Source organism: Hibiscus syriacus, unplaced genomic scaffold (assembly GCF_006381635.1).
Source record: "Hibiscus syriacus cultivar Baekdansim isolate YM2019G1 unplaced genomic scaffold, ASM638163v2 tig00112503_pilon, whole genome shotgun sequence".
Taxonomy (NCBI): Eukaryota; Viridiplantae; Streptophyta; class Magnoliopsida; order Malvales; family Malvaceae; genus Hibiscus; species Hibiscus syriacus.
The window spans coordinates 417,266-477,899 of record NW_024063349.1 but is presented as its reverse complement, the minus strand read 5'-3'; the positions used below and the strand labels follow the sequence as shown (position 1 = coordinate 477,899).

Here is a 60,634-nt window from a genome sequence, read left to right as displayed (position 1 = left end):
AGGTGTTCCTTAACTCCCTTAGTCCATCTTTACCGAAACTCCTTATTTAATTTGCCATTGCTTGGCTAGCTGGATCCATAAAGTCGGAGCATTTAACCAATTGCTCTAGAGGGACAACTTAATATTATAAACACCTTTATCAGGCTAGCTGAATATTATCTATAAAGACGATTGCTTTAGAGGGACAACTCAAGCTTTATTGTATATTATAATCATCTTTATCAGGTTAGCTGAATCTTATCCATAAAGTCGAGGCATTTAACCAATTGCTTTAGAGGGACAGCTCAGACTTTATTGTATATATATAATATTATAATTTGGGTATACGGATCCAATTTCTTAAGTTTGTCAAGAAGAACCTCGTAGACACCCGTTTTTGATCGGGTTTTTTTTTTTAAAATTATTATTGTTATTATTATTATCATCATTATAATTAATATTATATTATTATTATTTACAATAATAATAATTATTATTAATAAATAATTATTATTTACATTACAGGCCCAATACGAGCAACCCAATTACATTGCAAGCCCAACAGTTAAACAGGCCTACCCAGATACAAAGCCCACACAACAAATTAGATCAAGACCCGGATCCGACCCAAACCCGAACCAGACCAGTAACCCGACCCAATTTAGATTAGGGTTTTAAAATCCTAACTCTAAAAAACTCAACAATAGCTACCAGTGACTAGTCCACTGCCTATGCTGTCGAGCACACCGCTGAATGCTCCAGCCGACCGCCGAGCCATCCAAAGCAACCATCTTCACTCCTTACGCCAAACATCACCCAAAAGCACAAAAATACGACCAAATATTAGTGCTCCATTAAATAGATTTTTAAACTAAAACAAATCTAGAAAATTGATATGCTATCCTACCACTATTCAGTGGAAAATCCACTACGCAATAACTCAAAATCCATTATAAATGGATTCGTACCAGTTTCGAAAAAGAGGAGGAGATTGAATCGAAAAAAAGAAAGGAAATCATTCGAATCACAAGCAAAATCAGAGGAAATACTTACCAAACATCGAAGCTCGTCAGAAGGAACTCAAAGGTCGTCGGGTTTTAAAGTTTTTCGCAAGGTAATATCTTAGATCTACAACTTTAGAGGTGTTTTTAGGTCAAGTAAGCTTGGAAAATAGGTTGAGGATGAAAAGAGGAATGATTTGAGGGAGTTTGGGTATCTCCGGTAATCGGAACCGTCGTGCGCCGTCACTCACCACCGCGAGCTCCGCCGAGGGTTCTTTCAAGGCGAGGGAAAAATTGAGAGAGTTTTAATTCTCTCTCTCTCTCAAGTTTCTGCTGAAACAAAAAAATGAAGGGGAAGCATTAAAGGCTCATGTTTTGGGTTTATATGTCCCTGATGAAACGGTCGTTTCAACAAGGACCTTTTCTGTATTTTTAAAATAAAATATTAATGAGTTAGGTCCCTTTTATTTTGTAACATACCGTTTTAATCATTAAATGAAGTTTTTTTATTTTGATTTTGAGCGATTATATTACATCATTTACATTTTAGTCTTATTTTTATATATATCGTATTTCTGTAAATATTTAACATTGGTCACTATATATTTTTTAAGTATATTATAGTCACTTACCCTATATTATGTTTTATATTTAAATTTGACAATAGAATTTATTATTCTTTTGTTTTTAGCCTTTTAATTATTTAGTCTTTATTATTTTACGTTATAAATTGGTGTTTAAGTCGTAATATTTATATTAATCTTAATATATATATAATATTAATTTAAACTTACTTAATTTTGTTCTAAGTATATAAAGTAATTTCAATTATATTTACTTAGTAAGTTTATCTATCATAAAAGCTTTAATGATATTTAATTTATTATGTAAATCGGTTTATTTATTACTTATTATATTTTCAGAATCTTATGTATTCATATGTATATATTTTACTATTTTAATTTTTAGCAAGCACTACTTTATTGATTTTAATGTTATTTATTTAAATATATTTCAAGAACACTTTTAAATAATAAATTCAAAGTAAATTAATCACACTTTAATAAATGGATCGTATTTTAACTTTATATTTGATTTGTAATTTCCACTATTACGACAATGAGCAAGCAACACAATACCAATTTTGGGCGTTGTGGGGTGCTAATCATTCCCCACACGTAATCGACTCCCGAACCCGTTTTAATCAAATCTTTGGTAAACACTGACCAACTTTTGTCTTAAAAAATAATTTTTTAAAAATAATTTTTAAAAGACATTTTTAGGTATTCAACCTACCTAACCCAAAGGTCGATGACGACTCTATCCAATTTATTCCAAATTAATTCAAAACCGTCAATTTTCTAAAATTTAAAGTCACAACTGTTTTTAAACAATAAATAATTGTTTCACCTGAAAAAATGGTTATGAGAGCTTGGCGACTCCTTTGGGGACCTTTAGAGAGTTAGGTTGTAAGTTGCTTACACATTATCATGTGGTGGAAATTATGAGTTCGAGTCTTTAGTTAACTTATGATCCTTTTTTTGAAGTTTTTAATTGCTTCATTATTTTTTTATTTTCATACTAACATTTGAATCTTTGTTTTTAGATTTGTTCAAGTTTTTGTCGAGTAGTTTCATTTTCCTTTCGAGTCAATGGGTTACTGTTCACACACATCACAGGAATTTGCATAACATAAGCTCTATACTCGAGCTCTAAACCCTTTCTAAATGGGGGTGAAAGCTACGCCTTCGAGATAATTTATTCTCCGTGCAGACCTAGCAGTAACCTTCGGGATTCATATACCTTATGTCTTCGAGGGAATTTATTCTCCGCATAGGCATAAGGGAATGTATCCTCTCGAATTGAACTCGTTCCTCTTGAAACCTGTAATGGGTGAGGATCGAGGGTTTGGCAGCCCAATGGGGCACCAACATCAAGGATAATTCGAGTACCTTTTCCATAGATCCAAAATAATGCATATAGTGAACCGTATGATGATCACCATAGGTATAGTCCTATCGAATCTCTGTCCGTCAGTAGGTACCCAAACTAGGTGTACACAAAAGATGATAGATTATCATATTTATTTATTTATTTTTTGAATTTTATTTGGGTAGATAATATAAAACTTCAAGTTATTTATCTTTTCTTTTATATTAAATTTATTCACTTGTTTTAACTAATTGTTTATTTTTTTTGTTGTGTTTTTTTCATACTGCATACACATATAATTAGAAAAGGCAGTTGATCTGTGAGTATCTATAAAGTGGAAAGACTTTCATGATGGAAATGAGTTTCCTAAATACATAAGTTAATCCAACAGATGTAAGGAATTGGTCTAAAGCAAAGCAGAAAGAGCAAGGAGATAGCCTCCCAAGGAATTATATGTCAGATCTGTCTGATTATACACTGATTTCCTTAAAATAGAATGAACTTCAAGGATTGAACACGATTTGGGAAAGTTGGAATTCGACTGAGAGACAAGTTTTTCAACAAATTTACGGTGACATATTTCATCTAATATATGTTAAGGTAGATCTTGTGCTCATTAGAAGTATGATACAATTTTAGAATCCGGCTTATAGCTGTTTCACCTTTAACAGAGAGGACATGACTCCGACCCTTGAAGAATACCACTTTTTGCTGAATTTGCCAAGCGTTAAAGTGGACCAAATCTAATCTCAGTCAATATGAGGGTCTTCATTTAAATCAAAGTTCGTAAAGATCACATGTACGAGCGATAAATGGATAAATGATCGTTTGCGACAAAATGGAGAAAATGAGTGAGTACTATGGTCACACTTACAAAATATAGTTGCAACACACGTAGATAAAAATGTACGGAGGGATGTATTTGCTATGGGAATATATGGTTTGATAATTTTTCCAAGGTGCTTGGGAATTGTCGAGCTGTCAATAGTTAACTTGGTTGATAAGTTAAAAAAGAGAAATAAATCCGGTCCATGCGATTCTTGCTGAAACTTTCTGGTCTTTGCATATCTGTAGAAGGCTGGGTGGATTTCGTTTTATGGGACGTGCTCAGTTAATTACCATATGGATCAGAAGTCATTTTTTGAAAGAAGAAAATGTCAACTACAATCTCTTTTTGAAAGATTATTCTCCCATTGCTGAGTACCTTACAAAGGAATGGCCTGAAGCATCACAAAAGGATCAGTGGATTGAATTCTTCAGGAATTTACAGGGTCATAACATAATATGGCAAGCTCTGTGGATGATGCACACACAAATTCTGTTCAAATGTGGATATTTGGACTGAATCATACTACTAGGACTGTGAGGATGAGTCGGATACTCTCATTTGTTGGTGCTGAAACAATATGGTGCCCGAAAATTTGTTCCAGTAACTCATGGGATAGTTGGTGCTGAATTTGTTCCAATTATAGGAAGAAAGTCAAGGATATGGCTGATTACTAGAGATTGACTTTCAGGACCAAAGTAGTTAGAGCAGATGTTATCTTGACACATGATTATGAAGCTTGGAGAATCCAAAGAGTAAATGACAAGATTCCTTTAGCATCTGGAGAGGGATCCAGGTTTTTGGAGAAACAAATTATAAACATCCCTTCAAATTTGGAGATCCAAATAAACGAGTTTGAGATAGAGAAAGCTAAAGATGCTAAGAAAATAAAGGAGATGAAGAGAGAAAACTTCATGTTAACTCTCGAGGTTGAATTTCATGCCAGACAATTTGAAATGATGAGGAATAAGAAAGTGGGAGTAGAAGCCAACCTTGAAGAACTAAGAAAGGATTATCAAATGATGCAGCGAGCAAGAAGAGGATTTGGGTCAAGTAAAGCGCCACATCAATGGGCTAGAGAACTAGCAGATGCAAAACGATGAATTAAAAGTCTTGAGGTCAAGAATAAATGTCAAGTCAAGAAGATAGAAGCTGGAAAAGACAAAATAAGAGAATTGGAAGTTAATAAAAGAGAATTGGTCAAATAATCTAAGGTTAAGGCTCGTAAAATTTAGAAACTCCAAGAAGAAAAAGAGACCAGCCTAAATGAATTAGAGGAAGAAAAAGGTCAAGTCCAGGGGTTGAAAACTGAGATAAATAGCATAATTGAGGACTTCAAAGATAAAGATCGAAGAATTTCAGAGCTCGAAGAAGAAAAAGATCGAAAGAATAAGGAGATGTGGTCTGAAAGACAGGGATTGAATCATATCCTTGATAGAAAACAGGCCGAATTTGGTCCTGGATGCAAAGATTCTAAACAAAGAGCAGGAGAATTGAGCAATTAATAGAATAAATGGAAGATTTACAGACCAGTTTTGAAGAGGAGGTAAATCAATATCAAGCTATGAATGGTGAACTCAAAGATTATATTTCGCATCTTGAGGAGTCCTTACTTCAAATGCAAGTGCCACCTGAGTGGATGAACTTAAGGCTTACTCGTGAGGAGAATAACTCTTTGCGAGAGCAAGTAAGAAGACTAGAGAGTGAGTTTCAACGCTTTTGAGTACACATCACCAATCTCGAAAGGGAAATTACTCGAATCAATGAGGGATGAAAGGACACATATGAACACAATCGGATGTTGGTAGAAGAACGAGAGCGTATGATGGGTGAAGCTATAACTCAAATGAGTGGAGTTGCTCAGTACATGAATGAATTGGCCAATAGAGCTGAGATTATCCAACTACAAACAAGTCCAGTTTCTGAGTATGCAAGAGAGATCATTGCTATTATGAACGAAATTATAGAGCTAAGTTTGAGGGCTAAGCCTTATCTGTAATGGATCTCTGTGTAATGGTTGAAACTTTTTATCCAGTGAAAGTTAGTTCCGAATAGTTATTGCTTGGGTCAACTCTTTGAGGTTGTATTTTTGCATTAGCATCATTCATTTTGCAAATTTATTATTTATATGCATCATTATAAAGTATTACCAATAACATGCATCCAATTTTTTTTAAAAAATAAACAAAGAAATTAATTTTTGAAGGGTTATGTGACAGAGAGATTCTGGCAAGTAAAAACAATAATCCCCATCACACACGAAGTATAACAATAAACGCTAAGATTGAGCAGTTAAAGAAAGATATGCAAGAAGAGTTACAAAAGATACAACAAGAATGACACTCGAGAATGGAGCAACCACAAAAATCAATTCTAGATCAGATATTACAAAGCCAAGCCAGTATGATGAATGAAATGATGACCAAGATATATGGGTTACAAACTGAAGCAGCTAAAGAGCCAAGTACTACTTCGGTTGGAGCTTATGGCTATGAGTCTACCCGAGATTAATTATTTCCCCTGAAAAGTTAGTTGAGCATCCTGTGAGGTCTTCAACAACAAAGTTTCAAATGGTGGGCACATCTAATCCTCAAAATAGACCTCATGTATATATAGATTTAGATCCTGAGTAAATGGAGAAATCTAAAATCGAAGTACCAAAACATTTGAAAGATTGATGCAAAGGGTTTCATAAAGAGATGGGAAAACATAGTTCTCAAGATGGAATGGAGGAAGAAGAACTGAGTCTAGTGCCAGATTTGATTTTACCACCAAAGTTTAAAATGCCTGAATTTGAAGAGTATGATGGGAAAACTTGTCTGGTCGCTCATTTGACCATGTTTTGTCGAAGAATGACAGGATTGGGGAAGGATGATGGACTGTTAATTCACTGTTTCCAGGCTAGTTTGACAGGGGCAGTTGCCAGATGGTATAATCAATTGACTCGAGCTAAAATAGGGTATTGGAAAGATTTGGCCAATGCATTTAAAGAACAGTACCAACATGTTACTGATATGATGCCTGATCATGTTACTCTTTAGAATATGGAGATGAAGTACAATGGGATATTTCGTCAATATGCTCAGCGCTAGAGGGACATTACCACTCAAGTGCACCCATCACTTATTGAAAGGGAGTTTATAACGATGTTTATTGATACATTAAAATCTCCCTATATTGATCATATGTTAGGAGTGGCGACTAAGAGTTTCTCTGATATCGTGATGTGCGGTGAAATGATCGAAATAGCACTAAAGAATGGACAGATTGCTGGTAGCTAGAATCCTACAAAGAAACCTTATATGAAAAAGAAATGAATGGATAATAACGTAAATTTCTCTGTGAGTAAGACAAAGAAAGGAATTTTTTCATCTTCTGGAGAAACTAAGTGCGAGTATAACAATGAAAGAATAACGTTCACTTCTATACCAATGACTTACAGTGAGCTTTTCCATGGATTAGCCCAAGCTCATGTAGTGTCACTAAAATATCTAGATCTAATTAAACCACCGTAACCAAAATGGTTCAACGAAAATGAGACATGCGAATATCATACAAACCTCTAAGGACATAATATTGAAAAATGTCTCGCTTTCAAAAGAGTGGTTGAGGATTTGATTAGGAGAAAAGTAATGTCATTCAATGCTTCAGAGACACCTTGTGTAATTGTAAACCCACTTCTGAATCATCAAAATCAGGGAGTGAATGCTATTGAAGAGAATCGAAGAATTAAAATGAAGGTTGAAGAAGTGATAATTCCATTGAAGTGGGTATATGTTCAAATGAAGAAGAGAGGGCTGTTGAGTCCCATAAAGAAATATTCAATTGAAAGGACGGAGAACTTCTGTGAGTACCATGATGAAAATGGTCATCAAATTCAGGATTGTTAGGAATTCAGGCAGATACTCCAAGAATTAATGAACAAGAAGGAGTTACAGTTCTATGAAGAAATGATGATAGAGAGTGAAAGATATATATGCACTTCTGAAGAAAGTTCAGGAAAAATTAAAAAGAAATTAAAGAAACATGTCCTGGTCATATCTAAGCCAAGTTATAAGGCAAGCGCTGGAAGTACAACATCCAAGGTAGTGATTAAAACCCCGATGTCTTTTGCTTACAAGAGTGACAAGAGCATTCCCTGGAGTTATACATGCCAAATTAATACTCTAGAAAGCAAGGAGGAAGATATTGATGAAGTTGGACTTTTCACCAAGAGTGGAAGATGTTATGCTCCTGGGAAAGCCAATAAAGTAATAGCTGTGGTTAATGAAGATCCTGAGGAAAAAGTAAATGAACTTGTCAAGATTGAGGAGGCTCAAGAGTTTCTAAAATTTCTGAAACACAGCGAGTATAATATTGTGGAACAACTTCATAAGACCCCAACACGAATTTTGATGTTATCTCTCTTATTACATTTTGAGGTATATCGAAATACCTTGATCAAAGTACTAAATGAAACTTTTATGGGGAAGGACATTCCAGTGGAGCGTGTGGATAGGATGATGAACCATATTAATGCATATAATTTCATTTATTTCTATGATGATGAAATACTCAAGGAAGGAAATGACAGATGCAAGGCACTACACATTACTGCTCATTGCAAAGGGGTTATAATTTCTGGGGTGTTAATTGACAACGAGTCAACCTTGAATGTTATGCCATTTGCCACTCTGAATAGTCTTCCTGTATATGCCTCTCAAATGAGGGGTTATGGCAATACTGTGAGGGCGTTTGATGGGATGGAACATAAAATAATGGGGAAAATGATTATTCCTCTCAAAGTTGGCCCTACAATATTTGAAATAGAGTTTGTTGTCATGGACATACATCCGAGTTACAATTGCTTGTTAGGGAGACCCTGGATTCACATGGTTAGAGCAGTTCTTTCTTTCCTTCACCAAAAGCTTCGATTTATCGTTAATGGAACTCTAGTAACCATCAAGGCAGAAGAAGATATCATTGCCTCTATCACTACTGATGCACCATATGTAGGGGTAGATGAGAACGCACTAGAGTCTTCATTCTAATCCTTGGAATTTGTTAACGTTACTTTTATCCCTGAAGGCAAAAGAATTTCCATTCCCCAGCTTTCGAAGAATACAAATATGCAGTTAAAAGAAATAATTGCTAGATGAGCGAAAGTAGGGAAAGGTATAGGTAAGAAACTACAAGGCATCATTGAAGGTTTGAATCCAATTCTTAAAAGAAATTATTTTGGCCTCGGATACAAGCCAACTTACTATGATAAAGTCAGAGATGCACAAAAGCTTAGGGAAAGAAAGAAGGCGAGAGTCCAAAGTGAAGACGTTGTTTGAGGGCCCATGATTATACCACCACTTTTCAAATCTTTTATGTTTGGAGAATTTATGACTGACACACTGTAACAGTCAGGGGAAAGTGAAGAAATAGAAATTGGAAGCTTGAGTATCAATGTCATCACAAATGATTATACTGGAGAATGCTCATTGGCATCAATCTTCCCATGTCCTCTTGATTATATTAAGAACAACTACATTGTTGAAGAACTCCCTGTGTTCTATAAGAACTCTTCAGAGTAATGTATAAATAACAAATCTGTCTTTTAAACCAAATATAATGGGATTGTTGTTATTTGTCATGGTTTTAATAAAATGATGTTTTATCTTCATTCTCTTCATATTCAATTATTTAAATTCTTTATTTTTTTATTTGATAAATATTCTTTTGGTAAATATCAAATAAATATTTGTCCATAGCCAAATATATTTATTTTCTATTCGCAGGTTTTCAAATATCAAATGTTTGAATAATGATATTTTTGAACCACAAATTGATTTTAAAAATGATACAGATATCAAATGTTTGAATAATGATAATTTTGAACCATAAATTGATTTTAAAAATGATATATGTATTGAAGAATCTGAGGGTTATAAGGATGATGAGGAATGTGAGTTAAATCCTGAACTTGTTAGAATGATGGAGCAAGAGGACAAGCAAATATTGCCTCATAAAGAGAAAACATAAATAGTAAATTTGGGAGCAGAAGAAGACAGAAATGAGGTCAAAATAGGCACTTCGCTCTTACAAAAAACAAGAGGGGATCTCATAAGCCTATTACAAGAATATAAAGATCTGTTTACCTGGTCTTATTAGGACATGCTGGGATTAGATATTGACATTGTGGTGCATAAGCTACCAATAAAACCAGAGTACAAGCCTGTTCAGCAAAAAATTCAAAGGATGAGACCTGACATGCTATTAAAAATTAAAGAATAAGTGAAGAAACAGTTTGATGTTGGATTTTTACAGGTATCCAAAAACCCTGAATGGGTAGCAAACATAGTACCACCAAAGAAAGATGGAAAAGTTCAAATGTGTGTAGACTACCGTGATCTCAATTGAGCAAGTCCCAAAGATAATTTTCCACTTCCACATATTGACACTTTAGTTGACAATACAACTGGTCATGCTCTTTTCTCCTTCATGGATCGTTTTTTAGGGTATAATCAAATCAAAATAAACCCTAAATATATGGAAAAGACAACATTTGTGACGATGTGGGGCACCTTTTGTTACAAAGTGATGCCCTTTGGACTCAAGAATGTCGGGGCAACACATCAAAGAGTCATGGTTACTTTGTTCCATGACTTGATGCATAAAGAAATATAAGTATATGTAGACGATATGATTGCCAAATCACAAACTGAAGAACAACATGTGAAGGTCTTAAGGAAGTTATTTTTAAGATTGAGAAAATACCAGCTCAAACTTAATCCAGCCAAGTGCACTTTCGGAGCTACATCAGGAAAATTATTGGGATTTATAGTCAGTGAAAATGGGATAGAGATTGATCCTGATAAAGTAAAAGCAATCTTGGAATTAACAATCCTTAAAACGCAAAAAGAAGTACGATGATTCCTGGGGAGGTTAAATTATATTTCCAGATTCATCTCTTAGTTAACTGAGAAGTGTGATCCAGAATTCCGATTACTGAGAAAGCAAAAATCCAGGAGAATGAGATAATAGTTACCAAGAATGTTTTGCTAAAATTAAGAGTTATTTGACTAATGCTCCGATTTTAATGCCACTAATCCCAAAAAAAACCATTGATCTTATACTTGACTGTCTTTGAGAAGTCAATGGGATGTCTACTGGCACAGCAAGATGAAACTGGAAGAAGAGAACGAGCTATTTACTATCTCAGTAAGAAATTCACTGACTGTGAGAGTCGATATTCCTCAATTGAAAAGTTGTGTTGTGCTTTGGTATGGACTACTAAGAGACTGAGACAATATTTGTTATATCACACAACGTGGTTAATATCAAGACTGGATCTATTAAAATATCTGATGGAATCAACAGCTTTAACTGGAATAATGGCAAGATGGCAAATGTTGTTACCCGAATTTGACATAATCTATATAAATTAAAAAGCAGTAAAAGGAGGTGTTATTGCTGATTTCCTGGCAAGAAGAGCATTAGAAGACTATGAGCCATTAAAATTTGATTTTCCAAATGAGGAATTAATGAGTATATTTGCGGCGGAAGAAGATGCTCCGAATAATGAGGCTTGGAAAATGAACTTTGATGGTGCCTCAAATGCTGTGGGATAAGGAATTGGGGCAATACTAGTTTCACCAGAATGAGATCATTATCCTTTTACTAGTAGGGTCGTATTTGAATGAACAAACAACATGGCAGAATATGAAGCATGTATCTTGGGTATTCAAGCAATAATTAAGCGCAAAATTAAAATCTTGGAAGTATATGGTGATTCTGCTCTAGTTATTTATTAACTTCGAGGGGAATGTATGACTTGAGACTCCAAATTGATAGAATACAAGGACTTGGTAATGAATTTGATCAAAGAGTTTGAAGAAATTTCTTTCACTTATCTTCCTCGTGAAGAAAATCAAATGGCAGATGCTTTGGCTACGTTGGCAGCCATGTTTAAGGCTGATGATCAGTCTCAAATGATGACTATTCGAATGATTATAAGAGAAATACTAGCTCATTGTTGCAATATTGAGGAAGAAGAGGAAGATGGTCTCCCATGGTATTACGATATTCTCCAGTATGTGAAGTATCGAGCTTATCCAGATGAGGCAATGGAGAATGACAAATGAACTTTGAGGAGCTTGGCAATGGAGTATGTTTTCGATGGAGACATTTTGTACAAAAAAGAAAAGATCAGGTGCTTTTGAGATGTGTGGATAGAATTGAGGCCAAGAAAATAATTGAAGAAGTCCATGAAGAAATTTGTGGAACACATGCAAACGGATTTACAATGGTTAGGCAAATCATGAGGTTTAGATATTACTGGTCCACTATGGAAGAAGATTGCATCAGATTTGCTCGAAGATGTCATAAATGCCAGATCTATGATAACCAAATACATGTTCCTTCTCCACCACTCCATATAATGAATTCACCTTGGCCATTTTCAATGTGGGGCATCGATGTCATTGGAGCAATTTCACCAAAGGCTTCAAATGGACATCATTTTATTTTAGTGGCCATTTATTACTTTACCAAATGGGTTGAAGCTGCCTCTTATGCTAATGTCACAAAAGGAGCAGTTTGCATATTCTTAAAAAAATCATTTGCATATATAGAATACCATAAAGTATCATTACAAATAATACGTTGAATCTGAACAATGATTTAATGAAGGAAGTCTGCACAAAATTGAAGATCAAACATCACAATTCAACTTCTTATCACCCGAAAATGAATGGGGCAGTAGAGACAACAAATAAAAACATCAAGAAGATCATCAAAAAAGCAACTGAAACATATAGAGACAGACATGAGAAGTTACCTTTTGCACTGCTTGCTTAACGCACCTCCGTTCACACATCAATTGGGGCAATACCATTTTCTTTGGTATATGGGATGGAAACAGTTTTACCTGTTGAAGTAGAAATTCCTTCTTTGAGAGTATTGATGGAATTAAAACTTGATGAGGCTGATTGGATACAAAGTAGATTTGATCAGTTGAATTTGATTGAAGAGAAAAGACTGAGAGTTATTTGTCATGGCCAAATGTACCAGAGAATGATGATGAGAGCTTATGACAAGAAGGTCAGGCCTAGAGAATTTCATGAAGGAGATTTTAATGCTAAAAAATATCCTTCCTATACAAAAAGACTTTTGAGGGAAGTGGATACCAAACTGAGAAGGTCTTTATGTTGTAAAAAATGCCTTTTCAGGAGGAGCTTTGATTTTGACTGAAATAGATGGAGAAGATTTGCCTAATCCTGTGAATTCTGATTTAGTCAAACGATACTACACCTAAAGAAGAAGAAAAAGAAAGAAAAAAAGGATGGTTCAAGATGAAAACCTAAAATGGGTGTCTTGAAACCAAAGGAGGATTCAAGTTGAAAATCCATAATGGGTGGCTCGGATATTCAAGATTTGAGATAACAGATTCCCTCGGAAGCTTAACAGTTCAGGGAAAGATTCTCATACTCACACATCTTTTGTACGATCTGAATCTTCAAGACATATGTCAACTTTTAGGGAAATTTAGATGAAGAAATATAACGATTCAACATTTGATATCCAATGTATTTATTTTTCCTGTGATGTTTACTTGTTTCTTGTTCCAAAGGATTATACTTTTTCATTGCCTCTTTTAAATGAAATGTTTTGAACTTGATTCATTACTCATTGCAATGATCAATAACAAATTTGTTTATTATGCTTTACACTGAAAAGTGTCAGAGTATGGGATTTCAAAACGGGTGTTTATCAGAGGGCACATACAAAAAATATGATCATTGATAAAGAACGGTTAAATTGAGTAAATCAGTTTTAACTTAATCTTATCTTTCCGAAGTAAAGAAGTCCCAATTTAAAGAAGAACAACAAAAGAGGTCATTCATTCTGATTGAATTTCTCAGAAAATCAACCAGTGGCCAAAGAATCAACAAAGCAAGATAAACTTTCTCGGGGTGAATCATAGAATCCAAGTTCATGAATGAAAGGTTCATAAAGTAACCACAATCATAACCCAGACATCAGAAAATGCATAAACTTCATGTGTTCCGATCAAAGAGCATGAGAAAATCAATTGCCATTTTCGATTTACGCATAACCCTTTAAACATGCATGACAACTCATATACATTTATATCATCTTTAAAGCATGAAATCATAACATATGGCATTTTTTCAGGATCTTCAAGACCTATCTCATCTTTGAATCAACGAATCAATCATCATCAGCTATGACCAGATCTCCTCATCATGTAGGAGCTGTGTCAACTCTGGATAACCAAGATTCATCATAGTATGAGCAGTGACGACTAGCTATCCTCATTGCGTAAGAACTATGTTACTCCAGATAATCAGCCGTCCTCATCACGTAGGAACCGTGTCAATCCTTGATAACCAGAACTATTCATCACGTATGAGCCGTGTTATCGCCTTTAGATGGCCATAACTCTTCATCATGTATAAGTCGTGTCATCATTCAACCTGATATCCTCATCATGTAGGAGTCGTGTCAACCTTTGATAACCAGCCGTCCACATCACGTAGGAACTGAGTTATCATCCTTCCTAAATATGGCCAAGAACTCTTCATCATGTATGAGTAGTGCCATCCCTTGACTAGATCTTCTCATTATGTAGGAGTCTTGTCACCCTTAGACGACCAGAACTCTTTAGCACGTATGAGCCATGTCGTCTCCAAAATCAAATAACAAATTTCAAAACCAAAAAGAAAAAGAATCGGTCAAAAACTACTTGTCTTTTTCATCTTTGCCCTATTCTTGTTAACACAAGAATGTGCAAATAGGGGCAGCTGTAGACACCCATTTTTGACCGGGTTTTTAAAAATTATTATTATTATTATTATTATTATCATTATCATTAATATTATATTATTATTATTTATTATTATTATTATTATTAAATAATTATTATTTACATTGCAGGCCCAATACGAGAAGCCCAATTACATTGCAAGCCCAGCAGTTAAACCAGGCCTAACCAGATACAAAACCCACACAACAAATTGGATCAAGACCCGGATTCGGCCCAAACCCGAACAGGCCCAGTAACTAGACCTAGTTTAGATTAGGGTTTTAAAACCCTAACTCTAAAAAACTCAACAACAGTCGCAAGTGACCAGTCCACTGTCCAAGCCACCGAGCACGCCTCCGAATGCTCCAGCCGTCCGTCTAGCCATCCAAAGCAACCATCGTCACTCTTTACGCCAAACATCACTCAAAAGAACAAAAATTCGACAGAATATTAGTGCTCCATTAAACAGATTTTTAAACTAAAACAAATCTAGAAAATTGATATGTTGTCATACCACTATTCAGTGGAAAATCCACTACACAATAACTTAAAATCTATTATAAATGGATTCGAACCAGTTTCGAAAAAGAGGAGGAGATTGAACAGAAAAAAAAAGAAAGAAAATCATTCGAAGAACAAGCAAAATCAGAGGAAATACTTACCAAACATCGGAGGTCGTCGGAAGGAACTCAAAGGTCGTCGGGTTTTAAAGTTTTTCGCAAGGTAATATCTTAGATCTACAACTTTAGAGGTGTTTTTAGGTCAAGTAAGGTTGGGAAATAAGTTGAGGGAGAAAAGATGAGTGATTTGAGGGAGTTTGGGTATCTCCGGTCGTCGGAACCACCGTCGCTCGCCACCACGAGCTCCGCCGCGGGTTCTTTCCCGGCGAGGGAAAAATTGATAGAGTTTTAACTCTCTCTCTCAAGTTTCTATTGAAACGAAAAAATGAAGGGAAATCATTAAAAACATGTGTTTTGGGCTTATATGTCCCTGATGAAACGACGCCATTTCAGCAGGGACCTTTACTGTATTTTTAAAATAAAATATTAATGAGTTAGGTCCCTTTTATTTTGTAACATACCGTTTTAATCATTAAATGAAGTTTTTTTTATTTTGATTTTGAGCGATTATATTACATCATTTACATTTTAGTCTTATTTTTATATGTATCGTATTTCTGTAAATATTTAACATTGGTCACTATATTTTTTTAAGTATATTATAGTCACTTACCCTATATTATGTTTTATATTTAAATTTGATAATAGAATTTATTATTCTTTTGCTTTTAGCCCTTTAATTATTTAGTCTTTATTATTTCACGTTATATATTGGTGTTTAAGTTTCGTAATATTTATATTAATCTTAATATATATATAATATTAATTTAAACTTACTTAATTTTGTTCTAAGTATATAAAGTAATTTAATCTTAATTTTGTTCTAAGTAAGTTTATCTATCATAAAAGCTTTAATGATATTTAATTTATTATGTAAATCGGTTTATTTATTACTTATTATATTTTCAGAATCTTATGTATTAATATGTATATATTTTACTATTTTAATTTTTAGCAAGCACTATTTTATTGATTTTAATGTTATTTATTTAAATATATTTCAAGAATACTTTTAAATAATAAATTCAAAGTAAATTAATTACACTTTAATAAATGGATCGTATTTTAACTTTAAATTTGATTTGTAATTTCAACCATTACGACAATGAGTAAGCAACACAGTACCAATTTTGGACGTTGTGGGTGTGCTAATCCTTCCCCACACGTAATCGACTCTCGAACCCGTTTTAATCGAATCTTTGGTAAACATTAACCAGCTTTTGTCTTAAAAATGATTTTTTTTAAATTATTTTTAAAAGACGTTTTTAGGTATTCGACCTACCTAACCCAAAGGTCGATGGCAACTCTATCCAATTTATTCCAAATTCATTCAAAACTGCCAATTTTCTAAAATTTAAAGTCGTAACTGTTTTTAAACAATAAATAATTGTTCCACCTGAAAAATGGTTATGACAAACCTGTTATAGTCTAGGTGTTGTTGAAAGTCAAGAAACCTCATCTTTAGAGTTCAATTTCCAAGCAACTGAACTAAACTAGATTCACCTACTCGACTATTCCATCTGTGAAGATCATTATCATCATTGAATGTCTTAAACAAAAAGTATAATAATGTCATATGCAAGGGATGCCCCATGTCATCCGCTCCAATGCATACCAAATACCAAACCTCTTGTTTATTGGTTTTTGCAAGAAAAGGGTTTATGTTCGAGCGTATCATTTGGGTAAGGTCAAAGTCCTTTGTTTTATCGGCTTTTAATCGTGTTATTTTGTCAAAGATCTATAACTCTGAATCATTTACAAAGTTTCTTAACTCAGTTGATATTCAAAGAATTTCAAGTTGTAAATTTGATTCAATGCTCAACATAAATTCATTGAAATATCCTTGAAAAGTAAAATATGAGAGTTCGAAAGCAAGTTACAAAAAAATATATGATAAAGTTAAAAAAACGAAATCAAACAAGATACTGCAAAATGGAATAAGGCCTTATTATGATGCCCCATTAGTTGGATTAGGGCCTTAATCTGCAATTGTTCCCTATTTCTCAATTGATTTACTTGTCATGGCTTCTTTTAAAATACCCTCAAACACACGAATTTCTACTCCGGGAGTATCTTTGCTTTTATCGTAAAATTCTAGCTCTTTTATGTCCATCATTAGCTGGATCAAGGCTCTAAATTTGACACATTCTTGTACATCATGTCCATCTTCATTATGATAACAACAATGAATGCCACATTTGGAATCTAATGTGTTATGATGTGGTGCAAGAAATCCCGTATTTATCATTTACCTCCATACCCAAGCAAGAGGTGGCTTCACTTCGAAGACTCTAGTTTTGGCTTTTTTACCCGTCTCCTTGGTGATTGAATTTTTCTCTTTCTCTTGATGATTAGATAGAGGGTTCTGTATGGCGTTGGGTGATTTTGAATTTTTGAAATGAATCCAAATTCTTTTGCGCATTCTTTGGATAGTCCTCTTAAAGACGAGACAGTTTTCAATAGCATGCCCCGGAACACCGCCATGATATTTATAGTGCGCATTTTTGTCATACCACCTGGGGTATGGGAGCTTTAGAGGTGTCTCTGTGACACCACCCCTTTTCTCTTCTTGGTTCTCTCGAATCTTGCCTAGAAGATGATACAACTACAATTGGTTTTGAAATGTTAATGATCTTTCTTCCTTTCTTCTTCAGGGAAGGTTTTCTACTTGACCTACCATATTGTTTAATGGTTGTTTCTACCATCTTTACTTTGACTTCTTCACCAAATTTCGGAATATGGTGATAATCTGAACCATTTTGAAGGCTGTTTACAAAGGCCTGTGCTTTCGTGGTAGATGAATCCCCTGACGTCCTGGTAAGATTCCAAGTGAACTTACATACTGTGGAGTAAGTGGTACAGCTACCCCCTCAAATGCCCTTGCTCTAGGAATTTGATTCAGGCCAAACAACCTTGAAACAATCTGGTCAACCAACAAGTCTTGGTTCCTAGCTAAGGAATTCAAGGTATATTGTTGACTTTGACTTATTTTTCTTCCAGTTCCTTTTGTAACCTTAGCATGTTCTCTTCAAGTTGAGCAATCTTAGCTTCCATTTCCTTTCAGTTTGAATGAGTGTTATGGGGATGAGGTGTATCCAACGCTTGAGGTGGAATGTCCAGTGTTTGTACCCTTTTTTATGAGTCATCTTTTGTTAGTTCATGTGAATGCAATGAAAAAAGGAAAATTATGGGAAATGTGCAAGAATGCATGATGCATGAAATGTTCGAGGCATTGATCCAAAAATGAGTCTATTGTTATAAATAATCTTTATTGGGGACAAAAGTGTTACGTCGTAGGAGACAAAAAAATATTTAAACAGTATAGACCCCGAACAACTTCTGACAGGTTGATTCATCTTCTGTTTTTTTCTTTCACCGATTGAATAACCTGTCGAACCGTTCCGGCTTCTCTGGCTAAATTATACAAGTTAAGAGTTGCTTGCTCCAACAAAGTCTCGAATGACTACATCTCCGGCTTTCACTCTCTGTTGAGCTTGTTCCTAACGAAAGCACCATTGGAGCTCTACATCGATAGGAACTGTCCAAAGTTTATCTGTTTACTTCTCTAATTTGTCAATAATGACCTCCGGTTTCAGCTGTCGTTTTTCCATCTTGTTCTTGCTGTCTTTGAAGGGACTCTCCTGGTCAGCATCCTTTTCATCTACCCCCGCAACTTTTGCTAACTCAAAAAGTTGACTTTTGGTGTGCTCGATGAAATCCCGGTCTGTTCTAAATCATTTCTAACCATAATCAGACTTCTCAGTTTTTCATCTCTTGTATTATAACCCCTTTGTCCATTAATATAAATTATTTACGTTTAACGAACACGTTTTTGGTGGATCAACACCTCTTTTGAATGATGTGAATGATAAAAGTAAAATGGAAGAGAACAAAATGAAAAGAGTTAGTGAGGTAAATCAAAACAATAATGAAAATAAAAGGTCATACCCCACATGATATCTAGCCCACATGCTTATTTTTCCTATCATACATGATCTTTATCCCACAAGTTGATTTTAAACAAGTCATAACCGCATAAATTTCTAGTTCACATGCTTTGAACATGAAATAAAGCAGGAAATAATCTCAAAGAAGCCTAGGGTTTAAAATAAGGTTTTGGGTTGTGCTCTAATTCCCTGTAGTCTCTCGGTTTAGGTTCTAAAAAGGGTACTCGAGTTCTCCTTGCTGGTGCCCCCTTGGGCTTTCCAGACCCTTAGTCCTAAGCCCATTACAAGTTTATGTGGACTAAGTTAAACTCGAGAGGAAACATTCCCTTATGCCCATACGGAGAATAAATTCACACGAAGACATAAGGTATATGAATCCCGAATGTTACTTGCTTAGCCCATACGGAGAATAAATATTTGTAATCGAATAAATAAAATAAAATTTAAACTTACAATTTTGGCTTAAAAAGACAACCAGAAATTAATTTCGGCCTGACTCACTTACCTATCTCCAGCAGATTCGCCAAGCTGTCGCGGTCGTATTTCAGGTGGGCCCGAAATTGGGCTTCGACGTGAATGAATTGGGGTAGAGTCTCCACCGATCACTTTAAAAACATTTAGGTAGCTCGAACACCATCTTACCTGATCTGCGTTTTACCATAAATGTGTCGGGTTCGGGAGTTGATTACAGTCAATGAAGGATTAGAACCCTTGAACTGCCCTTTCGGTACCAATTAATTTGTCGGTTGTCTTAATTGCGAAAAATTAAAAATTAAAAATAAAATTCAAAAACCCGATTCGAATTACTTACCTTTGATCGATTGGAATTCTTCTCAAAAAAGAATAAAAAATGTTAGAGAAAATAATAATAATAATAAATGAATATTAAATAAATCAAATAAAAAAATAAAATTAAAAAAATAGAATAATAATTCAAGGAAAAAGAAATAAATAAAAATAAATAAATAAATAAATAAATAAATAAAACAAATTAAAAAAAGTTAAATAAATTAAAGAAAAAAAGTGTTAAATTTTAAAAGTAGCAATACGATGTAAAAAACAATTTAAAAAAGAAAATAAAATAAAAACTTAGAGGATTAAATTGAAACCAATTGAAATGAATGGATCAAACTGGAATTAAAAAATGAGCTACCAAAACAAAGAATAAAAGGTTAGGAGGACTAGACAATAATTAATTCCAAATACCAAATAGTGACTAAAACAGAAGCATAATAAAATAGGAAATCCAAATCGACATAGGAATCAAATTTAGTAACCAAATCGTAAAGATTACAAAAGGTAAATCGGGTTAAAGGGAGAGTGAGATCGGTCGCCACTCACCTTGGCTATCTTCAAAGGCTCGAAAATCCTTCTTCTCCCGATGAAAGAAGCGCGGTGCTCTCTCCATACAAGGGAAGGCTTCGATATTATTTTTTACTCTTCTCATCTTTTTGGTTTTTTTGCTGTTTTTCTAACTATATTTTTTGCTATGCTTCTCATCTGTATTTCGTATGTAACTTCTCTCTTTCCCGATCGTGTTTTTTCGTCGTATTTCTTGTGTAATTTCCTCCCTTTCTTTCATTTATATGCGTCTATATATAATATTATAAATCCTATTTTTAGCATCCTATGTAAACTAAAACTCCGGCTTTTGTTGCTTGTTGACTAACGTTGGAGTCCCACAACACCACTTCGTTGTGTTGGTTGCCGAGAAAAGCGGCGTTGTTGGCGTGAGGAGAGGTGTGTGGCTTGAGGAGAGGGTTGTAAACCCTAGCTAGACTAGTTTGGGTTGTAGGTTCGGGTTGCTCCAGTAGATCGGTTCGTGGGTCTTGGGCTGCCTGTTTAAAATGTACTATTGGGACTTGTTTTGTGGGCCTGTAAACAAAATTAATAATATTAATATAATAATAATAATAATAATAATAATAATAATAATAATAATAATAAATATAATATATATATATTCTTTTTGCCCGGACGAATGTAAGTGTCCACAGTTAAGAGGGGATAAATTGATTTGTAGAAAATTTGATGGAATTTTGAATACAAATTAAAATTTTTAGCACAATCGATTTAGATTGGTCCGACTTTCTCAACCAAAGTCTTCATTCACAACCTTAGTTTTTCACAACTAAGGATTTCTCAATTTACTCACTTGAATTGAACCTTTCAAGGATAATGTTTAATCTTTACAACATTATCTTTTTCAAGGCTTGGATAAAAACCTTTCTAATTTTTCCAAGGTTAAACTCGAATCTAATCTGAATCTATTTTTTTAAAATTTGACTCAATAAAATTAAATAAAATCAAAACTCATCGAATTCGAGCATCGTATCTATCCCTAAATGCAATCCACTACCACAGTCAAGTCTCAAATCAATTACAATTACTTTTTTGGTACATTATAATTTTTAAAGAAGAAAACAGTCGCACTTCAACTCAAAAAAAGTTTTTATTACTTGTTTTCGGAACCGTCTTTTGGTTGGGCTCAGAATTGGGCTTCGACTTAGGAAAATGGATTAGGAGTCGCTACCAATAATTTATTTTAAGACAAATAGGTTGATCAGAAACCTTATTTCTTACCTGATATGCGTCTTACCAAAGATGTATCGGATTTGGGAGTCGGTTACAGTCAAGGAAGGGTTAGCACCCTTGAGCTGCCCTTTCGGTACTACGTAATTTCCAGTTGTCTTTGATTAAGAAAATTAAAAGTTTAAATTAAAGGGTAAATAACGATCTGAATTACTTACCTTCAATAAAGTTATGAAAATATCCTTAAAAGATCGAAACAAGATGTTATATAAATAAAACAAAATCTATGATAATAATAATGATAAAAATAAGGAGGAAATAAAAAAATTAAGATTAAAAAAAAATAAAAAAGGTAATTATTCCACCGAAAGTTTGAGGAGAGAAATGTGATGAAAGAGGACAAAGGTGGGGGCATGTAGGTGTGTAGGTAGTATAATAATAATAAAGTATGTATATAATAATAATAGTAAATACAAAAAAGTAAAAAAATAAAATAAAAATAAAATACTATAATAGTAATAAAAATAAAAAATAATAATAACAAATAGAAAAAAAAATATATATATAAAAATATACAATATAATACTAAAAAACCGAATAAAAATAATTTTAAAATATTATATATATATATATATTAGGTGTATAAATAATATAGAAAATACGTATATATATATATAATAAAATAAATATAAAATAAAAGTAATAATACAAAGGTAATAAAAAGAGAGAGAAAGTAAAAATAAAATAATATGCGAATAATATATATATATATATATATATATATATGTAATAATAAAATATATTTTAAATAAAAAAAAGAATAAACAAAACACCATGGGACTAGGGTGAAAGAATAACAAAGCTGGGTGTCAAATTTTGAAGAAAAAATAAGGAAAATTCAATTTGGGGTTAATATAACGCTTTACAAACGACGATGGACCAAAAGCGTAGTTTACACTATTTTCTTCAAAAACACGCGAATCTAAATCCATTTGGGCCGGGTTACGGGTTAATCCATGGGTCGAGTATTTAAGCAACTTTCTCTTTTAATTTTTCATTTCTCTCATTCTCAACACAAAACACTCACCCTTTCTTATTTTCTCTCCTTTGATCATCCAAAAGGATGAACGCCGCCACGGGGTTCATGGAAACCCAGAACACGGCCAACGTGCGCCGCCTCACCGCCGCCGTTGATCTGCGTCGGTCGCCGGTCATCGGCGACAAAAAAATTATTTTTTTCTTCTAAAAGCCCTTTTCCTCCTCGGTTCAAAAATCAAAATGTTTTTTTTAAATGACCTCGGGGTAACGTAGATCTGAAAAAATAATTTTGAAAAAAACAACCCCTTTTTCATCGGCCAAAACCCCTTTTTTGGGTTAGATTCGAAACAAATATGATGAAAAAATGCACATGCAACGGTCTAAAACGATAAAGGTTCGAGCTTTTACCCTTTATTCTTATTTTTCTCTTAGAAAAATCACTATTCTTGGCTACGATTTGCTCAAAATTTTCTGCTTTTATTTCGTGTAAAACCGAATGTATTACAATGGGTTTTGATTACATGTATTTATAGGGTTCGAATACCCCTATTTTTGGTGTTTGATTCCTAGTAGAATGCTAACACTTCGGTTGTTTATTGCTTGGAACCCATGACCGTTGCTTGTGGCCGAGAGAATCGGGAGTTGTTGAGCCGCTGATGAGGCGTGGAGCATGGGGAGTCCTCGGGTATGCGGCGCTAGGCTGGGAACCATGAACTTGTGTTTCAAAAACCCTAGTTTGCAGCAGATGGGTCGCGTGTGGTCTTGGGCTGCTGTCTGGGTGTGTAACAATTATAGGCCGCGTGTTCAGGCCTGTAAATGTAAAAAAAATTAATAATATTATATATATATATATAATATAAACATTATAATGACAAAAATCATGTGTCTACAGCTGACCCTCTTTGCTTATTGTCGTGTAACGAAAATATAGCAAAGATTAAAAGACACATATTTCGTCCATATCGAATATCCTCTGTCGTAGAGTTGAAATCTGATGTTGAAACTGGTTTATCGATTTGGATTGGATCACGAAATGACTCCCTCATCGTGAGGTTGAGTCCATCTTGAAATGGTGGGGACTTGAAGTCGTAAGTCGAAACTTGAATTGGAATGTGGCTTCTCGTTGCCAAATTGTAGTCCACTTCGGTCTTCTTATCGATTTAAAGACCTTGGTCCAAAAATTCTACTGAGAAATAGTTCCTTGACTCCACCATGTGGTTGACAGACCCTTGAGCTGAATGAAATCAAACTCGAAAAAGTCTTCGTTGACAGATAACCCTTCTTGCCTTGAGCTATGCTGTGAATGATGTGCCTTGAGCTGAATGGAATGGAACTCGAAGGTCTTTGGCAGAAAATCCTTCTAGCCTGCAAATAACATGCCTTAAATATGAGCGTAGTTAAACTCGAAGGTCTTTGTGATTCAAGAGAAACATTTTCAAAGGTTTTTTTTTGTGTTTCAAGAGAAACGATTTCAAAAGTTTTTTTGTGTTTCAAGAGAAACTGTCTCAAGGTAGGCAAAATTTTGTTTCAAGAGAAAACATATTCAAAGATTGGCGTTTCAAGAGAAATTGTCTCAAGGGAGACAAACTTTGTTTCAAGGGAAACTGTCTCAAGAGAGACAAAATTTGTTTCAAGAGAAACTGTCTCAAGAGAGATAAAACTTAGTTCCAAAAGAAACTCTCTCAAGGGAGACAAATTAGTTTCAAGGAAAATAGATTCAAAAATTTTGTTTCAAGGGAAACTGTCTCAAGAGAGACAAAATTTGTTTCAAGAGAAACTGTCTCAAGAGAGACAAAACTTGTCTTTAAGGAAAAAAGATTTTGTTTCAAGGGAAACTGTCTCAAGAGAGACAAAATTTGTTTAAAGAGAAATTGTCTCAAGAGAGACAAAACTTAGTACCAACAGAAACTGCCTCAAGGGAGACAATTAGTTTTAAGGAAAATAGATTCAAAGATTTTGTTTCAAGGGAAACCGTCTCAAGAGAGATAAAATTTGTTTTGAGTAAATTAGTCTCAAGCGAGACAACCCCTTGTTTCGAGAGAAACAATCTCAAAGGCGATATGTTAAAGAAATCCTTTCAGAAGATCTTAATCGTTGACTTAAGAAAGTCAAATCTGTGGATAACATGTTTGCTATGATGCTAAATCACTTTATCGGGCACGATATCCTTCTTCGTGAAGTTGAAATCGTAGATGACCCCTTCGTCGTGAAGTTGAGCCTTAACTTGAATATCCTTCATCGTGAAGTTGAAATCCAAGCTAAAGATGAATGTTACTGGTGAGCACGATTCCCTTCATCATGAAGTTGAAACCGTGGATGGCCATTCGTTGTGAATTTGAGCCTTGGAATTGGATATCATTCGTCGTGAAGTTGAAACCGTGAATGGCCATTCGTTGTGAATTTGAGCCTTGGAATTGGATATCATTCGTCGTGAAGTTGAAATCCAATGTGCTGTTTTGAGGCCAATATCATTCGTTGTGAAGTTGAAATTGACTTTGAAACTGGAAAGTTTATTGACAGACACTTTTTCTCTGAGTTGGATATCCTTCGTCGTGAAGTTGAAACCCAATATAGAGATAGATGCTGCTTGTGTGTACGATTTCCTTCGTCGTGAAGTTGGAACCGCGGGTGGCCCTTTCGTCGTGAAGTTGAGCCTGGTAATTGGATATCCTTCGTCGTGAGGTTAAAATCCAAGTAAGTTGAATTGTTCCGAGTCCAATATCCTACGCCGTGAAGTTGAAATTGGTTCTGTAACTGGGAAATTGTTTGTTGACAGACAACTTTTCTCGATTTAAGTTGTACTGTAAATTTCCTTTAAATGAATAATGATCCCTTTCGCCAAATTTTGTCAGCCGGATATCCTCTGTCGTGGAGTTGAAATCTGACTTGAAAATATGAACTGGATCAATTCTGAATTAGCTTTCGAACACGTCTGAAGTTGATTCTAAGATCTGTTGATCTTTCAATATGTCAAATTGGTTGAGGTGTAGCTCCTCGCTACTGAGTTAAGCAACCACCATTGATTTCAAACTCTTTTGAATCAAGTGTCTTTCGTCTTGAAGTTGAAACTTGACTCTAAAGCTGTAAAAATTATGTGTGTGAAAAAATGATGCTCTAAAATGTATGCATAATAACTTAGTTCTTGTTTTATTCCTCTGAAAAAATCTCATTTTTATCTGTTGGTTCCTGCATGTGGAGGAAAGGCCTTCGGAAGATATGATAATTCACATCAAGATATTGAATTCCCAAAGATGCCCCAATATTCGATGTTGAATCTCAAAAAAATGCCCCAACATTTGATGTTGAATCTTCAAATATACATCCATTGTTCCTCATTTCTTGCTTCAGCATTGATTCTAAGCATGAGTTTTGTGTATGGGAGACACGTGACATTTACCAAGATCCACTCTAGAGAGATTGTCTTATTTGAAAAAAATGTTTTAAAAATATCAATTAAAAGAGTTTCGAAACATGTTTAATCAAAAGTTTTGAAAATATTGCCCCTTTCACAGTTTTACAATTGAGACGAATCATAAAACTAGAGTTCATTGGATATCAAAGAATTAATTACATTGTTAATCCTTCAATAAATTATAGCTATTTGACAAGTTTCAAGATCAAAGATATCTTTGGCAAAGGTTAAGTAAGGAAATTATAAAAATGTCTCAGGTTATTGTGTTTGGTCAAAGGTTTGGCATTTTTGTTTATTTGATGCTCAAAGGTTTGATGGGGTAGCTTGTATGCTCCTCTACTATAAGTGTTCTCTGGCTCCTCAGCTTTCATGGTCACGCTCGGATCGTGCGATGCCTTATCAAGGAATTTGTGACATCGCATCAGCTGCCCAATTTTTATATTCGAGCCACCTTTTCAGGTTTTCAACTCAAATCCTCATTTGGTTTCAAGACGTCATTTAGAATTTACGTCTTGAACCCCCTCTTTGTTATTTTTCTCTATCATGCATTAAATATTTTAAAAAACTTTTTGAAAATAAAGATTAATCCTGACGGGCGGGATGAAATCTGAAGATAGTCTCTTATGTTTAGAAATCCATGTATGATTAGAAGGGACTTTTAAGGCACGTAATGTAGGCCATGGTTCATGGTTATGAAAGAAAATGATAAATAGGCCCAAACAAGTGTTTCAGGGTATTAAACCAAGGATCAATTCATTCTGATGCCTTTAATCCTGTTTTGCTCAATTTGAATATGCTCGTATGTGTTTCTCTTGATTTTCTCTGGATGTTCCATGATCTTCGAGTGAAGTGAATCTGGAATTATTTTGCTTGATCAATCTCATAATTTAAATCTTGACACGTCATTTGAGTCGAGTGAATCTTTGCATATGCGTCTTGTCTTTTTTCTTCATTTTTTCTTTGTTTTTGATTCTCTTTTTTATTTTTTCTTTGCCTTTTTCTTCTCTTTTTCTCTTTTTTTTTTGTTCTGATTGGATCTTCGCACTTGGCATTTGGTATCTCCTTTGGATTAATATCTTCACTCACGTGAGAAGATTTCTTCCAGCTTGCCCTCCAGTGTAGAGGGTGATCCTTGGTTAGGGTTGAATCAGAAGAAAATATTATAGGCTCAAAAAGGAACACAAGGGATATATATTTTCTCCTGTTGTGAATGGATGAAGAAAGAAAGTCGTTCATCATTTCATACATGGAAATCTTCACATAAGATGTATCCCCAGGGGGATAGATTTTCAGGATTAATTTTATTCATATGAAAACAGTGTAATTAATGCATGATAGAATTATTTCGAATGAATTCTCTTTTCTACCTCTTGGTCTCGACATGTCTTAATGTTTAGGATCCCTGCGAAATGCCTCGAGTTAGAAGAATGCTCATGTTCAAAAGTCAATTTTGAGTCTAAAAAGACAGTGGTGTGACTTTATTGACTCAAAGAAAGGTTCAAAAGTTTCAAAGGGTGGTAATGTCAAAATCTGGTTTTTTGGTAATGAACATGAATTATTTTGGGTAAAGAATCAAGGTATTTTATTTTGGGTTTGAGACAGGATAAGAAAGGTCTGATCTTGCCATATGTCAAAAATCTATAATTCTTGAAGAATTAAAAGAATATTTAATTCATATTCGAAGAACTAAAAGATTAAAAATTGTTCAATTATTCCACCTTAGAAAGTAGCATAAATTCAATCATTTAAAAGATTAAGCAAGTGAAAGATCAAAGACGTGTTCAAACAAAACAATGCTCTATGTGCAAATGATATATGCAATGCCCCCTTCTTCGGTTGTCCATGCCCCCTGAATCCGTCAGGTTTTGGATCTTGCGCTTCAGTACCTTACAGTTCTCAGAGGAATGTTTGGAGCTTCCTATGTGGTAATTGCAAACAACTTCAACATAGTAGCCCTTAGGATCTGGGGACTCTTTTCTCAGATCATCCTGACAGGCTTAGTCCTACAATCAGCTGATCAAGCTCCCACTGTACTGATTTCAGTTTTTTCTTTAATTGTTAAAATCTTTCTTCCATGTGGTGTCACGTGATTAAGAATACTGCATCGAATCCTCCATGAAGAAATTTCATGTTTATGAAAATGCTTAAAAATGAAATGTAGATGCAAAAATGCATGAAATGCTCGAGGCATTGATCCGAAAACATGCATGTTATTATAAATAATCCCTATTGGGGACAAAAGTGTTTTATCTTTTAAGAGACAAAAATATCAAAAGTATATTCTGACTAAATCCTCTAGACCCGGAACAGGTTGACTAGTCATTTGCCTTCGTCTTTCATCGATCGAATGCCCTGTCGAACCGCTCCGGCATCTCTGGCTAAACCGTGCAAGTGACGAGCTACTTTTTGTTCCCAGAAATATCGAATGATTGCATCTCTAGCTTTCATCATTTGCTGAACATGTTCTCTAACGGAAACGCCATTGAAATCCTCCTTTAAAGGGATTATCTGAAGTTCATTTGATTGCTTCTTGAAATGACTTCCAATTCAGCTATCGTTTTGTCATCTTGTTATTGTTGTCTTTGAAGAGACTCTCCAAGTCAGTAACCTTTTTCTCGTCAAACCATTTTTTGAAAAAGTTGACTTTTTATGTACTTGATTATGAGAACCACGTCTTCTTGATTGTTGTGACACATAGTTGCCTTACAGATTGTCCTCTTTTTCTTTCTGAGTCTTTTCTAACCATAGCCGGACCCCTGAGTTTTTTCACCTCTTGTATTACAACCCCTTTTTCCATTAATGCAAATTATTCATGTTTAACAAACACGTTTTTGGTTGATCAACACCTCTTTTAAATGATGCAAGTGATGAAAATAAAATAAAATAAAGATGAAAAGAGTTAGTGAGGTGAAAAATAATCAAAAACGATCATAAAAATGAAAGTCCTACCCCACATGATATCTACCCCACAAGCTTATTATTCCTATCCGGACATGATCTATATCCCGCATGTTAATTTCAAACAAATCCTAACCGCATATTTGTCTAGTTCGCATGCTTTGAACAGAAGGTAAAGCATGAAATAATTTAAGCAGCCTAGGGTTTGGAATGAGTTTTGGGGTAGGCTCTAATTCTCCGTAGTCTCCCGATTTAGGTTCTAAAAAACGGTACTCGAGTTCTCCTTGCTGACGCCCCCTTGGGCTTACTAAACCCTTAGTCCTAAACCCATCACAGGCTTGTGTAGACTAAGTTAAACTCGAGAGGACACATTCCCTTATGTCTATGCGGAGAATAAATTCACACGAAGACATAAGGTATATGAATCTCGAATGCTACTTGCTAGGCCCGCACGGTGAATAAATTCACACGAAGGCGTCGCTTTCACCCCCACTTAAAACGAGTTCGGAGCTCGAGTTTAGAGCCTTAAGTGAAAAACAAGTTTGGAAAGCTGAAATCATTAGAAAACGGCCAGTACAACTATTTACTTCTAAAAATATAATCAAAAGTAAGCAATAATGATCAAAATGTTACCTTAAAATTTAAACTTACCCTTTTCACTTAAAAGACAACTGGAAATTGTCTTAGCCTGAATCACTTACCTATCCCCAGCGGAGTCGCCAAGCTGTCGGAATCTTCTTTCGGTTGGGCCCGGAATTGGGCTTCGACTTAGGAAAATGGATTAGGAGTCGCCACCGATCATTTATTTTAAGGCAAATGGGTTGATCAGATACCTTATTTCTTACTTGATCTGCGTCTTACCAAAGATGTGTCGGATTCGGGAGTCGGTTACAGTCATGGAAGGGTTCGCACCCTTGAGCTGTCCTTTCGGTACTACGTAATTTCCAGTTGTCTTTGATTAAGAAAATTGAAAGTTTAAATTAAAGGGTAAATAACGATCTGAATTACTTACCTTCAATAAAGTTACGAAAATATCCTTAAAAGATCGAAACAAGATGTTACATAAATAAAAAAGTCTATGATAATAATAATGATAACAATAAGTAGGAAATAAAAAAAATTAAGATTAAAAATTAAATATATATATATATATTATATATATGTGCAAGAAAAATTAAAAACTAAAACAAAAGAAATAAATAAACAAATAAGAATAAGCATAAAACACAAATAAAAGAATGTTAATAATAATAATAGTTATAAAAATAACAAAAAAATATATGTACAAAAAAAATAAAAAAAAAGGTAATTATTCCAATGAAAGTTTGAGGAGGGAAATGTGATGAATGAGGACAAAGGTGGGGGCATGTAGGTGTGTAGGTAGTATAATAATAATAAAGTATGTATATAATAATAATAGTAAAGACAAAAGAGTAAAAAAAGAAAATAAAAATAATATACTATAATAGTAATAAAAACAAAAAATAATAAAAAATAAATAGAAAAATATACAATATAATACTAAAAAACCGAATAAAAATAATTTAAAATATATATATATATATATATATTAGGTGTATAAATAAGATATAGAAAAATACGTATATGTATATATATAATAAAAGTAATAATATAAAATAATAAAAGTAATAATACAAAGGTAATAAAAAGAAAGTAAAAATAAAATAATATGCGAATAATATATATATATATGTAATAATAAAATATAATATTTAAATAAAAAAATGAAACACGTGGGACTAGGTTGAAAGAATAATAAAGTTGGGTATCAAATTTCGAAGAAAAAAAAAGGAAAATTCGATTTGGGGTCAAAATAACGCTTTACAAACGACGATGGACCAAAAGCGTAGTTTACCCTATTTTCTTCAAAAACACGCGGATCTGAATCCATTTGGGCCGGGTTACGGGTTGATCAATGGGCCGAGTATTTAAGCAACTTTCTCCTTTAATTTTTCATTTCTCTCATTCTCAAAACACAAAACTCTCCCCCTTTCTTATTTTTCTCTCCTTTGATCATCCAAAAGGATGACGCCACGATAGGGTCATGGAAACCCATAACACGGCCAACGTGCGCCGCCTTGCCAGCGTCGATTATCGGCGGTAAAAAAAATATTTTTTTTTCTAAAAGCTCTTTTCCACCTCGGTTCAAAAATCAAAACGTTTTTTTTTAAATGACCTCGGGGTAACGTAGATCTGAAAAAATAATTTTGAAAAAAATAACCCCTTTTTCATCAGCCAAAACCCTTTTTTAGGTTAGATTCAAAACAAAGATGATGAAAAAACGCACATGCAACATTCTAAAGCGATAAAGGTTCGAGCTTTTACCCTTTCTTCTTATTTTTCTCTTTGAAAAATCACTATTCTTGGCTAGGATTTGCTCGAAATTTTCTGCTTTTATTTCGTGTAAAACCGAATGTATTACAATGGGTTTTGATTACATGTATTTATAGGGTTCGAATACCCCTATTTTTGGTGTTTGATTCCTAGTAGAATGCTAACACTTCGGTTGTTTGTTGCATGGAACCCACAACCGTTGCTTGTGGCCGAGAGAATCGGGCGTTGTTGAGCAGCTGACGAGACGTGGAGCATGGGGAGTCCTCGGGTATGCGACGCTCGACTGGGAACCATGAACTTGGGTTTCAAAAATCCTAGTTTGCAGCAGATGGGTCGCGTGTGGTCTTGGGCTGCTGTCTGGGTGTGTAACAATTATAGGGCGCGAGTTCAGGCCTGTAAATGTAAAAAAAAATTTTAATAATATTATATATATATATATATATATATAATATTATATATATATAATATAAACATTATAATGACGAAAATCATGTGTCTACACTTGTTCCATTAAAACGTTGTTAAAATTTTGCGAAAATAATTGTTCCTGATTTTCAAATGCAATTACAACCGACTTTAAGTGTTTTATAGAATGGGTAAACTACATGTTTGGTAACTGAACTTTATTCTTTCTTTTATTTCACTTATCGTACTTTCAATATTTTCAATTTACTCACTAAATTCTATAGATTAAATTTTTGACACTCTGCCTTTAAATAATTAACGACGTTATAACATGGCCGTATTTTAATCAAAATGATGTCGTTTAAGTCTAAGATTTAATTTTTTTAGGAATAAAAAATGACGTGTTTTGATGTAAGTTGTCATGTCATAACGTCGTTTAATTATTTAACAACAAAGTGACAAAAAAATTAATATGTAAAGTTCAATGAGTAAATTAAAAAAATAAAAAGTATACTAAGAAAAATAGGAGAGAGAGTGAAATTTAGTTACCAAACGTGTACTTTATTCAAAAAAAAAAGGTGTGGAGTGTAATAGCCCCAAAATTACAAAGTCCGGGGACCAATACCAAGTTTGGAAATAACATGGAGGGTAAAGTTTAGTTTGAATCTGATATAAGTAGGGCTGACAATTATCTTGTGTGATTATAATAGTATAGCATTTTATTTATGCTTATTATTAAAATTGTCGTTTTTAAATAGGAAAAAGGAACAACGGGGTTTTAAGGAAAACGGTTTCTTTAATTGAGGTGAACCCTTGCTTAGTTGTTTTATTACTATCGGTTTTGGTAGATATATATTTTTCTCGTATTTTCTGGAATAAAGAAACACGTGTTTTGATTTTTTTTATTTTTTATTTTTTGTGATATTTATGGATTTTTAAAAGTAACTTTTTATTGTACTTTTTTTTCAAAAGTAAAACATGAAACTTATAAGTTATGAATCGAAATGATGATTTGATTGTTATATGAATAACATACATAATGTTGTATTGAAATGACTATAAACGTAGATAGCTATTTGATACAAAACTTTTTCATATTAATAATTATTAAGAGAACATAATAATATATAAGAGAAAAGTTCATAAATAGTTTATTGGAAAGTAGTGTAATAGTATGGAATTGTGTGTTTATGATTGATTTTAGGGAATTATTTATTACCGTGTTCAATATTCTAATTTATAAATTTACAAGTGGTAGTATATGTTTTAAAGACTTTCAATCATTTGACACTGAACATTCAAATATTTTGTAGTCTCTGATGCTCGAATTTGATGAAAATTTGTTGTTCATGTTTTGGTTTCTATGAATGTTTGAGTATCAATGTTTGGTTTCTATGAATGTTAGAAGAATTTGAGCTTAGGATGTAAAAATAAGTTTTGTTCATATTATCATCCATTTCTCATCCGCTCCACCCGCGGATGATGGATGGAGCGGATATGGATGAAATTTTTTGTGCGTGATGGATGGTGTGGATGGAAATTTGGACCGCGGGTGATGGGGCGGATGAAGCTCCACCCAACCCATTTCCGATCCATTGCCAGCCCTAGATACAAGTCCGGGGACCAATACCAATTACATACTCCATTATAATATAAACCCCAAAATTTAAATACATAAACTGACTCATGACCCCTTTACCTAAATTACTCAATTGCAGCCTCTAACTCAACTAAATTACCCACTACAACCGGTTCAATTACGGAGCCCATTTTTATAGGCCCAAAATTGTTGGGATCGTCCTTACATCCCATGACACAGTAAAAAACAAATTAATTTAACGATATCCTTCAGAAATCTAAGAAAATATCTGATGAAATTTGAAAAAATCTTAATCCAAAAATATAAGTTATATATCCGACTCACCTCTTATTACGAGTTGGATTGAATATGGATCTAAAAGGAACTAGGATTGAATTCGAATTGAATTGTAACGGGATCTATATCTAACTCGGTTCTTATTAGGAATCAATTTTTCTAGATTTTTTTTCCAATCAGATCAAAATTTCTTTTTCAAATCAAATCGGACTTGTATCCGATTCAAACTAAATTACCATCTCTTACTAAAATAAAGAAATTATAAGGAAATCATACCGTGAGCATGACGCCAATTTTGAATCGTAATCATTATCCTCACGAGTAGCCCATTTCCTCTTGGTTAATGTCCGTCACCGTCTTATTCATATTCTAACAAAGTTCAGCATTGATATTCATGGACGGCCCAGATTCTTTGAAGGACAATTCTTTATAAAAAAGAAAACGATTATTGAAACTAAACAATTTTAAAGAAGCATCGAAAGAAAAGGTTAAAACGAGCATTCCCATGTCCACGTGCACCACCGACTTTCATTCTCATCTCCACGTACGCGGGTGCGAAAGCAGCGGATATAGGCGCCAGACAGGCCCCCGGTCCCACCGTTAACGATACGGCGCAGTGCTCGCGAACGTGGACGGATCCTCAGCATGCGACGGTCAGTATTGAATCACTAAACATTTTATTAATTGCAATTAAAAAAGGGGTTAGGTCAGACTGTAGTCGGAGGCAACGGTTTGTGATGTGTCGGAAAGAGAAAGAGAAAGAGAAAGAGAAAGATGGGAGTGAGTAAAAATCCTTTTGGACTTTCTGCTTTTCTTTGATTCCGTTTTAATGGTAGTCGGTTTCAGTTTTGTTTGATTAAAGAAATGAAAAGCTTCATTATCACGCTGGTAAAGTTTCAGTTCCAGTTCTGTCATTATTTGGTTTTGAACTTCTTTTTATGAAAAAGGTCCCATGATTAATTGAGAGGCTTCAGGGAATTTTTATTGTGCGGTGCCTAACTCGAAATATTATTAGGTATAATAATATATTAGGTAGCGCTTATATAATAAAATAGACATTTAACCGGAAATATTATTAAATACAATAATATATTAGGTAACGTTTATATAATGTAATAGGTAGCGCTTATATAATGTAATAGGTAGCGTTTATATAATAAAATAGACATTTAGCCGAAAATATTATCAAGTACAATAACATATTAGGTAGCGCTTATATATGTAATATGTAGCGTTTATATTGACCTATTTTATAAGTAAACCGATATATTTATACCGGTAACATTTCAAATTTACCTATTACATTATAATTATCGGTTTCGATGTTTTTTGGATCGATACAATTTTAAATGTATCGACACTTTATGCGTGCACCTCGTTGGGCATTCATTCTGGAAACAAATATCGACATAAACTTAAAGAGTGTTGATACATTATTTAGACCTATTTTTTTTTCATAAAACCGATATATTTCTATCGGGTACATTGTAAATTTACCTAACACATTGTAATTATCGGTTTCGATGTTTTTGGGATCGATAGTTTTAATAAATGTATCGATACTTTATGTGTGCGCCTGTTTGGCATTTATTATGGATAAAATATATCGACATAAATTTAATAAGTGTCGATACTTTATGATGATCTATTTTCTCATAAAACCGGTATATTTATATCGATGATATTGTAAATTTACATATTACATTATAATTATCGGTTTCGATGTTTTTTGGATCGATACTTTTTAAAATATGTATCGACACTTTATGCGTGCAACCCTTTTGGCAATCATTTTGGACAAAAAATATCGACACAAATATAAAACGTGTCGATACATTATGTTCACCTATTTTAACATAAAATTAGTGTATTTATATCAGTTACATTATAAATTTACCTATTACATTATAATTATCAGTTTTGATTTTATTGGGATCGATACTTTTAATAATTGTATCGACACTTTATGCGTGCATCTCGTTTGGGCAGTCATTCTGGATAATAAGTATCGACACAAATTACACAAGTGTCGATACATTATGTTGACCTGTTTTCTCTCAACCTGGCGTTGGGGGTAGCCTACTATACTATCTCCCCCTTACCCCATCGCATATGGGAATAAGGTTTTATTATTGTTGTTGTTGTATTTATACTGGTTACATTGTTAATTTACCTATTACATTATAATTATTGGTTTCGATTTTTTTGGGTCGATACTTTTAGAAAATGTATCGACACATATTTAGGTAGTTATTGTACACACCTAAATATGTTACGCGAATTTAATGTTGTACCCACCCTTCAACTACCACTACCAATACCACATCTTATTGAAAGCACGACTCCCGACTGAAACATGTTGAATGAATGAACCTTTACTTTCATCTCCATCAACTTCGGGACCACTAAACTTGCACAACAAAATTTTTGCCATGGATCATACTGATGCAGACAATATTAAGCCAACTGAGGAATGCCATGAAGTAGATAATATTGATGAATCTGATAGATTGGTTGGTCAGCTCTTCTCTTCATGTGATCAAGCTTGATACTTTTACAAGGGATCCGCACGGGAACATGGGTTTTGTGCACGTAAGGGAACAACACGGCTTGACATGGAAGAGAATCTGAAGACACAAGAATTTTTTTTGTTTCAAATAAGGGTTTCGAGTATCAAAAGGCAATATTGTTGATCATCAACGTGCTCATACGTTAGTCACAAGAACATGATGCAAGGCTAGAGTCGTAGTTACAGCAACAAATACAAACAATCACTGGGTTATAAGTAAGTCTTATCATAAACATAATCATGCATTGTGCACACCTGCTATGACACCATTTATGCGTTCTAATAGAGCTGTAAGTAAGGCTGATATCGATGAGGCAACAACATTGAAAGAGGTCAATGTTGGCACGTCACAAGTAATGAACTATTTAACGCAGCAGGTATGGGGCTATCATAATGTTGGATTTACACATAAAGACATCTATAATACACTTCAAAGAGGTAAAGCAAAGGAAATCGTCGATGGGGATGTGAATGAGCTTATTGCTTACTTTGATTATAAGAAACATGATGATCCCGAGTTTTTTATGACATACTCGGTAGACGAATCAGGGGCATTGCATAATCTTATTTGGTCGGATTCTACATCGAGATCAGATTACACATGCTTCGGTGATGTGATTGCTTTCGACACAACGTACAAAGATAATTTGTATGGTAGGCCAATTATGCCTATTGTCGGTGTCAATCATCACCAAAACATAATTGTGTTTGCCACTGCCATAATCGCTTACGAGACGTCCCAATCTTTCGAGTGGGTGCTACAGAATTTTTTAGAAGCCATGATGAATAAATCGCCTATTTCAATTGTCACCGATGAGGATAGGGCAATGCAGAGGGCTATCAAATTTGTTATCCCTTATGCTAAGCACAGACTATGTTCTTGGCATATTTCTCCCAATGCACAAGCTAATATTGGTGACCCAAAATTTACAGCAGCATTCTCAAAATGCATGGCTTCCTGGTGGACAACCGAGGAATTCGATATTCAATGGCGTTCGGTTGTTTTAGAATTCAACGTCGAAAAACATCCATGGGTGATTGAGAAGGGAAATACTCGGCACGTATGGGCACAAGCATATCTAACCGGTCATTTCTTTGCCAATATTCGCTCAACACAAAGGTACGAGTCTATGAATGCTTCACTAACGATTGCACTGAAACACAATAAGACATATTTAGATTTTGTTCGTCCAATTGAATATGGAATTAGTAGAATGCGTATGAACGAGTTGAAAGTGGATTACTTAAGTTCCCAGACGAAGCCCTTCCAGATCACAAAACTGGTCGAACTTGAAAGCCATGCTGCTGAGATTTTTACCCGCAAATCTTTTCGTGCGTTCCAAGATGAACTTCAACGGGAGACATTGTACCAGATTGAGGAAGAGATTTAGTCATTATCAGATGAATGTCAACATTATAATTTGACAAAGTAAAAATAAAAAAATAGGACATTTGAAATTAGTTTTGATTCTTGTACGAAAACTCTAATTTGCTCCTACAAAAAATCCGAGACCGTTGGACTTCTGTGTCGCCATCAACTTCACATTTTGAAGCACTTTGATTACACATATTTTCCCGAGAGTTTGATTCAAAGTAGGTGGACTAAGGATGCGAAGGCTTCTGCACCCAGTTATGTTGACTTGAATGTGCCTCCAGAAGTGATGCAAATGGCAATGTTCGCTGCTCTACGTTCAACGTCAAGTAGGTTATGCTACATTGCATTAAAGATAGACACGTCTTTCAAAACCGCAAGAGATGAGATGAAAAGACTAATAGAAGAATTTGAAAACTTGTTTGGTTTGAATGATTCAGTCAATTAGAGCAGTGTAGTAAACAACGTTTGCGACCCTCAATGAAAACAACGCAAGCAAAAAGAAGTACCGAAGAACAAGGTCGAGAAGAAAATTAGGTGATGTGGGTACTGTAACGGTGATGGACATAACAAACTAGCATGTCCTCAAGTCAAGCTCAATTTGAATACAAACACACAGCCTACATCAACTGATTTTTTCAAAGACGAAATGGAATGGCCATTCAGTCTCGCACGTGATGACAACGATCTCCATATATCGTAAGTATCAACATGACTCCTATTGTGTATAAGAAACATGTACAACAATCTATTGCTAACTTTTCTCATCTCATACATGATTACATTCACATACAAAATTATAAATCGTATGTAACTTATACAAAATTAACCCTACATTAACAAAATTTCATCTCTTAGTCTATTTTGATTGTGGCTTACGAGACCGTTTAATATTTCATCCGCATCATCACATAAATGCCAAACAATCTGTAGACTATAGTCTCCCGCAATCATGGCCGGAATCAGTTCTGTAACTGGGATTATCCAGGTTAATCATGTTGACTGCATAGCCAATAAAACCTAGGGGTCCAAATGGTAAGCTAACAATTGATAAGGTAAGATTCCTTTGAGCATTTAGGGTTTAGAGCCCTCCAACGTAAGAAGTGCATGATTGAACATTACATATAATAGTTGTATTCAGTTGTTGAAGAATTGTTCTTAATTTTATATAAGGATAGTTGTTATGATATAAGTTCACGTTTCGGGACCAATTAGTTAGATGCGTATAGTAGCCTATATCCTCGAGGCAGAGCATATGAAATTTGGCACTTAAAGATTTACCAAGAGCGGTAGCTTTTGCTCTGAATGAATACCGAACCTAGAATCAACTTTACAATTATACCTATCATGCTGAAGAGAACCTGCTGAAAAATAGGATTTGCACACAACTGCAAGCATTTTAAACGCTAAACCCAACTCCTCACATGGAAAATTTTCCATAAAATGATTGACATCTCTGTTGCATAATTTTTAATGAGAGTAGTTGGGTTTAGGGTTTAAAATGCTTGCAGTTGTGTGCAAATACTATTATTCAGCAGGTTCTCTTCAGCATGATAGGCATAATTGCAAAGTTGATTCTAGGTTCGGTCTTCATGCAGAGCAAATGCTAGCGCTCTTGGTAAATCTTTAAGTGTCAGATTTCTTGTGCTTTACCTCGAGGATATAGGCTACTACACGAAAATAACTAAATGGTCCCAAAACGTGAACGTATATCATAACAACTATCCTTATATAAAATTAAGAACAATTCTTCAACAACTGAATTCAATTATTATACGTAATGTTCAATCATGCACTCCTTACGTTGGAGGGCTCTAAACCCTCAAAGGAAGCTTGCCTTACTAATTCCTAGCTTACCATTTGGACCCTGCAAGGGGTTTTATTGGCTATGTTGTCAACATGATTATGAGCTTCCTTTATCCTTTCGCATTCAGTAAGACTATAGAGATTTGAATAAATTAAATTGGATTAAATATTTTAATCCAATTACCATTTCGAGAACAATTACATGAATACATTGATACTTACTGGTCGCTTTCGATTTTCTTCAATATTGATACGCTAGGGCTCCATTTGAAGGTCATCATCTTCGCGAACAAAGATTGAACTTGCAATTCACAAACATCAAACTTTAAAACCTAACCCCTATTTTCAAAGATTTTCTAAAAAATTAAGGTTTCGACAACATACCTGTCGAACATAAGAAGGGAAAAAAGTACCCAATATGGAAATCAATACCATAATATCGAGAAATTTACAAAAATAACTGACGTAACTGTTATGAACACTGGTATTCGTCACAGAGGAAGAGAAGAGAATTGTCTTTAGGGTTTATCGATTTAGGGTTAATAGCGTTACATATAAATAATGAAGGTAGAAAAAACGTGTTATTTATAAGTATCGACACAAATCTAAAACGTGTCGATACATTATGTTCACCTATTTTGTCATAAAACCGGTACATTTATACCGGTTACATTGTAAATTTACCTATTACATTATAAATATCGGTTTCGATATTTTTTGGATCGATACTTTTTAAAACATGTATCGACACTTTATGCGTGCAACAATTTTGGCATTCATTTTGGACAAAAAGTATCGACACAAATCTAAAACGTTTCGATACATTATATTCACCTATTTTAACATAAAACTGGTATATTTATACCGGTTATATTGTAAATTTACCTATTACATTATAATTATCGTTTTCGATGTTTTTGGGATCGATACGTTTTATAAATGTATCGACACTTTATGTGTTCACCCTTTTGGGCATTTTTCTGTACAAAAAGTATCGACACAACATTAAAAAGTGTCGACATATTATGTAGACCTATTCTCACATAAAACTGATATATTTATACCGATTATATTACAAAATTATCTATTACATTATAATTATATGTTTCGATGTTTTTGGGATCGATACGTTTTAAAACATGTATCGACAGGTTATGCGTGCAACCATTTTGGCATTCATTTTGGACAAACAGTATCGACACAAATCTAAAACGTGTCGATACATTATGTTCACCTATTTTAACATAAAATCGGTATAGTTATACATGTTACATTGTAAATTTACCTATTACATTATATTTATGGGTTTCGATGTTTCTGGTATCGATACTTTTTATAAATATATCGACACTTTATGCGTTCATCATTTTGGGCATTCATTCTGGACAAAATGTATTGACACAAAATAAAAAAGTATTGATACATTATGTAGATCTATTCTCATATAAAACTGGTATATTTATACTGGTTATATTATAAAATTATCTATTATATTATAATTATGGGTTTTGATATTTTTAGGATCGACACTTTGTATAAATGTATCGACACTTAGTGGTGTACCCTTTTTGGGCATTCATTATGGACCAAAAGTATCGACACAAATTACACAAGTGTCGATACATATTGTACACCTATTCTCTCATAAAACTAGTATAGGTATACCGGTTACATTGAAAAATTACCTATTATATTATAATTATGGTTTTCGATGTTTCTGGGATCGACACTTCTTATAAATGTATTGACACTTAGTGGTGCACCCGTTTTGGGCATTCCTTTTGGACCAAAAGTATCGACATAAATTACTCGAGTGTCGATACATATTGTACATATATTCTCTCATAAAATCGATATATGTATACCGATTACATTGAAAAATTACCTATTACATTATAATTATGGGTTTCGATGTTTCTGGGATCGATACTTGTTTATAAATGTATCGACACTTTTTACGTGCACCTTTTTGGGTATTCATTCTGGAGAAACAGTATCGACACAAATTCTAGAAGTGTCGATACATTATGTAGACGTATTCTCTCATAAAACATGTTTAGTTATACCAGTTACATTGAAAAATTACCTATTACATTATAATTATGGGTTTCGATGTTTCTAGGATCGACACTTTCAATAAATGTATCGACACGTTATGCGTTCATCATTTTGGGCATTCATTCTGGACAAAAAGTATCGACACATAATGAAAAAGTGTTGATACATTATGTAGACATATTCTCACATAAAACCCGTATATTTATATCGGTTATATTACAAAATTACCTATTATATTATAATTATGGGTTTCGATGTTTTTGGGATCGACATTTTTTATAAACGTATCGACACATATGCTTACCTATGTTTTGGAAACTTAACGTTTGGGAACCATACTGGATAAAATGTTGGAAACAAATCTTTGTGTTTATTAATTTTTCATTAAAAAATCTATTTTTACCAACTACATTGTAAATTTATCTTTTACTTTAAAGTTATTGAATTTTGTAGTTATTGTATATATCCTCCATATGGAATGGCCATTAAGTCCAACACATGATGACAATTATGATGACATTTGGAATAATGCAGACAACGATCTGCATATATTGTAAGTATCAACATGACTCTTACTGTATATAAGAAACATGTACAACAACCTACTGCTAACTTTTCTCATCTCATACATAATTACATCCACATACAAAATTATAAATCGTATACAAAATTATAAATCTTATACAAAATTAACTCTACATTTACATCATCGCTTACTTTTGTTATTATTGTGTCTCATGGCAGCTTTTGTTATCTCTTGTCTTCGTTGATTTTGATTGTGGCTTACGAGATCGTTTAATATTCGCGATCGATCCCACTCTCTAACAACTTATATTCAAATTGTCAGTACGTTAAGTATTGTAAACCACATCATTCAATCTACGACTTTTAACAAGTTAACCGCAAATAAATTTTTAATTCCACTTACAAAATCACCAGTTGCCCCTGTAGAACCGATCGATTCCATCCACATCATCACATACATGCCACAATAATATCTGTAACAAAATTTGAAAACCACACATGTCAATTATGAAACCTACATAAATTAAGCTTTCTATTTATGATAACATCTCATACCCATTCAATTGCTCATTCTTCTTATGCTCCACAAATTTAAACTTTTTCAAAGGAAACTTTTCTAGAGATCCACATTCTTCTACCCAATTGTGTTTCTTATTATAACTATCTAATATTTCCATCTGCATTAAAAAATATGAAGTTATGATCCAAACAAAATATGCATTATAATTTACATAATGTCCTTTCATACATACCAATCTCTTAGCATCATTCACTCTCTGTTTAGCTGCTTCAGATGTAAACAGACTATCATATATTGTTGCAACATGATCTACCATATCCAACACCAACAAATACCAATGTGAATTATGGTAGTTTATTGTGATCATGATCTGCAACAAATTTCACACCCAATTTGACAAAATTCAACATTCTATATCCGAAAACATCATTTTCAATTCGTATGGTGTCTTACCTTCTCACAGTCGGTGAATTTCACATAGTTACCCAATATGGGACTCCAAAAGGTAGCAATACTCTCAATACTTACTTTGTTGTTAGCATCCAACGCCTGTTGCTGCAATTACGTGACAATCATTATTAATTTACCATCTATAACACTACTTTTCAACATTTATTAATTTAACTCACCGCTAAGTGGTATGGAAGGTAGCCAATCATCCAGAGTGATTTTTTCGAATCGTAGCATACTGTCCAGGTGAGCAAATCAATAACCTAACAAAATTAATTACACAATCATAACATATTCAATATGTTTTAACATTTTGTACTTTCTACTTACCACACCGCCTACCCATTCCGTAGGCTTCAACGTTGCAACATCGGATATATTAGCGAATTGATTTCCCATTGAGATTACAGAATATCTATATGAATCATTAGGATTAATATCTTATCATGAAATATTTAAATATCACTCACAAAACAATATATTTTATTTACCCCGATTCTAACTCACTATTCCATAAATAATTACAAATTGCAGCGTCGATGTCATCAATTCTGCTTGGAATATCTGTTTTTTCAACCTACAATTTTGCATACAAAGTTTTGTCACAACAACATGATAAAGATCAAATTAAGTTTTCTTTTATTCAACTTACCTTCTGCTTATTCTTCTGGGGTGCAGGACATCCCGAATCCAAATCTGCATCTATAACACTCTCTGGTGTATAGATCACATCGACATCCTTCCTCCTCGTTTCCTCCGTCTTTTCTTCTTCCTCCATCTTTTCTTCTTCATATTTTTTTAGTTCATCGTATTTTTGCTCTACATAGTTCTTTATCTCTTTTATTTCACCCTTCAATTTTCCCCTTCATCCAAGTATTCATCAACCACCCCCTTCACCCCCGTAAGTTCACTCCTCAATTCCACAACCTCCTTCACCACTCCATCAATTTTTTCACCCCTCACCATTTAAAGTTCACCCCTCAACACCTCAACTTCTTTCACCACTCCATCTATTTTTCCTTCCACTTCCCCCTTATGCCTCTCAAGTGTCTCTTCGACTCTCTCAAGTGTCTCTTCGACTCTCTCAAGTTTCTCTTCGACTATCTCAAGTTTTTCTTCGACTCTTGATTGTCTTTGCATGATATCAAATTGGATTTTTTTGATATCAGTCAATTCATACATTAAAATGTCGAATTTACTCTGTTTTCCCTCACTGTCATCCCCCTCACCATCATCCCCCAATACAACCATCTATTCTTTCTTCTCCTCTGCCTCCACTACATCCTTGCCAATAACCTTCAAAATTAAATTACAATATTAAGACATTGATTATATTCTTAATATTATTTAATTACATTTATTACCCTTTCTTACTTTCTTGGTCTATCCAACTTCAACTTCGCCATCACTCTAACCATATCTTCCTTCCCCCATGAACAGATGTGTGCCACTCCGGTTCTTTCATAAGCCGACACTGCCTCACAGCCTGACCAAAAATCGAATAGTGCAACCTGCATTTATAATAAAATTTATAATTTTATATAATAATTATATTATCATTTTATATAAAAAAACAAAAATGTTCTTCAACTCATTTACCTCTAAGATTGATATGCACACTTTGAGGTATCTCTGGCTGCCCTTTTTAAAGGTAATTATTGATTCAATCAATCTCGAATGGACATATTTAGCCCATTTGAATTCACCCTTCAAGCCTTCATCGCAAATGAGCTTCATATAGTCATTGTTCGTTGACATATCACCCGTTGGACAAAGAAAGATCCCGACAAGGTACAATAAAACTCGGGCCTTCGGCTCATCCCCCCCTTAAGATCCACTTTTGATTTCCTCTTCAAGTTCATCGTATGTCACCTTCTGCTTCAAACCATATTTGGAGGCAAGTGCTTTCCAGTCCTTACTCTTAGAGACTTCTACAACACTTTTGCCTTCATTTCCTACCCCCAAGACGGCTGCAGCACATGGGATCCCGAGAGGAAATGAAAAATCACCATATTTAGCAATACATTGTTTGACATAAAATTGCGCCATCAAGGATCGACATAATTCCCTCCGAATAGGTCGATCCCTTACTCCTACCAACGATCCAAACCCTATTTCTCCTAACACATTCAACTGACCCTTCTCCTTAAGGTGTATAATTAATGAATTCACTCTTTTAATGCTACACCTTATCGACACTTCCTATATTTTTTAACAATATATAATGTTATAGTTCTTATATATTTTGTATCAACGTATTTACAAGTTTAATGAATACCTTCTTTTCATGTGCTTTCCTCCATTCTTTGTATTCTTCACTATCTATCTTTGACTGAGCGATGTAAGGTTCATTCTCATCATCACTCATCGAATTTCATTTCTCCAACACATCATTTCTCACATAATATTAAGCATAAACATTTTTTAATCAATACATTAATGCTAAATAATACTCAATGTCAATTTCAATTTACATACTGAACCGATGTGTTCGCCACCTTCCTTCATCCTTTTACATTCGGTCATACTGTCAACATTTAAAATTTATCATCAATTTAAAGTTCTTAAATACTTTAATCCAATTACCATTTCAACAATAATAACAAAAAGACATTGATACTTACTAGAAGTACATATATCCACCATTTGGTTGCTTTCGAGTCTCGACTTCAATTTCAAAGTCATCTGCACCACCAACAATATTTCCACCCATTGACTCCATTTTTCCTTCATATATCAGTTTATGCAAATCAAATCAAATACTTGTTACATACACTTTATTCAATATACAAATATATATAACTACTCTTGTGGTAAAACGGTATGGTCACTACAAAATGTGTCGGCACATTTATACAACCTAAAATATCATTTTCTACCTAAAATATTATATAATCGGTCTCAAATCCTTCTTTGCTTCAATTCGAAATCCCCAAACTAAACCCAAAAACCTTAATCCCTATTTCCTTCAAACGAATAGGAACACTCAATATTCCAAGTATCGGCACATTTATACAACCTATAATATCATTTTCTACCTATAATATTTAATAAAAGTATCGATATTTATATTTTACCTAGAATATCACTTTCTACCTGTAATCGATCACAAATGCTTCTTTACTTAGAAAACCCCAAACAATACATAAAAACCCTATTTCTGATTATTGTAATAATAAAAACTAGGGTTTCGACAACGTACTTTTCGATTCGACTGCAGCAACAAATAAACAAACTTCGCTTTAGAAACGACTTCTGAAATGCAGCAACAATTACGCTTCGATTTCAAAAACTCGTTCGTTCTATCTATTTTTCAGAGGATATTTAACTATGCCTTTTATATTTTCATAGGATATGTAATTTCTATTTAATCGATACAACTACAAAGTTTCGATACTTTTATGTCATGTGTCGATACTTTCGATAGTATAATTACATATTTCTTTGAAAGTATCGATACTTTATTATGCGTACTTATTAAAGTATCAACACTTTCAATATATCCGGTAGCACTTTACCGATTTTGTCATTTAGAGACCGGTTTTATCATATTTTACCTTTTATATCGTTATGGATCGATACATTTTTATAAAGAATCGACACTTTATAGCCGCTAAAACTGCTTCTCCTTTAAATTCACAATGTGTCGATATTTATATTAAAGTATCGACACTTTCAATATATCTGGTATCTCTTTATCGGTTTTGTCTTTTCCTGACCGGTTCTGTCATATTTTTACCTATTATATCGTTGTGGATCGATACATATTTATAAAGAATCGACACTTTATAGGCGCTAAAATTGCTTCTCTTTTAAATTCACTGTGTCAATACTTATATTAAAGTATCGAAACTTTCAATATATCTGATATCTCTTTACCGGTTTTGTCTTTTCCTTACCAGTTTTGTCATATTTTTACCAGTTATATCGTTGTGGATCGATACATATTTATAAAGAATCAACACTTTACAGGCGCTAAAACTGTTTCTCCTTTAAATTCACTATATGTCGATACTTATATTAAAGTAGCGACACTTGCAATATATCTGGTAGCACTTTACCGGTTTTGTCATATTTTTACCTATTATATCATTATGGATCGATACATATTTATAAAGAATCGACATAAACCGACAAGCTAAATTTATCGGTTGCCAAATTTTTTAATATTTCTTCATGATTTAGATTTACTATATTATTATTACTCAACATTTTTAATAGCGCTAAACCGAATTTATTAAATATATTATAAGGTATCTAGTAACATAGTATATTAGTAGTATATTAACATGTCGTGAGTAGGGGTGTAAACGAGCCGAGTCGAGCTCGAGTATTACTGAGCTCGACTCGAACTTGAAAACTATAAATCTCAGCTCGACTCGACTCGAAAACTCGCGAGCCTAAAATTTTCAAGCTCGACTCGAACTCGAAAGATAATATTAAAACTCGACTCGAACTCGAAAAAGCTCGAACTAAAAAAAATTCAAGAGCTCGACTAAAGCTCGAAACTCGAACTCAATTGAAGCTCGATTTTGAGCTCGATTCAAGCTCGATTATGAGCTCGATTAAAGCTCGATTTTGAGCTCGATTCAAGCTCGATTAAAGCTCGATTTTGAGCTCAATTCAAGCTCGATTTGAGCTCGATTTGAGCTCGATTCTGAGCTTAGCGGGTTTTATTTTCCTTTATTGAAACCCATCCACTTTTATACACTCACTTTACCTCTTATTCCCCAACAACCAACAATGTGGGATATCAAACCAACTCAAGTTCAACGCTAAGTCTGACAATCTCAACAATTTACCTTATCTGATCTAACATTGGTCTATAAAAACAGAAAAAAATCATATTAGCTTCTGCAATAGCCTTCAATGGCTTCCATCATTATACCAATATTCATCTTCTTTTTCTTCTCTTCAACTTTCTCTCTCAACGTTTCTTCAACAAATTCTCTGAACCCAAATCTCACTTCCATACGAAGCTTCTGCAAATCAACTCCATACCCAGGTTCTTGTTTCGATTCACTGAACCTTTCCATTTCAGTAAACATCAGTCCCAACATGCTTTTCTACCTCCTTCAAACCCTCAACACTGCATTATCCGAGGCTGCGAAGCTAACAAGTTTATTCTCCAATGGCGGAAATGGAAACGTGATCGTCGAGAAACAAAGAGGAGCATTGCAAGATTGCATGGAACTCCATGAATCAACACTATCTTTGTTGAAAAAAATAGTGTCGAGAATCGAAGATGAACACAAGCAAACCTAGTCTATGTTGCTCTAGTGTCTGAAAATTGACTAATAAATGAATCGTTTCAGGTGTTTCGAGATGGGAAGTGGATTGAAGAAGATGCATCTGTTCTTGTTCCCAGTGATATCATCAATGTTAAATTCGGTGACATTATTACGGCTGATGCTAGAATCCTCAACGGTGATCCGCTGAAAATCGATCAGGTTCTTTTGAAACCTGAAGTGATTCGTTTTCTTTTTCGTGTTGAACTTTGTTTTCTTGATGTTAATTCTCTTTTTCCATGTTCCAGTCAGTGTTAACTAGTGAGTCTCTTCCAGTAACAAAAGGCCCCGGTGACATTATTTACTCGGGTTCTACATGCAAACAAGGAGAGATTGAAGCTGTCGTGATCGCCACCGGTGTTCATACGTTCTTTGGCAAAGCTGCTCACCTTGTTGATTCTACAAATCAACAGGGACATTTTTAAAAGGTCCTAAGATCAGCTTATTTTTGATTATTTTGCATGTTCTTCATTTGTTTCATTCATGAAATGCTTTGGTTCCCGATTTTGTTAAACAGGTGTTGACTGCCATTGGTAATTTCTGTATATGTTCCATTGCGGTCGGAATGATAACTGAAATCATCGTCATGTACCCAATTCAACACCGTGAATATCGTCCCGGAATCGACAATTTGTTGGTACTACTCATTGGAGGAATTCCTATTGCCATGCCCACAGTTCTGTCTGTTACAATGGCAATCGGGTCTCATCGTGTTCTCAACCCATGATGCCCAAGCACTTAATGTTGTTTTATAGGCAGCAGGAATTGACATTCCAAACTTTACTGAGTTCCCAACCTGGAAGTAGCAACCACTGCCAAAGAAGACATTTAGGAAATTTTCTTGCTTGTGTATGTAAAAGCATCTGGGAAATGTTTTTTCAGCTAGTCATGGTAAGTTCATTGGATACTAAATGGTAAAAATTAATAACACATTTCAAGTATATTTTTCAAAATATCAATAATTTTGTAACAAAAGGAAATGTTGTTCTCCATAAAGGTTTTGAGTTTAAATAAATGTATCTATAGGACTTGTGAGCATTGTTAATTGATTAAGAAAATTTTAAACATATATTACTTTATAACTATCCCAAATTCTACTTCCATTCTAAAACACTTTAATTGTTTATAATTATATATATCATAATCCTATCATGTATTACCTCGACTATTTATATGATTCAAACTCATCATTTTTCATTAAAAAATTGGTGATTGTTTGATATTGATGTTAACCTGTTGACTAGGGTATGATAAAATATGATCTCATCGTTTTAGTTGTATTTGTACATCAAATCTCCGTTTACATTATGTAGTCGAGTCAGTTCTTGAAATATTATGTTGGTGAGTCAGTGCTTGAAAGCAATGACGGTGTCGATAGTCATCATTAAGATATGATAAAGTCATGTCTCAATCACCAAGTTATGTATATTTATTTTGCATGTTGATATGTTTATGTATAAGTATGCAAATGATTTATTTAGGAGTCACAAAACATCATTTTGCATAATTTGTATGTTACCTTCATGTGCATAACTTAACTCGTATCACATAATCGGGTTAAGGATTTAGAGATAAGGGTTTAGGGTTCATTGTAAAGACATTAATTAACTAATTTATGAGGTAAGTACAATATAATATCTTGATATTAAATGCTCAAACCTTTAATATTTATGATATTTGAACTCGAAACCTCAAATTATAACAATAATTTTAAAAATTAGTTATTAAAAATTTGAGATAGTTGTATTATAGAATTTTTAATATATTTTTAAAATTTTATAATTATCAATAGTGTATTTTTAATAATATAATTTTAAAAAATCTAAAATTATAATATAACATTTTTTCGAACTGCTCACGAGTTTTTCGAGTCGAGTATCGAATAGCTCGTTTCGGCTCGTTAAGAACTCGAGTCGAGCTTGAACTCGAGTCGAGCTTGAACTCGAGTCGAATCCATTCGATCCGAGTATTTATCAAACTTTGATCGAGTCGATCTCGAATAGCTTACAATCTGTCTCGTCTCATTTACCGCCCTAGTCGTGAGACATTCCCGAGGCTTGTGGTTAAAGCAAAGCGGCAATTCCTTCATAGAGATTGATGATTGATTGAGAGATAAGAGAGACAGAGGGAGATTTTTCTTTTTCTTTTAGCGAAAAAATGGCGGAAGTGAGAGGAGCGAACACATGGTGGAAGGAGCTGGCGAGTTTGGTGGAAGATCCCGGGTTAATATACACCAAGGAAATCGGTTTCCCGTCGTTACAGCCGTTCACTGATCAGAAATCGACGGTGGTTGCTGAAAGTGATCATGAGACGGAACCGCCGGAGGCTTTGAAGGAAAAAGTTAAGGAATTTTTGAAATCGTGGTGCGAGATGGTTGTAGAGCTTGGAAGAGGATATAAAGATATTTTGCAGCAAACTGTAGTTACTGAGGATTCGTTTATAGTTCAGAAGCTTGGTGGACCCTTGGCTAAGGTCTCCGGTCGATTGAGTTTCTTGAATGAGTTCTTGCCTGAGGATCGTGATCCTATTCACGCTTGGCCTGTTATCTTCTTCGTTTTCATCCTTGCACTTTCAGGTACTAAATCTTTTATTGCTAATGATTATCAATTAAGTATTATTTGCGGTTATCAGTGGTTATTGAAAATCTGGAACGCTAGATTCACACAATTTTAGGACCGGATTCACACATTGTTTGAAATTTTGCAGCTCTAAATTTGAATGGTGGGCATGATGGATTGGCACCACCAGTGAAGAAAGTGCTTGTTCATCCTCCTAGCGCAAGCCGATTCTAGCTCCCTGATGATAGACACTTGGCTTATCGTGCAATAGGTGTTCCAGCGGACAAAACTAGATTTTCTCTTATTGCGCCGCATTCTTTTCTTTCTTCCCGACTTGCAGGTAAGAATATACAATTAGTAGAAGTTTTATATGCATGTTCGCAATCAAGTTAGTGTACGAACTTGTATAATTATTTTTGTTAAACAGGTATACCTGGAGTTAAGACATCACTGCTTGAAGAGTTCGGTGTTCGGCTGGTAACGTATGATCTTCCTGGTTTTGGGGAGAGTGATCCTCATCCTAGTAGAAATTTAAATTCATCAGCATTTGATATGCTACATCTTGCTGATGCTGTTGGAGTCAATGATAAGTTCTGGGTGTTGGGCTACTCGAGTGGAACTATGCATGCTTGGGCTGCTCTTAGACATGTATCTCACAAAATTGCAGGTGTGAGCTGGTTACATCTGTAAATTTACTGGTTTGGTACCTGACATATTATTGCATAATGTTACTTAGAAAGCCTGAATAGATATTTGTTTCGTAATGGATTATTTAACTCATCAAGACCTTATATTGTGATGCATCTTCACAAACTCTACAGGTGCAGCAATGGTTGCTCCAATGATCAATCCGTATGAACCTAGCTTGACTAAGGAAGAAATGCAAAGTATTTGGGGAGAGTCGTTACCAAGAAGGAAGTTAATGTATTATTTAGCTCGAAGATTGCCAAAACTGCTGTCCTTCTTTTACCGCCGGAGTTTCCTATCAGGCAAGCATGGCCGAATTGAAAAGTGGATGTCTGTGTCACTTGGAAGGAGGGTGAGTCAACTCTCATCTTAATTATTTCTCAAAGATCTCTTATGTATTCCTATATTACTCTTCACATTTTGGGCTATAGGGTGAATAGCTGCTAATTGGGGTCTCATGACACCCAATAATCTCTTTCAATTGAAAACACGATGAAGTGCATGTGGTCATATTAGACTAAGAAATAGAGGGATTGATGCATAAAGTAATACCCCATATTGGGTGAACTTTTTAACCTTATGGAGTTTGTTCAAAGTATGGAAGTGCTATGTGATAAGATCTACTGTTTTGCAAAAGCGTTGTGTTGAAAACTAGCCTTTGATATGAACCAATTTGAATTAGTTAATCTTGACATGTGCAGGATGAGATTCTAATTGAAGGAGCAACGTTTGAAGACTTCTGGCATAGAGATGTAGAGGAGTCCATTCGTCAGGGAAATACCAAACCATTCATCGAGGAAGCCGTCCTATAGGTTTCAAACTGGGGTTTTCATTTGGCAGGTTTGGAGATTGTTTTCCTTTTGTTCCCTTCCATATAAATATCACCATAAAACTTAGTAGTCCTTGCAAATTTATCACCTCAATTTAGCCTGAGTGTGGTTTGCCATAATATCATGATCTATAGGTTTTTTGCCAGTCAACCATAGATGCAGTGATGTTTCAATCATTTAAGAGTCCTACAAGTGTCTGTAATTTAGTTGGTCACCCATTCCTATAAGATTGTTTCTGATGGAACTTGTGCATTTCAATTTTGAACTATTATCTGTACTGTAGTCGTTATTTAGGTTGTTGAGCCTAAAAAAGACGTAATAAGTTCTTATTTAGGTTGTTGAGCCTAAAAAAGACGTAATAAGTTCTTACATATATATTGATCGCTTGCTATACAGGGGATTGATGATCAAGCTGTTCCACAAGGAATGATAGATCACATAAGCCGTGTTCTACCAGGGGCCACCATTCATAAGCTCCCAAATGAAGGCCATTTTTCCTTCTTTTTCTGTGACGACTGTCATCGGCAGATATTCTCTACTCTGTTTGGAAGCCCTCAAGGTCCTCTTAACCAGTCAACAGACGAAGGCGAAATCCCGTCCGAAGGAGAGATGGAAGAGCAACCAATAGCTACCGGTTCTACCGTAAATTGATACACCGCCAATAGATTTACACTTTTTGCATTCCTTATATCCCAATTTTTGTGTAAATAAACCACAGATTGCACCTCATAGCTCATGGGAGAAGTTTTAGATGTCTGAAAAGTTATGTTACCAAGTACTTGAGAGGTGAGGCTAAAAGAAAACATACGATAGAGATGAGATATATACCAGGCAAGGAGGCACTGGTTTTAACGATTTACCTTGCACAAAACTAGAATCAATTAGTATTAACTATTAACAATTCTTTTGGCATTTTACAATTGCTAAGCTCCAAAGAATTTTGACAGCTTTCTTTCACCAGAAAAGTTGGTTATGGCTCAGCATGTGCACAACCCCGGCGGTTTCACTGGCATGATAACCTGACCTTCTGCACGTGCATCCGAGTGTGGTGGTTGTACATGGTATCTGCCCGTTCCTGGAAGTGGAATTGACAGTGAAAATTTTTGACTGAAACAAGGGGGCTGGCCTTTGGCTGAGTCAACAAGACAGAGTGATGAGTTCATGCTCAGAGCGTGTTGGATGCATGTTAGGAGCTTTCGGCCCTGCATAGAAGGACCTTAAAATATTTGCATCGAACCAACATTTTTTAGTCTTATTTTAAATCTTAAATTTTGATTTCTCATTATTTTTAAACTATAAAATGAACCTTAAAAGTCATTTTTATCCTAATACAATGTTGATTCCACTAAAATATATTCAAGGAACAACAATAGACTCATATCGATGAGAGACCGTCGAAGGTTTTCCGACGAAAGTGTTTAATTTTGTGAATTATTTATAAATATTTTTTTAACAATCTATAATTTTATATCTTTTGATATTTTTAAAGTTTATTTAATTTTTTTGAAAGTCTTAATAGTGTTTTTATTTTTAATAGTTTTTATATTTTAAATTTTAAATAATTTATTCTTTTTGTTGCTTAAAGATTAAATGAGTCATTAAATTTTATTAAAAAATCAATTAAACTTTTAATTTAAAAAAAAAAGATTAATTAAGTTCATCAATCATTTCATCATTCACATGTAAATCCTCACATCAACATATGTAGACCACTAAGTCAATATCGTAGATCACCACATCAGTATCATAATCCATCACGTTAATACTAGAACAGTCACCGATAAATTTAATCGATTGAAAAGTTACATCGATTATTTTTTTTTGGATTTAAAAGCTTAATTCGACTAAAAGTTAGAGATTTAAAAGATTTTTTTTTCAAAAAGAAAGTTGAGGGGTTTATCCTAATTTTTACATAAATGTCGTTTGATTGCTGTCTAATCAAGTAATTTGGTATAATCACTTCCAACAAGTTGGTGGATTTGTCTCTATATGATTTATATATGGAAAGTAATTCATTGGACATTAATTCCATTCAAAATTATTGAACAAATTAATTGGATTATGGACACTAATCATAGAGAAAAAAATGAAAAATGTTTTAAAAGTTAAAAAAATACAAGAGAAATGGAAAATTTTTGAGATTATGCTCCTATAAGTTGAAATCTCTAAGCAACATGTTCTTCCTCTTTATATATATATATATATGTATGCACGTATTTTTCATCTTTGATTAATTGCATCGGATAATGAATATGTTTTGACAACATCTCTTGGCACAACTCCAATGGCAAACTGAAGACGCCAAAGCATGATTTTGGAGCACTCTTCCGGTGGAATACCCTTTAACTTTGTCTCATCTTCTTGCACAATTTGTTTCACAAGTTTCAGGGAATTCTGAAGAAGAAAAAAACATTGTTAAAGGGTTTCATTGGAATGAAGTAACAATCAGGGATTGACTGAGGAAGGCTGGCGGAGGTTGCTTGTCTGAAAAATTCAAAATTTTATAGTTTTAGTATTTTCTTTGTATAATTCGTTTTCGTCCCTAGAAGTTTTATAAGTTTATCTTCCTAACATAAAATTATGCGTTCTACCTGGGAAGTGCCTTGACCCGATGTGGGACGACCCCATCTCTCAGGGTCCCATAGGATTGAACTGTTGAATGCAAAGCTTGAAATATGAATGGGAGGTTTCATCTCTTCATCTGTCTGGTTATTCATCTTCCTTAGATGCCATCCTATAACTTGTGACGAATCGCAAACAGGTCCTTCGATCACTACTTTTCTCTTGTTTGCTGATAGTAACGCCGTTGGCCAAGTTCCAAACACCCTGCAAATTGCCCAAATATTATTCATCCCGGAACTTGGCAGCTGAAACATCTTTTTCCTGCTATATTTTAAACAGTATGTATGTGTAGAATCTTATGTACAGGTAGTTTGAAACTCGTTTTCACTAGAAATATTATATGAGAAAAAGAGTTAGGTGAGTTAAAACGTACTCGATTTGTCTGAGTTGTTGGAAGAAATCGAGATCGTAGACATTGGAAAGTCCGGCGAAATGCACTATCCCACTCAGCTTGTGCTGCTCAATGTGCTTCAATGCAACGTTCCGTTGATGATTTAGTTCTGCTTCAGGGTCTGTGAAATTCTCCTTGGACACCAAATGCCTATACATGATCCCCGTTTTCCGAAGTATCGCCGATACCTCGTTCGAATCCGATTGCCCTTCGACGATGATCCACAGCAATGGTTGAGGAACCAGTCGTATAGTATTCGCTAGCCTCCTCAAGAACACACCTCGAAACTCATCTTTCGTGCTCGTCGGTGTAACGACAATTAGAAGTCTCCCGGCTGGCACATTGGTTTCATGAACAACATCATCCACTTGTTTCGAACTCTCCGGCACCGGCACCGGAGTTTCGGCTCTCAAACTTCTGTTAACATTAATGCTATGTGCCACTGATGTTACTGACTGGTTCACATGCTGAGGCGAACTACTCAGTGATTTATTATCAGCAACAACATGGCTGGAAAAAATAGAATCCTTACCAGTTGGAGCAAAGCCTGTGAAAAACCCCATAACGAAACATAAAGAGAAATGACCAATAGCTTTCTTCCATAACTGAACTTTCTTCTTTGATCTCTCAGCAGACCCCATGGGATTTTAAGGTGTGAATTATTTGAAAACAGAGGGGGGATTTAAAAGACAAAGGAGTAATGGGGGTTTGATTTTATATTTAAGTAATGTTAGGGGGTAGTTCAGCATAGCTTGAAGTAAAAGAAACATGGGAAAATACAAGGGGGGCTTGGAGTTGCTGTCTATGCACCAAATAGTTGTTGAGATGGAACCCATCAACTAAATGTTGTTATAAAAACAATTCATACTTTATTTTATCCCTTCTGTCACTCGATGATTCTTTTTTGTAATAACTGGGGTTGACCAAATGTGCCTTATTATCATGTTTTTAGTACTTCCTTGAGTTGCAGCATGTTGTTCAAGTGTAGCGGCATGGTTACTCCAAAGCTTACTTTCTTGAAAATCTTCATGTTACTGAAATAGATATTATGTGCAAGAGTGACAAAACATTGAAAGGGGTGGACCTGAAAGGTAATAATGCCATTTTAATGGAGGGGGTTACTGTTGAGAATGAGATTTAATTGATGGAAGAAGTTGTTGAGCAGCGCCCATACTTTTCTAACATTACAAGGAACTTGAGATGGTGACAAGATGATTGGATGTTATATCATCACTTCTTTTGGTATTAATAGAGAGGACTATGAAGTAATAGACTCGGGTCCGGAGCTGCTGAGTGTTAGGATCTATGTAAAACTTACGGTTTTAAGATTGTTGGCAAAGAAAAAAATTAATGATTAATTTTCTTTCCTAAATATCTTCTCGTTTTTTTATTTTTAATTTCAGTCATTTTTTTATTCATCCAATGATCTTAAATCAGTATAAATTAAAAGAGTTTTATATTATGTAATTGAATCCTCGGCTCATATATATATATATACACACACAATATAAAATTCTTTTAATTTTATACAGATTTAGGACCATTGGATGAGTGAAAATAGATGACTAAGATACATTTGAAAATGAGAAGATATTCACTGAAAAAAACACTAGTCAATCTCAGCCATCTATTTTTACTCATCCAACGATCTAAATAAATATTTAAATATACATCTTTATTCGCTTTAGGAGTTTAAAGATTTTTTGTCGACATAGGTGTCGAACATTTTCTTTGTTGTTATTTGAAAGTCCATTACTTCAAGGTCATTATAAAAAAAATTTGTCAACCACTCAAACCATGACATATGTTGTATTTATAAATTTTTGATAAAATTATTTCTTTTAAATGAAATTATTTTTTTTCAAAAAAAAATCTAAATTCTCTAAAATCTTTAATCCTAAACCTTCAACTCTATCGTCAGTTGATTCGTCGTTGTCTTGCTGTCTATCCACTTGTTGTTGTAATCTCACTACCAACAATCCCTTGACCATCGCCTGAATCTTCTAAATTTTTGAATCTCTTTAAATCCTAAATCCTTGATACTTAAATCTCGAATCTTTAATTATATCTCTCTCCGATTGTCTCTTCCTCTTTTCTCGAAAATTCATTGTCGACACAATAATGGAATGGGACTGTTGGAGGGGAAAGAGATTAGAGATTTAAGTATTGGTAATTTAGAAATTTTCAGAGAATTGTGACGACAATAAGAAAATAACCAATAATAAGAGTTCAACAACGGGTGAATAACCAACCGATGATAATACTGATAACATGTCTAAGAAAAAATAAAAATAACATATCATGTTTTGAGTGACGTACCGGTTAACGGATTTGTGCTTCTCTCAACTTCTCTCAACTTCACAATTTTATGGTTTTGTTCAATACGTTACTTACATAAATAAAAATATGGATTGTAGTATTGAATTGAATAACAGAGTTATAGCTTCCCCCACCCAAATACACATAGTCTTTTCAAAGAATCATGCAGAGCTATCATCCCAAACAACTTTCACTCGAAAATTAGGCTTCGAGAGCATTAGCATACGAACGCCAGGAGCTTCGGTGTGGGCACGAAATAAAAGCTTGTCTTCCAAAAACTAAAAGTAATAGGCCTAAACTAAAGTAGGAAACAGGTAAAGGCTAGCAAAAAAGAAACTAAGATTTAAAAGCGATTCAATAACAATTTCATAAACAGCAAAGTATGAAGCAAACCTTGAACAAAAGTCTCAACCAGAACAACATAGAACTAAAGCATATTAAAATTGGTCTGAAAAGTTAAACTTCCATGTAAATAGTGAACGCTCGACAAAAATGCTAACCCGGCTCTCCAACGCGACAGCTCACTTCTTCTTGGCAGCAGACTTGGTGACCTTGGCACCGGTTGGGTCCTTCTTCTCAACACTCTTGATGACACCAACAGCCACAGTCTGACGCATGTCCCTGACAGCAAAACGACCGAGCGGCGGGTACTCTGAGAAAGTTTCCACAACCATGGGCTTGGTCGGAACCATCTTCACCATTCCTGCATCTCCATTCTTCAAGAACTTAGGCTCCTTCTCAAGCTCCTTACCAGATCGTCTGTCGATCTTGGTCAACAGTTCAGCAAATTTTACGGCGATGTGGGAGGTGTGGCAATCAAGGACTGGGGCATATCCATTTCCAATCTGACCAGGGTGGTTCATGATGATGACCTGAGAGGTGAAGTTGGCAGCTTCCTTGGCAGGATCATCCTTTGAGTTTGACGCAACATAACCACGCTTGAGATCCTTAACTGCAACGTTCTTCACATTGAACCCAACATTGTCACCAGGGAGAGCCTCTGGCAGGGATTCATGGTGCATCTCAACAGACTTGACTTCAGTTGTCAGACCAGTAGGACCAAAAGTCACAACCATACCGGGCTTAAGGACACCAGTCTCAACACGACCAACGGGAACAGTTCCAATACCACCAATCTTGTAGACATCCTGAAGAGGGAGACGGAGCGGCTTGTCCGAGGGCCTCTTGGGCTCATTGATCTGGTCAAGAGCCTCAAGCAGAGTGGGGCCCTTGTACCAGTCAAGGTTGGTAGACCTCTCAATCATGTTGTCACCCTCAAAACCAGAGATTGGGACAAATGGGATCTTCTCAGGGTTGTAACCAACCTTTTTAAGATAAGAAGAGACTTCCTTTACAATTTCATCATACCTTGCCTTGGAGTATTTCGGAGTTGTGGCATCCATCTACAACAAATGATAATTGAAAAATCAGTTCAGCAGTCACAAAAACAAGTTATGATAACAACTTCCATTAAAAAAATGAACACAACAAAAATGTTCTAAAGCTCACCTTGTTTCAGCAGCAAATCAACTGCTTGACACCAAGGGTAAAAGCAAGCAAAGCATGCTCACGTGTCTGACCATCCTTAGAGATACCAGCTTCAAAACCACCAGTGGTTGAATCAATAATGAGAACAGCACAGTCAGCCTGTGAGGTACCAGTAATCATGTTCTTGATAAAGTCACGGTGTCCAGGGGCATCAATAACAGTGCAGTAGTACTTGGTGGTCTCAAACTTCCACAAGGCAATATCAATCGTAATACCACGTTCACGCTCGGCCTTAAGCTTGTCAAGCACCCAGGCATACTTGAATGACCTTTTGTTCATCTCAGCAGCTTCCTTCTCAAACCTCTCAATCACACGCTTGTCAATACCACCAAGCTTGTAGATCAAGTGACCAGTGGTGGTGGATTTGCCAGAGTCGACATGGCCAATGACCACAATGTTGATGTGGACCTTTTCTTTTCCCATTTTAGAACTGGAGACAGAAACTAAATATTATAAACATATTCATAAAACAAGTCAAAACTCAAATATATTTCCTCTCCACTAACCGCAACAAGAATTAGACATCAAGAAAAACAGAAGCAAAACAAATCTGACATCCAATTGCAGAAACGACTTTCACGAGGAATAATAAAACTTAGTAAAAAAAATGTAGTTTTGATAGTAGTGGCCGTTGGGATTCGAGCCCAGGTCCTCCATAAAAATGGAGTTCTTTCCACTGAACTACAGCCACTGTATCTTATCAATTCCTTCCGATTTAAAACAAATAAGCCTGAGAGATGATGATCGTTGACCATTTTAATAATCTTATCCTTAAGTGAACAAATTTTCCCAACGGCAATATCTGCTTCAATAGATCTATGATTATCACATGATTCAAAAATATACATCTTAGAGATTTAAAATCACAGAATTCTATACAAAAATAGATGCACAAAATCTAAAAACACATTTATTGAAACAAAAAGAAAAGAAAATCAGATCCGATCCGATGCTACACGAAATATATAATCATGTGAGCAAACGGATCAGATCAGAATCATTTAAAAATGAACAAACCAGACAGAGAAAAGCAAAAACAAATTCATATAAAGCATACTCAAATCACATAAATCAAGGAACAACTATATCAGCTAGTAACCATTAAGATCAGATTTTCCTTCAAATCAAAGCAACAAATTACAAATGATAACAAATAAAAGGATTGTACCTGTAAACTAAAGAATTTAGTCTTTGAGATTCGCTTGACCTAAAGCTCGCCTCGTAGCAGCACAAGAGAACGTAAAGCGCAAGCGAAGGTGTAGGGTTAATAAACCAGCTGACTGAAGCTTAAGTATCCACGCTCTCAGCTTAGTTTTGGCTAGGGTTTCATTCTTAACCGTCGGATTAAGGACAATCCAAGGGCTAACATTAGACATCTCACATGAGCCATAAAGGATGTTTCGATATTTTATCCTGTTTTAACTATAATACCCTCATTACTTCTGCAAAATAACACGAGACTCCTTAAAATGTTA

The 60,634-nt window shown here is 34.5% G+C and overlaps 2 protein-coding genes, 1 long non-coding RNA gene and 2 pseudogenes across 3 annotated transcripts; 2 read left to right on the top strand and 3 right to left on the bottom strand.

The window, feature by feature from the left end:
- Nucleotides 1-43,296: 43,296 nt before the first annotated feature.
- LOC120180921 lies at nt 43,297-43,598 on the bottom strand. The gene is made up of 3 exons (XR_005521719.1): nt 43,569-43,598; nt 43,408-43,493; nt 43,297-43,331 (listed from the first exon to the last, which is right to left on the bottom strand). It is a non-coding gene; the product is annotated as an uncharacterized LOC120180921 (long non-coding RNA).
- Nucleotides 43,599-47,974: 4,376 nt separating this feature from the next.
- On the top strand, nt 47,975-48,931 carry LOC120180951 (plasma membrane ATPase 1-like). The gene is made up of 4 exons (XM_039186219.1): nt 47,975-48,145; nt 48,232-48,366; nt 48,453-48,596; nt 48,722-48,931. The coding sequence occupies exons 1-4, from the start codon at nt 47,975-47,977 to the stop codon at nt 48,929-48,931; spliced, it is 660 nt and encodes a 219-aa protein (XP_039042150.1).
- A 1,379-nt stretch (nt 48,932-50,310) lies between these two features.
- Nucleotides 50,311-52,930, top strand: LOC120180950 (annotated as a pseudogene).
- Nucleotides 52,931-54,404: 1,474 nt separating this feature from the next.
- On the bottom strand, nt 54,405-55,995 carry LOC120180886 (beta-1,4-xylosyltransferase IRX9-like). The gene is made up of 3 exons (XM_039186171.1): nt 55,275-55,995; nt 54,871-55,105; nt 54,405-54,673 (listed from the first exon to the last, which is right to left on the bottom strand). Exons 1-3 carry the CDS (start codon nt 55,931-55,933, stop codon nt 54,500-54,502), a joined length of 1,068 nt encoding a protein of 355 aa, XP_039042102.1. The 5' UTR covers nt 55,934-55,995; the 3' UTR covers nt 54,405-54,499.
- A 1,958-nt stretch (nt 55,996-57,953) lies between these two features.
- LOC120180902 lies at nt 57,954-59,589 on the bottom strand (annotated as a pseudogene).
- Between the last annotated feature and the right edge of the window lie 1,045 nt (nt 59,590-60,634).

Excerpts from the sequence above, each read along its gene's own strand:
- LOC120180951 (XM_039186219.1), top strand. The coding sequence starts at position 47,975 with ATGCTTTTCTACCTCCTTCAAACCCTCAACACTGCATTATCCGAGGCT. Across the intron at positions 48,146-48,231 it reads TATCTTTGTTGAAAAAAATA|GTGTTTCGAGATGGGAAGTG; the intron begins GTGTCGAGAATC and ends GAATCGTTTCAG. Across the intron at positions 48,367-48,452 it reads ATCCGCTGAAAATCGATCAG|TCAGTGTTAACTAGTGAGTC; the intron begins GTTCTTTTGAAA and ends TCCATGTTCCAG.
- LOC120180886 (XM_039186171.1), bottom strand. The coding sequence starts at position 55,933 with ATGGGGTCTGCTGAGAGATCAAAGAAGAAAGTTCAGTTATGGAAGAAA. Across the intron at positions 55,106-55,274 it reads CAACAACTCAGACAAATCGA|GGTGTTTGGAACTTGGCCAA; the intron begins GTACGTTTTAAC and ends GGCAATTTGCAG. Across the intron at positions 54,674-54,870 it reads CGGGTCAAGGCACTTCCCAG|AATTCCCTGAAACTTGTGAA; the intron begins GTAGAACGCATA and ends TTTCTTCTTCAG.